The 71,396-nt window shown below is 42.7% G+C and overlaps 4 protein-coding genes across 4 annotated transcripts in view; all 4 read right to left on the bottom strand.

Moving 5' to 3' along the window:
• Nucleotides 1-34,585, bottom strand: part of SPTA1 (spectrin alpha, erythrocytic 1) — a 68,622-nt gene extending 34,037 nt beyond the window's left edge. Inside the window, exons 1-23 of the mRNA XM_034667678.1 lie at nt 34,361-34,585; nt 33,003-33,242; nt 31,656-31,781; nt 29,826-29,966; nt 28,943-29,089; nt 26,811-26,944; nt 26,120-26,264; nt 24,250-24,404; nt 23,159-23,294; nt 22,967-23,068; nt 21,373-21,510; nt 20,627-20,737; nt 17,909-17,986; nt 15,775-15,930; nt 12,963-13,167; nt 11,390-11,571; nt 9,763-10,006; nt 8,392-8,514; nt 4,453-4,670; nt 3,531-3,623; nt 2,284-2,421; nt 1,239-1,390; nt 452-638 (exon numbers count right to left, since the gene is read on the bottom strand). Of these exons, the coding sequence (XP_034523569.1) occupies nt 452-638; nt 1,239-1,390; nt 2,284-2,421; nt 3,531-3,623; nt 4,453-4,670; nt 8,392-8,514; nt 9,763-10,006; nt 11,390-11,571; nt 12,963-13,167; nt 15,775-15,930; nt 17,909-17,986; nt 20,627-20,737; nt 21,373-21,510; nt 22,967-23,068; nt 23,159-23,294; nt 24,250-24,404; nt 26,120-26,264; nt 26,811-26,944; nt 28,943-29,089; nt 29,826-29,966; nt 31,656-31,781; nt 33,003-33,239 (3,348 nt within the window). The 5' untranslated portion in view covers nt 33,240-33,242; nt 34,361-34,585. The remainder of the gene's footprint in view (nt 1-451; nt 639-1,238; nt 1,391-2,283; nt 2,422-3,530; nt 3,624-4,452; nt 4,671-8,391; nt 8,515-9,762; nt 10,007-11,389; nt 11,572-12,962; nt 13,168-15,774; nt 15,931-17,908; nt 17,987-20,626; nt 20,738-21,372; nt 21,511-22,966; nt 23,069-23,158; nt 23,295-24,249; nt 24,405-26,119; nt 26,265-26,810; nt 26,945-28,942; nt 29,090-29,825; nt 29,967-31,655; nt 31,782-33,002; nt 33,243-34,360) is intronic.
• Nucleotides 34,586-43,751: 9,166 nt separating this feature from the next.
• On the bottom strand, nt 43,752-44,717 carry LOC100473055 (olfactory receptor 6K2). Its single transcript, XM_002927263.1, has one exon. The coding sequence runs from the start codon at nt 44,715-44,717 to the stop codon at nt 43,752-43,754; it is 966 nt and encodes a 321-aa protein (XP_002927309.1).
• A 9,631-nt stretch (nt 44,718-54,348) lies between these two features.
• LOC100473309 (olfactory receptor 6K3) lies at nt 54,349-55,335 on the bottom strand. Its single transcript, XM_002927264.2, has one exon. It carries the CDS (start codon nt 55,294-55,296, stop codon nt 54,349-54,351), a length of 948 nt encoding a protein of 315 aa, XP_002927310.1. The 5' UTR covers nt 55,297-55,335.
• A 5,145-nt stretch (nt 55,336-60,480) lies between these two features.
• Nucleotides 60,481-67,918, bottom strand: LOC100473825. Its single transcript, XM_034667677.1, is given in 7 exon segments — nt 60,481-60,617; nt 60,620-61,060; nt 61,063-61,422; nt 63,710-63,775; nt 66,013-66,868; nt 66,926-66,975; nt 67,807-67,918. Coding segments are annotated over 7 exon segments (2,022 nt in total).
• Between the last annotated feature and the right edge of the window lie 3,478 nt (nt 67,919-71,396).

The raw sequence follows: 71,396 nt of genomic DNA, 5'->3' as shown, positions 1-71,396 counted from the left end.
TGTGAGAACAGAGGATGGATGGTTTTAGGTGGGTAGAAAATTAGAAACTATCTAGCTGTAACGTCAAGCTGTTCTTCCCACCTTCTCACCCCAGCTTCTGCCCCATAATTAGAGCTTCCGAAGAGTCCCACAGCCTCTCATCCCAACCTGGGATCCCAGAACGCAGCACAATGTGGGGTGAGTGCTGAAGAACTCAGGGCGACCAGCGCTTCCAGGAGGATCTGGGAGCGGCAGGGACCACAGGCTGCAGAGCCAAGGCCATTAATTCCTCTGTATTTTCCTTCCACCTCTCATACCCAGAGGGAGATCTGAAATGTGGGACTCTTAGCAGCTCTGGGAAGGATCTTCAGCAAATGAGAAGTTGAGGAATCACTTGGGAGGAGCTGTGGGATAAACGGAACCAGGGTCACCATCCAAAAGCCATCTGGAGGAGAAGTTCCCTCATTCTCACCGTTTGGAACTCATCAAACTTTTTCTGCAGCTCCCAGACATCATCTAGTTCCACCCCGGTGTTCTCCGCCTTCTTCTCTTGGATCCACTCCAGCATGTCGCCCGCCTCGTAGGCCAGCAAAAACTCTTTGCAGCGTTGCAGGAGACGACGCCTGCGCTCTTCTGCCCGATCAAGGAGGGAGCGGTACCTGTGCACAGAAGCAGGGAGGATGGGAACGCTGTCATGAAACAAGAAGGAAACACTGAAAAGTGAAAGCAGGGAGAGTGGAAGGGACAAGAAGGAGAGGGAGGGGAAAATCAGAAGAAGAACAGAGGAGAGGAGGAAATAAAGCTGAGAGGAAAACAGCATTGAGAGAGAGAGACAAACACGCAGGGTTCCATTAAAAATACTACAAATGTCCATGTTCCAGTAGTGTGACTGGCATCACCCCTCCCCTACTCTATAGACATGAGATGTTCACCCGCCTGCCAACAGCTGGGTGAGAAACAGCATGGTAGAGTAAACAAAGTTCACGTGGAAGTCCAAAGACCTTCGATAACCCTCAGCATGCTGGGCAGGGAAGCAGAAGGAATGGCTTGTTGGAGTGCCTGAGTTCAGGCAATTGACTTAATCATTCTCATACAAATATTGAAGTATTTCAAGGACCCGAAGCTTACTTTTAGCTCTTAAAATCTGTGGAGTTACAATGGCATCTCCATTCTCACAGCTGCAGAGTCATGAGAAGTGCCTTTGCCAATAAGAAACGTTTAGCCAAGTACTATCCAGTTCTCCTGCCTCTAAAACGTACTGGTTCTCAATCTGTTCCTGGCGCTGGGTGATGCTGCTTGGTTCCTCTCGCTGTCGCTGCGGGGGCGTGGGAAGCTCATCCTGAGACAGTTTCTTGACATAGACAGCAGGCACAAAGCCTTGGTGGTCGCCAGATTCCACCTTCCACCAGTCCTAAAGAGACAGAGAGAGCCCCACACCTTTCTTAGTTCTTGAAAAACCACAAATACGAGAGGATTCCACTCTCAGAACGCAGTCCGTAGGCAGAGACACAAGCTATGGCTGGCACGGGCGTCCCCTCCCCCTCCCTCTCCCAGAGCACCTAAAAATTGTGCATGGCCCTGAAACTCACTTATGTGGATTCTTTGTTTTTAAGTATCACCCTGGGCCCCACAGAGCATTTGGGGGTGTTACTGAACTAACACTCTGGACAAAGGACAAAGTGGGACTGGCACTAGCTTATTTGGTCAGGGACCATCCATCCTGCTTCTTAAAAATTCACTCTCCCTCAGGACAACAGTATCCCAAACTCTCTTCTTTTCTTCCCAATAATTTTTGGAAGCTATTAGAATGTAAAAAAGCCATTTGAGCTCTTACAAGAAGAGCCGGTATTTTGTCCCTATTCTCATGGGTTCTTTCACAGACCTGTTTCTCACACATTAAAGAAAACCGAGTTGACAAAAGACCCCTCTTTTTTCAGGTTCCTCCTCACCCTGGCCATTGTCATTCCAGCACTGGGACCACTGGCATGGAAGAGGGACAAGCAGAGATGAGAAGAAAGGGATAATCTGGTATCATGGAATCGCCATTCATAGCTTCTATCTTTGGGCAACTTACTTGGGCTCTCTGAGTCTTCATTTTGTTAACTGTTATTGTTATTATAACCCCAAAAGATAGATACAGCACCTCATACAATACCTGGAGGAAAGATACTACTTAATAAATTACAGTTATTTAAGAGAGACAGCAATAGAAAAATCCAAAATATGGATGTCTGGCAGGGCTGGGAGAGTTGACCATGGAAGAGCTGTCTTGCTGCTGGGAAGAGGGTTAGAAGGGAAAGTCACCTTGTTGATGGAGCTGAGCAGGGTTAAGATGTCATTTTTCTTCATGGTGACTTCTCGATTGCTGCGGGCCTGGAAGTCATATAAAGCCACCACCCTCTGTTCTCGAGCAGCTCCCTCCACCGGGGCAGCCTGTTGTTCCTGAACGAGAGCAGGAGGGATCATGTCAGGCACCTGCTGGGAACGCGTCTCCACATGTTCGTAAGCCATGGCGCACGCCTGCTTCAGAGCAGAGCGGAAGGTGCACACCTCCGCTTACAGCCCCCCGGGAGCAGCGTGTTTCCTCGACATGCACAGCGCACACGTCCATCGGCTCCTGCGTGGGCTGCACCCCGCGGGCCGAGGAGGGCGCGGTGCACAGGCTCTGGACACACGGTGACCTGGTGAGTCCGACCCACGACTGCTGTCTGCTGGCAGCCTGTGAACCCAGAGCCTGTCCTTAGACTGCGGCAGGTGTCTCTCTTTTTCCTTCTGCTACCGCAAGGAGGCGCCCCCGGCACCTAGGGGGGTCCCAGCCATGCCACTCTTAGGACACGCTCACCGTAGGCCCAGGCTCCCGGCCATCATCACATTCTCCAGCATTTGCATGACCCATTGCCCAAACACACGTGCTTATCCTGTGCTTTGGTGCCTTTGCTCTCCTAGCTCATCGACTAGAATAGCCCTTCTCATCTGCACTGTAAACCACCTTAAAAAAAATAGCTCAGATTCAGGGCTTCACCTCAGTTGTGAGGACCTTCCTACTTTCCAACATTCTTATTTCTGGTGTGGGGAACACTCCTTCCCGGAGACCCTTTCTCCTGTTCATATCTCTAGCATATGTACTTATTTGCTGAACTTTCTGATCTCCTGATAGACTGGCATTTCCCTGCAGTCAGGATTATTTTGTATTCAAGGCTGCTCACGGTTGACATTAGTAAGTGTATAAAACACAACCGAGAAGGAAGACAAAGAAGAACTCTAAGAAGGAGGGGTGTATATAAAGGGGGCAGGAAAGAAATAGAAATGGAAATATTAAAGGACGGAAGGTGGAAAGCGAGAGCACATCGATGAGCATGTGACCACACTCACCGAGAACCCCCGTGTGAATGAAATCTCGGCTAACACTACAGAGAGGCTACCATTCCCATAGAACTTAGTATTTCCTTTGCAATCGTGTCCTGGGTTGTTGGAAATAAAAGTCAGTAATAGAGAGAATACCATTTGGTCCGGTGGGGAGCGTGGCTCCTGGCATCTCTAGGCCTTCTCACCTGGCAAGCCGCCGCCTGGTCTCGCAGGGCCTGCATGCTGTTCCCAAAGGCACTCAAGTCTACCAGGAAGGCCTCGTGTTTCTTCAGAAGGGCCTGGATTTGTAGATGGAAGATCATTGGAAGTGAATACAGGAAGAGCACTAAGCATTCCTGGGGATTGTTTGGCTATTATTTTAGGTTATATCAATTGTCCTAATTCCTGGTAAGAGACACTTTCCGTCTATAATAAAGAGGTGTTTTTTTTTTTTAACGCTAAATTTATGAGCATCAGGAAAATAGGAATTAAATGATCAACAATTTCAATATATTCGCTACATTTGCTTTAATTAAAATGAAGTCACGGTTGCACAAGTGTTTTATCGACACACGTCACAGCTAGAAGAGGGTGAGGCTATGATGTTATTTTGTGGGGTTAAACACTAGCATAATTTAGATGTCCACTGCAACTATTTCCGATGCTGAAGGTTTGTTAAACATTATACAGGCTTACCATGAGACAAAGAACAAGACAAGAGGACAGAGAGGGTAACTATGACCTTTGAAGTTCTTGCTCCAACATGTCTGCTTGATTTTATGTCACTAAAGTAATTAAACGGTCTATATCTTAAAACCATGGTTGGTTTATGAAATCCCAAGGTCATTCTAGGAAATTTAGGATGGGACCAAGACAGGCATGAATGTCTGGTCATGCCTTTTTGGGTTTAGATAATCTTTAAGGAATCTATGAATCTCTGTGGGATTGGGAAAATTTAGTGTACATTTTAGGATTTGTGTCAACTCCGCGTTTATCCCGACCAAGGGAAGGTCAAAGGTTATCACTCTGGAAGCACCCAAATAATCTCACAGAACCTACAGCTGCCCCACAGTCTAATTTGGTACCATTTGGAGAGTACTGGACAGCGTCCACCCAAGCCCCCCTCACCCCAGCTGCTTCCTCATCAGCCCCATAATTAGCGTTGTCTACAATAGGCTCCTTCTCTTGAATCCATGCTTCTGCTTCATGCAGGTCCGCCAGGTACTGCTGGAACTGGACGTTGGCTTCAAGATCATTCTGCCGTCTGGCAGCCCGAGCCTGGAGGGACTCCATATTGTCATTCAAACTCTTGACCCTCGAGGCCACGTCTTCCGCAGCAAAGTGCCCTATGGAGGGGTCACAGAAAGGGTGAGTATTACCCTCATTAACATCACTACCCTTTCATCCTCATGATGACCTGGGAGAGGGAAAGGAAGGTACAAGGCTGCCTCTGCGTGCTGTCGGGGTAGCAGTTGACCTAAGCTCCGGGGAGTGAGAATGTCAAGAGTCTAAGCATCAGCGGGTGCTCACAGAGTGTGGGTGTGATGCGTGGTGAAGGGGGTGCTATGGTCTGTGACACGCAGACTTGAAGACAGAATACCTAGGTGCGGGTCCTGCCCAGGGTTCCAAAAACATGCATTCTCTAGAGGAAACAGAAAATCCAGCAGATTGCCAATTCTGTCCCGAAAGGATTTATCACCACAGGACCTGTTCTCCCACGCTGACAGCTAGAAAACAGGGCGGACTGCAACCTATGACGACATTCAGACCACAGGCAGAGGACTGTGACTCCTCGGAGAAGGGAAAGAAATGAGATGTGCCCCCACGTGCACGGCTGTCTCTGGGCTATAAGGTCAGGGGGTGACGGCACACAGAACCGGCCGAGCTGAGCAGGCAGACAGAGCAGGGACGGGCAGGACCGCCCGAGCTCGTGGAGCAGGGGGCACACAGATGGAGCCTCGGAGGCATGCAGGGGCTGTCCTCATGTGTTTGACCCATGACTCCTTGCAAGCCGGTGTCAGGAGACTCCTCGAGGTGAGGCCAAGGGGACTGACTGCAAAGCAGGAGGCCCAAATCCCCGAGGCTCGCACAGGGCTGCAGGGAGTTAACATCAGCTCCCACCAAAGTGGACCAGAAGAATTACCCCTCAGTAGTGGACCCATCGCTAAATCAGTTCCAGCTTCGGGTGTTCCCTGGAACTTCCAAGAGGCCCAATGATCTCCAAGCCCAACAAGGAAAGACAACCGTACCAAGTTAGATTGTAATCAAATTCCTAAAACCAGCGATAAAAAGCTTAAAAGAGTAACAGAGGAGAGAGACTCATTACAGACGGAGGAGCTGAGAGAGTAGTGAGCACAGACACCACATCAGAAAACCCACAAGTCGGTACACAACATAGCAGCCTCTGTAACATCCGGAAAGAGAGAACCTGTCAACCAAGAATGGACGTCTACTAAAAACGTGTTTCGAAATGAAGTCTTTTAGACCAACAAAGGCTTAGAGGATTTATGGTTAGCAGACCTGCACTGCAAGAGCTATTCGGGAAAGCTCTCCATTTAGAAGAATAATTATGAGGTAAAAATACCAATGTAGTCAAAGGAACAAAGAACAGAAATACGTGAACACATGTGAATAAATATAAAAGGTTTTTTTTTTTCCTTAAAGCTAATTGATTGGTAAGGCAAAATTAGTAACAATGCATGGTGGGGATTATAACATATGTAAAATCAAAATGTGTGACATTAACATATAAAGGAGAAAATAGGAGAAATGGAAACATACTGCTTAAGGATCTTATTCTATGCATGAAACGGTTTGATTTTATATAAAGTTAGAATGTGATGCATTAAAGATCAATACTTTAAATCCTAGAACAGTGGCTCTTAAATTTTTGCTCACAGAATCCTCTTATCATTTTTTAAATTCATTTCGATCCCATCACGCCAGGATCACGCCCTGAGCCGAAGGCAGATGCTTAACCGCTGTGCCACCCAGGCGCCCCAAATTCATTTCAAGTTTTAATTTAAATTCTAGTTAGTTAACATATATGGTAAAGTTGGTTTCACGTGTGGAATTTAGTGGTTCATCACTTACATATAACACCCAGTGCTCATCACACGTGCCCTCCTTAATACTCATCACCCATCTAGCCCATCCCCCCCCACCGCTCTCCATCAACCCTTAGTTTGTTCTTTATAATTAAGAATCCCCTTATAATTTTAAAAACTATTGAGGACCCCTAAGAGTTTTTGCTTATATGGTGATACCTATTAATAGCCACTGTATCAGAAGTCGAAACAGAAAATTTTAAAACAAATGAATATCCAAGTATATATTCTATTAACCATTAGACCAAAGGCATTATCAAACATCATGCAGAAAATTTCACTGTGCATTTACAAAAGAATGAATATAAAAAAGGCAAATAATGTCTTAGCATCATTATGAAACCCACAAAACCATAGTTGGAGAATCACTACTCTAGAATCACACATGCACACATCTCCCACACACAGGTATCCCACAGAACTATAGCTAACAAATATGGAGATAAAATGGAATCATAATAAATACATAATTAATCTAAAGAAAGTGGAAACTGATGGCCCAAGAAAAACAAATAGCAAGACACTAGATTTAAGCTTAACCATATTGATAATTGCTTTAAATGTAAATGATCTAAACAATCCCATTAAAAGGGGGAGATTAACGGATCGCATAACAAAAGCAAAGCCTAACTATATGCTTTCTGTAAGAAATCTTCTTTAAACATAAAGAAACAGAGTACAAGTGAAAAGATGGAGAAACATATATTGTGCAAACATGAATCAAAGACAGCTGATGTGGCTGTATTAAAAGTTGCACCAAGGGGCACCTGGGTGGCTCAGTCGTTAAGCATCTGCCTTTGGCTCAGGTCATGATCCCAGGGTCCTGCTCAGCAGGGCTTGGGCTCCCTGCTCAGCGGGGAGCCTGCTTCTCCCTCTCCCACTCCCCCTGCTTGTGTTCCCTCTCTCACTGTGTCTCTCTCTGTTAAATAAATAAAATCTTTAAAAAAAATAAAAAATAAAGTTGCACCAAGTAGCCTCCAGGGTATGACCAGGGATCAAGAAGGCTATATACCATAATGTTACAGATTGTAATTCATTCAGAAGACACAGCAAGCCTAAATACATACGCACACAATAACATAGTTTCAAAATACATGAAACAAAAACTGATAGAACTGAAATAGATGAAATCCACAATTACAATTAGAGATTTCAAGAAAAAAAAAAGATCTCACTATAGTAAAACAGCAACCACAAATAAACATTTTTAGGTTTGAATCCCTCAGTTGAGATTGAATTTTTGCTCAGCAATATGAATTTTAAACTATACTTTTGATAGCTGGATGCTGGCTGGCAACAATTTATTTATTTTTTTTTTACACAATTTATTCTTAAATCAAGGGAGGAATGATCCAGTGTAATCTATGTTGCTTATAGCACACACAGAATTTGATGTTTGGTTTTGAACACCATATTTAAAAAGTAGGGGTTTCTGAACATGAGAAGCCAGGAGGAGGAGGAGAGATACTGAGACTATATAAATAAGGAATTAAAAGAAATGGTGCTATATTAACTATCAAGACTATAATTACTTTAAATGTAAATGATCAAATAAATACATGTAAATAATCTAAGGCAAGTCTTCACAGATCTGGAAACTCCCATGTGGGAAAAGGACCTGATTGTTTTCTGGAGCTTTGTAACTTAAATTCTAAATTCTAAAACTTCTATGGAACAGCATATTGATTATTAGCATAAAAATATTTTATTTAATAATTTTCGCTTAACTGAAGAATACAAATGACTGGTTTATGAAGTAGGGAGGTTCCTGTTATTGGAATATATAAGTAATATTGTATCATCATTGTATCTGTCAGAAATGTCCAAGGGGAATTTCTGCATTGAAAGGGAACATGAATCGGATATCTTTAAATTCCCATGAAGCCCTAAAATTGAACAAACTTCTTCCCTTAAGTTTAGCATAGTGACGATTGACCAATTCAAGCTGAACCATACATACCTTCTTCTACCATTTTGTTTCCCTTCTCCGTTATCGCTTGGATGCGAGGCTCGTGACTGGCAATGTTATCCTGGATAACTTGGTGTCTGTTCAGAAGCTTCTTGGAGACAATCAGGTCCTTGCCTACAGAGAAAAATAATTTCAAGGCCTCGTATTGTTCTAGCGTATGGAATAAGAAGAGGCTACTCTACTTTTTATAACCCTTGGGCCCACAGATTTTTCCCTTTGAGGCTGTAATCCCTAAGTGGGCTTCCTGAAATTTAGACCATTTGTCTGAATTAACTCTGCTCAGTGTTGTCCTTTCCCTGGTCTTTTTGTACTGAGAAAACTCAACTCATTATTTTACAAAAGATAATAAGTCACTGTAAAGGTAGAAAGGCAAGTAACTCTTCAACCAGAACTCGCAGCATCACACACCCGACTTCGTTTCAACGTATTACGGTGTAAAAAGCAGAATCTTCCACTTACTAATTCCTATGGGTGTCAGAAAGTTATTAAATCCTCTAGCTTAGGTGTTTTTTCACCATGAAAATGGCGTGTTGTATGTTTTAAAGTTTTCTTTGTAAAGATTAGAAATAACTTACAAAAAATGCCTCCCTTGCTGCTAACATTAGCAAGTGCCGACTAAATGCTACGCATTGTTAATTTCCTCCACCTTCTAAGCCCCCCAGTTACAGGTGTCAACTCCCTATCTCCCACCCATGCGTCCCCCCTCTTCCCTTCAAAATTCCCTCCCCTATACTTCCCACTAAATGACTTTCCAGAAGCTCTCCATGCCTGTCCACCTTTCAAAGAGGTCTTTTCTAGAAGTTTTCCCAGACGGGCCCCTCCACTGTCACCATCATCAGCTCCTCATAGATGTCCTCAGTATGTGGGTATGAAGTGTGCGTTCCACTTGTATCCTAGCACTGGCAACGATGGCCACAGCTCCCAAAGGAAAGGAACGTATGTACTTTCTCTACTGTCCCACCCCTTTTCCCCTTGTAGTAGCTCAGATCTTCACAGAAGGGAGTCACTGACACTACGGACAAAATTCCTTGGGACCTCAAGCACAAACCACGACAGCTCAGCCAAGGGCCTTGGCAGTAACTTAAGTCACAGCAAGGAGCAAAAAGCTGAGCCCTCCAGCTCTTCCCAGAAGCCTTCAGTTCATGGCACTGTTCACAGTTTGCTTTAGGAGGTAAACTGTTCAGTATGAATTTTAACAAAATCTCATATGGAAGATGGGGAAATTGTTCCTGAGTATGAAGGGGAAGAGCTGAGAGCAAACTCTGCGTCCCCCATGACCGTGTCCCGGATTGTCCCAGATCTGACAGTGTGCAGACCCTGGTCTTCTCCTCTGGCTCAGCCCGCTCACGCTCAGGGACTAACCAAGGTAGGTGGAAGCCACTGAGGGCTCAGTCTCTTGGATCCAGGCTTCCTCATCCTCTGTGTCCCTGCAGATCTGCTGCAGGCGGAGAAGGTCAATGAGCTTCTTTTTCCGGGTGCTCAGTGGTTCCTTCAGACCTTCAAACCGGGACACCAGTGACTCCTGCCTTGCTTTTATGTCATCAGCATCGGGATGGTCTATTTTCTCAAAATATGCTGCCAGGTCTGTGAGGATGTCCACCTGATCCTGAGGGAGAGATAGAATAGGTGTCAGGAAATGCCATCATTTAGTAGAAAGGGGTGGGGGCTCAGCATGGGGAGGCCGGGGGGAGAATCAGCTCCCCAGGGTACTTTGTGACGACTTCCAATCACGTCCGTGAGACCGAGTGGCAGGAATGCTGAACTGAGGACCACGTCTTCACCCAAGGGCTCTTTATAGGAAAGTAATTCTTAAACCTCATTTCAGAAAGACAGACTATGTGTAGAGTGTGCAAGGAAATCAGGAAAACCACAGCTACGGAGCCTTAACTGGCAGGGAGTGTTACTAAACGTAGTTAACTGTCAGAGAGTGTTAATAAACTGTGGCCCAGAGGAAAACAGAAGGAGCCTTTCTGTCTGCTTCCCCTCCACGCTGCTCCCCTGGACTTGAGCTGCAGGTGTAACTAACATGGAAACTTCCCAGACTGAAATTTGCGGCATCCCAGGAACAATGCCCAGGAGATGAAACGGGGTGTTTCCGAAAGGAATATCACTGTTTTGTTACCTTTTTCCCACCCCCATCAAGCCATCCCTGGAGCTATGTAAGAGACTGGGTTTGTTTCCTGTAGATTATTCTGTCTTTCCCATTTAACCCAAGCAACAGACATCATACAAGTCTATCTTAACAAGACAGATCGACAGGACTTTGTAGGAAACAACAGAGTCATTTTTAAGTATAAGCGAGGACCCCTAGGATGAGAAAGTGAGTCAAGTGGAAGTGGGTTCTTCCCTGGGTTCCCCAGAAACTCACCCAGTGTCCACACTCTAACAACTAACTAGATTGATTCAAGTGACAATCTGGTGGGATGCCAGGGGCATATCCCTGGCACTAAGAGCTGACACGTCCACATCCCAGTCCTCGCCCTGTTGCCAATTTTCTCTGTGACCTCGTGGAAGTCACTTTACAGCTATGGGCTTCAATGTTCTTAACTAAAAAACAAAGCAGTAAATTAAAGATATTTTCAGGCTTTGACTCATGGGATGCCAGAACAGCAAGAGCCAATGTTGTCCAAACCTTGCAGTACAGGTGAGCATACAGACACACGACAAGGTGAAAAGCAGCACAGAAGGTCACATAAGCCGCGAGTGGAGAGTTGGAATACGAAGCCCAAGCTTCTGGAGTAAGAGTGTGATGCCATATGTAGGGGAGCCCACAACGAGCTCCCGCCCCAGCCATGGGGTTCTGACAGCAGCACCCAGGACAATGGCTGCACCAGACAAGGTCTTAGGAAGGCGCAGTTGACCAGCTACAATCTTGGAATGTTTGCCTTTGGTTTCTTGCTCTGTTTCTCTTTCAATAGTTACTAATTAAGAATGTGTTCGGGGCACGTAGGCGCTCTGGTCGACCACAGCCAGAGAGCTGGCAACCGACCTGATGAGCGCCCACCGCGGACTCCAGGAAGCCGTGTCTCCTGAGTAGGTTCTGTACATCGGCCAGGCCCCTGCCATAGTCCTCGGAGGCTGCCTGCTGCTCCGCGTCCCCCAGCCAGCGCTCCAAGTCCTCCGCAGTGTTCTTGAATTGAAGCTCCTGGTTAGCCTCAAACAGCTGGGTCCCTGCAAGAAGGCACGAGACGGGCACCGTGACTCTTCCTCACTGCACAGTAAGACACCTTCCATCGAACTTCAGGAGAAATATAATGTTGTGATGTCCTAATGAGACAAAAATATCCATCACAAGTGATCACACACACACACAAATCACCTTAAATTTGTGGAATTTGGATAGTATTTGTTTTTAAATATAGTAGCTTTCATTCTCAAAACAAAGATGAACAATCAATTCATTCCCTGCTGCGGAAGTGCAGTCCTGTCCTATTAGATCCTGACCAGCTTGGGTATTTCCATATGTCCTGTGTTACTCTCTATCAAGACCTCCTTTGCAAAGGGATTCAAACCTAAACTCTGCATTTCCCAAAAGAGGTATAAAATTAAGACTGGTTTCCGTTTGAAATTTTGAACTGTCTTTTTATAAATGTCTTTCTCAGAACATCACAGCCCTTCTTGGGACCTGTCCTTCATCACGAGCCATGCCTCACAATATTTCTTCCAGAAAATGTCCTGATTATCTACACCTGTCTCAGCTAAATTCTTTATTCTTTGACCTTACAACAATTATTTGCATAACTTCTGCATAGCAATTACTATATCTCCTGTTGGTGGGGAATAGTAGTGACATCTGTTTGTTACTATAAAGTTAGATTTTTTTCCTAAACCCAAAACTATGGTGATGTCTGAAAGGACCAGTGTGGCATATCGATCTCTTCCATAACCAGGCCGGAGTTGTGTCTGTAGATGGAGTCTATGTCTCACAGGAGAATATGGACAGGAAAACCTCATTATTTGTGTTAATTACCACAGCTGACTGATTTTCTAGAGAGGTGAGGTTAAATGTAAGTAGAGATTATTCAGGCAGACATGAGGGAATTTTTTTTAAGAGCTCACAGCAGGACCTGAACCCTTTCAGATAGGTGAAAAAGGCAAGTCATCAAGCCCCATTTATAAGAATACAATATTATAGGAACATCACATATGGTGCTGACAATCTTTTAATGTCTACTTTAATAACCTGGGTTGTAATATCTTGTCTCATCTATAGAACCCAAGTATGTAAAACCTAATTTAAGGATGGTACTTTCAGGTGTGTAGCCAATACTGGATTTATGGCTCTGGAATATTTATTCAGGAGAAAGAAAAAAAAAAGTGGTAGCAAAGTGAAGAAAACAGAAGTAATTTCACTTAAACCTACATGCATGAAGAAAGCGTAAAGTTGTACGTATGTAAAGTGGTAAACTTTAGTTGGGGTATAAAAGCTGTATTCAATACAGGAAGAAATGAGTGGCATCCCTTCTCATGGCGGTCACCAGGCAAATTCGAGGTGGTATAGATTAAAATGGTAGGTTCCAGAACTTAGGAGGTAGCCTTTCACCAGAAACTCTGCTTCTCACCTTTCCGCTCTGTAGCTGCCAACAGCTCCTTCCAGAGGCTGACAGCCTCACTCACACGAGCAGCTACCTGGTCCGAGGCATAGTGATCAGCCTCGATCATCTCCTGGCCGGTTTTCTCTAGTGTATCGAGCAGACGTTGATAATCTTCCAATTCAGTTTTAAACTCTTCCTGCTTCTGAACCCGGCTCTTCAAGTTCTGTATATCCTAAATCCAAAAAACAAAGGAAACTATGACCTGAAGAATGGGGAGCAGAAATTTTGAGGATAGGGGTTACTTCTCACTATAAATACAACTGCATTAAGGAGAGGGAATAAGAGAACTGTCCTAGTCCAAGTACTGAGCCAGAGAATGTTGGCAAACTCATGTGGCAAATCCCTCCTGCGAGCCACACAGCACACATGGTTAATCGATTCATGCATGTAAGAGCCTAGATATCTCCTGAAGATCATTTTGAATACAGCACCCCAGCAAGAACTAACAATCTATCAGACATTATCAACAATAGCAGAACTATGGAGAGAGCCCAAATGTCCACTGACTGATGAGTGGATAAAGATGTGGTGTACATATATAAAGGAATATTACTTGGCCATTAGAAAGAGTGAAATCTTGCCATTTGCAATGACATGAATGGAGCTACGGAATATAATGCTAAGAGAAATAAGTCAGTCAGAGAAAGACAAATACCATATGATGTCACTCATATGTGGAATTGAAGAGACAAAAACAGATGAACATGGAGGAAAAGGGGGAAAGAGGGAGGCAAACCATAAGAGACACTTAATGATAGAGAACAAACTGAGGGATGATGGAGGGAGGTGGGCGGGGGATGGGCTGGATGGGGGATGGGCATTAAGGAGGGCACTTGTGATGAGCACTGGGTGTTGTGTGTAAGTGGGGAATCACTGCATTTTACTCCTGAAACCAATTTTACCATATATGTTAACTAACTAGAATTTAAATAAAAACTTGAAATTAAAAAAAGAAGGAAAAATAATCAGAGAGCTGTCATGAAAGATGACAAATTTTTTCCCATTTCTGTCCTGACACATGAACCATCCCCCGATCTGCCTCATCTGGAGAAGATCTGTTTGCCCTTTGTATCCTGGAACCACATTCCTCCCAAGAACACAAACACATATTTCCAAGTTTCACAAAATGAAAGATACAGAAAAGGTGCCCATAGTTCTGTAAAGATATAGGAACTAAAGGGTCAAGGTATACATTTAAGACTAAATGATGTTTAGAAAAGTAAGTATTATGAATAGGTATTGGCCTAGAAATTAAGAGACTAATTCTAGCCTCAACTGTAAATGTGAAAGTGTATGAGTATATATATATGTATGTGTAATGGTTTGCACTACATAACACTTGTGAGTGAAAAATACCTGTTTTACACAACCCCAAGGTAGAGAAATCTATGGCTCAGAGAGAAGTCAAGAATTTCCCAAAGTCACATAAACTAAGACAGAACAGGGAGAGAATTCAATCCAGGTTCACCACGTCCAGAATCCATGCTTCTAATACTTACGTTAAACTACCTTCTTAAATAAATGGATGACTTTGGATAAGTCACTTTCCGATTCAAATCCTTGGTTTCCTCATCAATAAAAATAAGGGGTTGTTCCCTTCTAGCTACAAAACCGTGTAACTCTGCATTATACCAAATCTGGAGGTTACCTTTGGGTTCCTAGTAGCTTTTAGTAAATTTGAACGTACACCGGGATCAGACACAATGTTTTCCTATTATAAGCGTGCAGAGGGGAGCAGCAGAGACAGTAGAGGGACAAGAAGCAGCTAAACATGGAGCAGTCCCTCCCTTCCCCCATTCAGTTATGGAACATTAGAAGTTGTGCCAGAGAGGGGCGCCTGGGTGGCTCAGCTGGTTAGGCATCTGCCTTTGGTTCAGGTCATGATCCCAGGGTCCTGGGATTGAGCCCCATGCTGGGCTCCCTGCTCAGTGGCGAGTCTTTTTCCTCTTCCTCTGTTCCCCGCCCCGCCAACTCATTTTCTCTCTCCCTTTCTTGCTTTCTCTTTCAAATAAATAAATAAAATCTGAAAGAAAGAAAGAAAGAAAGAAAGAAAGAAAGAAAGAAAGGAAAGAAAAGAAAAGAAAGAAAGAGAAAGAAAGCAAGAAAGAAAAGAAAAGAAAAGAAGAAAAGAAAAAAGAAAAAAGAAAAGAAGAAAAGAAAAGAAAAGAAAAGAAAAGAAAAGAAAAGAAAAGAAAAAAGAAAAGATGTTCTACCTGAGAAAGAAGTGAGAGGCAGCAGGGCACAGGAAATCCAGAAACCAGGTTCTTGGCTTTTAACAAAGTCTCTTGCCTTGAGGGACACAAGGCCCTTCTCTGTAAGGAGGGTCACCAGCTGAACGCTAGCAGCCTTTCCACTCTAGACTCCAGCCCCACGAAACTAAANTCGAGCCCCAGATTGGGTTCCTTGCTTGGCAGGGAGCCTGCTTCTCCTTCACCCTCTGTCACTCCCCCTGCTTGTGAACTCTCTGTCTCTCTCAAATAAATAAATAAAATCTTAAAAAAAAAAAAGAAATTTTTACTCATATTCATTCATGAACTCCTCAAATNCGATCCCATAACGCCAGGATCACACCCTGAGCCGAAGGCAGACGCCTAACCGCTGTGCCACCCAGGCGCCCCCAGGTTCTTGGCTTTTAACAAAGTCTCTTGCCTTGAGGGACTCAAGGCCCTTCTCTGTAAGGAGGGTCACCAGCTGAACGCTAGCAACCTTTCCACTCTAGACTCCAGCCCCACGAAACTAAATCCTGATGAGTAGCCCAAGGTCTGAAAACCCCGCTCACCTTGTAGTCTTCATCATCTGCCAACTTTTTCTTCTTGTTGATCCAGTTCTTTAGGTCATCTGAGTCCTCATACAGTTTCTGCAGAAGCCATGAATCCTCCAGGAGCTTGCGCCGAGTGGCAGCGCTCTTACGCAGGGCATCCCGCCGGGCCAAGAGCTGCAAAAATCAAGAAGAAACTCATGGTCAGCAAAGTGGACAAATATGGACATATGCGATTCACTGCTCAGCTTGGTTCCCGAGCCCCTACCCCTCTCTGGGCCCCAGAGCACACGCAGGCAGACACACGTGCGGGGCTTCCGACATACGCTATCCCGGAGAGCTGCGATGTTCTTGGAGTCATAGTGGTCACTGTCAATCAGCTTCGTTGCATTATTGTCCAAGGTCTGGAAACACATACAATAAAACCAGACTGGTTTTCCCTCAGTGGCCCTGAGTAAGGGGCTACCGTTTGGCCAGCTATTTAAAGAGGAAGCATAGCAATGTAGGAAGAGAGCAACTTGCAGGATCAGAGATCTGGGACCTAGTTCTGATTTCTATTACAAATTTTGTTTCAAAATGTATATTTGACAAGTTAATTACCCTCTTTTATACCACAATAGTTTTATATCTACGTTACAGTAAATGAATTTTGATGTCACTTGAAGATGAATATTTGATCTGTTCTTAAATTTTTTTAAGATTGTATGTATTTATTTATGAGAGAGAGAGAGAGAGTGAGAGCAAGCATGTGCTCAAGCGGGAGGAGAGGTGGGGAGGAGAGGGAGAGAATCCCAAGTCGACTCCGTGCCGAGTGAGGAGCCCAGTTAGGGGCTCAATCTCACAACCAGGAGATCATGACCTGAGCTGAAATCAAGAGTCAAAGGCTTAACCAACTGAGCCACCCAGGCACTCCTATTCTTAAATCTTTAAGAGGAAGCATTGTGGATATAGACATGTCCAGTGGCCAGCCTCTCTCTCTCTCTCTCTCTCTCTCTCTCTCTCTCCCTCCCCCCCTTCTCCTGCCCTATCTATTATATATATTTATATCTATATCTATATCCCTAGGCTCATAGGAAGAAGGGTCAGAAATTTTTACTCCAGGGACGCCTGGGTGGCTCAATCGGTCAAGCATCTGCCTTCAGCTCAGGTCACGACCCCAGGGTCCTGGGATCGAGCCCCAGATTGGGTTCCTTGCTTGGCAGGGAGCCTGCTTCTCCTTCACCCTCTGTCACTCCCCCTGCTTGTGAACTCTCTGTCTCTCTCAAATAAATAAATAAAATCTTAAAAAAAAAAAAGAAATTTTTACTCATATTCATTCATGAACTCCTCAAATTGTTAGAACTCAGGATGGATTAAGTGATCAAGAATGGGAAAATAATCTAAAATATATGAAAACATTTTATAAGCAATAACTTATTTTACACTGTTACCTTTTACCAATGAAAATCAACAGAGCAAGGATATGGATGGATAAGGGACCATATTAATCTCCATATTGACTGAAGAGTAACAGATAGGGCTTGGAATTCTATTGCTATGGATGTTGCTGCTGCCAGTGGTAGTGCATGTGGGTTAAAAGCCAGCACCAGCCTAGAGGACAGCCAAAGACATACAGTACATTGCACCAATAAAACCTTCCCACACTTGTCTGAGCCCTGCTTATACATTGACCAGTTTCTGGGACATCGTAACGTAGGGCTCACAGGAAAACCCTGGTCGCATTAGATGAGAAACAGAAAGCTGAAGATACACAGGAAAAGAACAGATGTTGCTTAGACATCTAGATTTTACTTGAGAAAACTAAATGGAGACATTACAGGAGAAGAAAATACTAAAAAAGTACATAATACATTTCNCCGAGTGGCAGCGCTCTTACGCAGGGCATCCCGCCGGGCCAAGAGCTGCAAAAATCAAGAAGAAACTCATGGTCAGCAAAGTGGACAAATATGGACATATGCGATTCACTGCNCAAACTTCCAAGTAATGATTCTGTATCAGATATGGAGCTAATAATATCTACTTATACTGCAGAAAAAATAAGACAATCATTCACTTCATTAGAAAATGTAAANCTCAGCTTGGTTCCCGAGCCCCTACCCCTCTCTGGGCCCCAGAGCACACGCAGGCAGACACACGTGCGGGGCTTCCGACATACGCTATCCCGGAGAGCTGCGATGTTCTCGGAGTCATAGTGGTCACTGTCAATCAGCTTCGTTGCATTATTGTCCAAGGTCTGGAAACACATACAATAAAACCAGACTGGTTTTCCCTCAGTGGCCCTGAGTAAGGGGCTACCGTTTGGCCAGCTATTTAAAGAGGAAGCATAGCAATGTAGGAAGAGAGCAACTTGCAGGATCAGAGATCTGGGACCTAGTTCTGATTTCTATTACAAATTTTGTTTCAAAATGTATATTTGACAAGTTAATTACCCTCTTTTATACCACAATAGTTTTATATCTACGTTACAGTAAATGAATTTTGATGTCACTTGAAGATGAATATTTGATCTGTTCTTAAATTTTTTTAAGATTGTATGTATTTATTTATGAGAGAGAGAGAGAGAGTGAGAGCAAGCATGTGCTCAAGCGGGAGGAGAGGTGGGGAGGAGAGGGAGAGAATCCCAAGTCGACTCCGTGCCGAGTGAGGAGCCCAGTTAGGGGCTCAATCTCACAACCAGGAGATCATGACCTGAGCTGAAATCAAGAGTCAAAGGCTTAACCAACTGAGCCACCCAGGCACTCCTATTCTTAAATCTTTAAGAGGAAGCATTGTGGATATAGACATGTCCAGTGGCCAGCCTCTCTCTCTCTCTCTCTCTCTCTCTCTCTCTCTCCCTCCCCCCCTTCTCCTGCCCTATCTATTATATATATTTATATCTACATCTATATCCCTAGGCTCATAGGAAGAAGGGTCAGAAATTTTTACTCCAGGGACGCCTGGGTGGCTCAATCGGTCAAGCATCTGCCTTCAGCTCAGGTCATGACCCCAGGGTCCTGGGATCGAGCCCCAGATTGGGTTCCTTGCTTGGCAGGGAGCCTNCTGCGATGTTCTCGGAGTCATAGTGGTCACTGTCAATCAGCTTCGTTGCATTATTGTCCAAGGTCTGGAAACACATACAATAAAACCAGACTGGTTTTCCCTCAGTGGCCCTGAGTAAGGGGCTACCGTTTGGCCAGCTATTTAAAGAGGAAGCATAGCAATGTAGGAAGAGAGCAACTTGCAGGATCAGAGATCTGGGACCTAGTTCTGATTTCTATTACAAATTTTGTTTCAAAATGTATATTTGACAAGTTAATTACCCTCTTTTATACCACAATAGTTTTATATCTACGTTACAGTAAATGAATTTTGATGTCACTTGAAGATGAATATTTGATCTGTTCTTAAATTTTTTTAAGATTGTATGTATTTATTTATGAGAGAGAGAGAGAGAGTGAGAGCAAGCATGTGCTCAAGCGGGAGGAGAGGTGGGGAGGAGAGGGAGAGAATCCCAAGTCGACTCCGTGCCGAGTGAGGAGCCCAGTTAGGGGCTCAATCTCACAACCAGGAGATCATGACCTGAGCTGAAATCAAGAGTCAAAGGCTTAACCAACTGAGCCACCCAGGCACTCCTATTCTTAAATCTTTAAGAGGAAGCATTGTGGATATAGACATGTCCAGTGGCCAGCCTCTCTCTCTCTCTCTCTCTCTCTCTCTCTCTCCCTCCCTCCCCCCCTTCTCCTGCCCTATCTATTATATATATTTATATCTATATCTATATCCCTAGGCTCATAGGAAGAAGGGTCAGAAATTTTTACTCCAGGGACGCCTGGGTGGCTCAATCGGTCAAGCATCTGCCTTCAGCTCAGGTCACGACCCCAGGGTCCTGGGATCGAGCCCCAGATTGGGTTCCTTGCTTGGCAGGGAGCCTGCTTCTCCTTCACCCTCTGTCACTCCCCCTGCTTGTGAACTCTCTGTCTCTCTCAAATAAATAAATAAAATCTTAAAAAAAAAAAAGAAATTTTTACTCATATTCATTCATGAACTCCTCAAATTGTTAGAACTCAGGATGGATTAAGTGATCAAGAATGGGAAAATAATCTAAAATATATGAAAACATTTTATAAGCAATAACTTATTTTACACTGTTACCTTTTACCAATGAAAATCAACAGAGCAAGGATATGGATGGATAAGGGACCATATTAATCTCCATATTGACTGAAGAGTAACAGATAGGGCTTGGAATTCTATTGCTATGGATGTTGCTGCTGCCAGTGGTAGTGCATGTGGGTTAAAAGCCAGCACCAGCCTAGAGGACAGCCAAAGACATACAGTACATTGCACCAATAAAACCTTCCCACACTTGTCTGAGCCCTGCTTATACATTGACCAGTTTCTGGGACATCGTAACGTAGGGCTCACAGGAAAACCCTGGTCGCATTAGATGAGAAACAGAAAGCTGAAGATACACAGGAAAAGAACAGATGTTGCTTAGACATCTAGATTTTACTTGAGAAAACTAAATGGAGACATTACAGGAGAGAAAAATACTAAAAAAGTACATAATACATTTCAAACTTCCAAGTAATGATTCTGTATCAGATATGGAGCTAATAATATCTACTTATACTGCAGAAAAAATAAGACAATCATTCACTTCATTAGAAAATGTAAATGTCTAAAAATCTTTAAAAACTTTCTAAATACGCTTTGTGGAATAAGAAATGTGATAATAAAAATGGGTATGATTACTTTTCTGGATATTTTCTCTTTTGCAAAGAACCCTCATGTTATGTCTGAGAGTGACAGGTGGATCTCTCTAAGGACAGTGTTGTACGAGGTGACACAAACAAACATGGCCCCAGCGCCCACACCAGAGCCCCCTACTCACTGTGATCTTCTCCTCCTGGGCGGTGAAAGCCTCCTCAAAGTCATCATGCTTCTGAAGAAGGGCTTCCACGCTGCCCAGGGAGTTCCCCAAGTCCTCGTTCTCCAAGAAGGCCTGTAGAAGACAGAGACACATCTCAGCTCTTCCTCGTTGGTGAGAAACATTGCTTTTGGAACGTCTCTGAGGCAAAGACTAAGGATGGCAAGGAGATGGTGGGAGAGCGAGGTGGGATTGGCCTATGGCGGGATGGTGGGGAGGGACCAACCTCGAACAGCAAGAACTTCAGACGCCTCCCCAATCCTCTCACACAACTTTATCACCTTTGTCTCTGGTTCTGTCCACATAGAATCGTCCTGGCCAATCCGGGCACCATTCTGAGCCCCCAGCCCTGTCTCAAGGGGACGGCTCACCCCTCCAGGAAATCTCTGGTTAAGCTTGCCTGACTCAACACAACTTTCTACTCCTGACCCCTTAGCAATGTGATGGATACTCATCTGGCCTACATTCAGGGGAGGTTAGTGCTTCCCCGCTGCGCACCCAGGTATCCTTCCAGGCATCTGCTCGCGAGCGAGGGAAGTGTAGAAGCCTCATAGGAAGGGCCGGTCGCATCTTCTCCTTGTAGATCACCCTCCACTCCCTGGGACAATCTCCAGCCCACGGGAGTGGTGGCGAGGTGCCGATGGTAGTCATGTGCTAAATGAGGGGTGGGAGAAATGACTTCCGGGCACTCACTGAGCCCCTGCTGTTACCTCTTGTCTGCTCATCCAGCTGTCCACTTGCTCACTGTCACGATAGAAGAGGTGCAGATACATGCACTGCAGATACTGAAGCTGCCGCTGGTCCCACAGCCCCAGCAGGGCCGCCCAGTCGTTGGCCAGTATTGTCATCTGCGGAGAGGAAGAGACAGTGTGAGCATCTAATAAATGCAAGGCCTTTGGAGGGATGCATAAAGGAACACGAAGCAGGCTTTTCTCTGATGACATGGAGGTCTGAGTGAGTATCATATTATTAGGAGATCAAGGGGGGCTAAACAGGTACCCAAATTTCACACATTGCAGCAGAAAATGGGATCAATGCATTGCAGGGCTACAATAACACACTTAGTATGTATAAATGAAGAGATGATGAATTCTGATTGGAAGACGCAGGGAGTAGGAGTGTAGGAAGTATCGTATCAAACAGAGATTTAAAGGGTGGGTAGAGGGATCAGGATCGCAGGAGGACATACCAGGAGTGCACAATGACTCCAATAACACAATCGTTAGATTATACAAAGTGCTCCAGAGAAAAGCGCAGCGTCTAAAAAAGGTGGAGGCTTGATGAAGTTTATAGGGCCCTTAAATGATCAGACTGAGAAGTTCGCATTCTCTTCCCAAAGCAAATAAGAACCACTAAGGAGAGGGGAAGGTGACATTCTCAAACCCATAAGAGCCTTTGTTCCTGCCCACACATCTGCCCAAGAAATTCCAGCTTATTAGCACCACTGCTGTGTTAAGCCCATCAAAAAGGCAGCACGGGTCCTCGGAATCCCAGGATAACAGGTATGTGGGCAAGGATTTAAGTTTCCTTTGGCAGGAAATTGTTAAAAATAAAAATCCATATTTGATTTTTCCCATGGAGTTCTGGATGAATTCAAAATACAGCCAGCTCAATCCCACCCAGCCGCCGGCACTAGCAGCTGTGCTTGAAACCTAATGACAAATCTTATTTTAATCATCATCCCAAGGAGTTCCTGTGACCCTGTGACTGAAGGAAAATCTCTCAGGACTCAAGGGGTTGAGGTGAGTCCTTTAGATCCAGGAGATTAGGAGGACGGCAAACCTGATTGTTGAGTTAGTGGGATTCTGACGGTTTAAAGCTTTCCTGTTATCGAATGTAGATCGGAGAAACACCGATATAGGAAAATCAGTGTGATTTGAGGTTGTATAGAGGAGAGAACAAAGCCAGCCATGTGCCAGTCCTCTTAGGGACTGCAAAGAGGAATAGGTGCAGTCCTCCAAGAATCCACAATCTAGAGGTGAGCACGGAAGGCAAGGACAGAGCATGTGTGACAAGGCGCAACGGTATGGAGGTTTCAAATTAGGTAGAAGGCAGGTTGATGAAATCAGGTGGGTTCAGGACACAGAGGCTCAGGGGTGAGGAAGCACACATCACGTCCTGAGAATTGCAGATAACTCGACGTAGCTGAAGCAATATGTGAAGGAAAGTTGGGATACGTGAAATTTGGGTCACTATTAAGATGTCGATAGGACTTCTCATCCTATTCAGAGATTATCATGTTATTATGAAATTAAGTGGGGCTAAATAGGTATCAAAATTTCACACACTGTTGAACAGGATTACCTTTTCCCGAATTTCATCAGAAGCTTCGTGACCAGCGTCCAGCAGAGCCTGACCAGTCTCATCAGCAGATTGGAATCGCTCATCGTAAGAGTCGATCTCGTGCTATGGCCACAAGGCAAACTGTCTTACAGGGCAGCACTCTGGGCCCTTCCCTCTTCCGCCCACGGCATAGGGGGGGCTCTTCCTGTCTACCTTGTGCTGCCGATGCCTGTCCAGCAAGGCCTCCCCACTAGCCACATCTGCGGGCAGTTCATCAGCACTGATCAGAGCGGTCTTCTCCTTCATCCAGCCTGAGAGCTCCTCATAGTCGGATAGGAACCTCTGGTACCTGCAGGAGAGGTAAGGTAAAGGACGGGAAGGAGAAACCAGGTGTAAGTGGACTTTGACCAAGAGTTAGGGTTGTTAGTTTGAGCTGAGACATGCAGGGTGCCCTGCGCCCTAACCCTAACCCTTCCATCCCCCTGATGGCTTCCAGTTCCTTTCGTGGGGCAAGTGGGCAGGTTGTCCTTCACTCCAGGCTGCTGACTCCTGGGATGAGAGTGTCATTGTGGGATGAGGCACATGGGCATTGTTTCTCCAACATCACAAGGTTACACCACTCCAGAGACACTTGGAGTGGAGTAAAGTACTCCCAAAGAGACCAATAAATAAGCCATGGCTTATAAATAACAGGGAGCATCTGGCAGGAAAGGGGACCAGAGTAAACGTTGGGAGCTCTCGTGGGCCTTAGTTCACCCTTACCTCAATTACTAAAAACAAAACCACTAAAACGGTTACCTGTTCAAATAATTAAATGCTCACCTGTTAATTTAGAGTTGTAAAAGTAAGATAAACACTGTTTTCTGGTCTTTTAATGACTAACTATCCACACTGACTAGTGAAATGATACCCAGCTTTTTGGCAAGCTAGCCCACACTCAGGAAATAATTCTAGATTTACTTTTACACCCTTCAGCTTGGAAATTTATTTCAGTTCCTAGGCTAGGGCTGGGGATTTGGAGGTTTCTTCAGCTGCTTTTCCAGGTCCTTGGGCCCCCTGATAGCGTTCTACAACTTTCTAAGTAGAGGAACACCGATGGGGTGCAGTGCGGGGAGGTGTTATGCTGGGTGTTACGTCAGCCCGCCCAGGACTTCTCTTAACAAATAAAGCTTCTTTTGCCTCTACCATTGAGTAGGGAGGAGGGCTGGGTCCCTCATATTTGATTCTTTTCACTCTTTATTTCTGCTTTTGATGTTATATCCAACTCTGTAGAGATAGAGCAACAGAAAGGAGGGATTTCCCACCCATAGGAAGCCTGCAGCTTCGCGTATCTGTTGGTAGCCAAGGCTCGAAGGCGTTCCCAGTTGGAGACCAGATCCTTTTTCATCTGTTGGATCTGAGATGCCTCTGGAGGATGGTAAAGCATCAGCTTGTCCGCTTTGGCACATAACTCCTTCACCTTTAGGATGAAAAAGAAACCTAGTGGGAAATCCAAGCACTCGGATTCATCCTGACAAAGTTTTATGGGAGAGATCTGACAAAACAACCATGTGAATACTGATAACTTTATATACTTACATTGATAATTTTATATGAATCTGTTAACATACTGTATCAGCAATAATAATTTACTGACCACATTTATCTTATTGGGTGCTTACAGCTCGGCACTCCACATGCATTTACCCATTTTATCGTCTTTTTAAAATAACACTCAGAGGTAGAAACTAGGCTCTTTCCCACTTTATATGAAAACTGAGAGGTCAAGTATTTTATTTGCTCAAGGTCATTTAGCTACTAAGTGTCAGAAGCAAGGTTTAGGGGCACCTGGGTGCCTTCAGCTCAGGGCGTGATCCCAGGGTTCTGGGATCGAGCCCTGCATCCGGCTCTCTGCTCCGCTGGGAGCCTGCTTCTTCCTCTCCCACTCCCCCTGCTTGTGTTCCCTCTCTCGCTGGCTGTTTCTCTCTCTCTCAAAAAAATAAATAAAAAGTCTTAAGAAAAAAAAAAAGAAGCAAGGTTTAGACCTCAGACTATCCTTCACCACCCTCTATACTGTTTCCATAAATACTGTTGTAGGAATCAGAGAGACGCTTTTGCCCAGGAGAATGTCTGCTAAGAATTCCAGCAATACCAAACCATTCTGAGAACAATTCCTAAGGAGCAAGGCCACGGGGCAAAAATGTGGATATGGGTGACTTTCCACATGTTACCATTAGTGCTTTCATTATATTTAACTATAATCAGGTGTTGTCTAGGATTTAAAATTTCATTATCATCATGCATCAAATTATGGGATTTTATTATTCATTATTAGGGGAAAAAGACAAAATACAAAAAATGGAGCAAGAAAGAAAGAAGAAGAATAATGGGATGGTTTTCAGAAACTGGCTCTTGGGACAAAGCTATGGTCAGGGGCAGCATGTGGGGACCCTCAAGGGACCAACTGCATCGTCCATCCTCCAGAGGAGCTAGCTGAGGTTACGGGTGATGTTGTAGGGGGAGGAAGCAAGAATGAGAGCCGGTCAGAAGAAGAGGAGGGGAAGGAGGAGGACAAGAAAGAGAAGAAGAAGGAGAAATTTCTTCCCTTATCTACTGAGGGAAGGACAAAAGAAATAGGAATCAGCTGGAGCTGACAGAAGTGTGGTTTGACAAGGGGAAAGATTCTCTGACTGCAGGGACTGAGTGAGATTAGGAAAACATTCTTGGAGGTATATTTTTTTTTAAAGATTTTATTTATTTATTTGACAGAGATAGAGACAGCCAGTGAGAGAGGGAACTCCAGCACGGGGAGTGGGAGAGGAAGAAGCAGGCTCATAGCGGAGGAGCCTGATGTGGGGCTCGATCCCATAACGCTGGGATCACGCCCTGAGCCGAAGGCAGACGCTTAACGACTCTGCCATCCAGGCGCCCCTGGAGGTATATTTTTTGTTTTTAAATCATGAAGTACATCACAAAAAAACACAGAGTATATAAAACATGTATGCATATTTAAATAAAAATAAAGGATGTCCAAAGTCCATGTACAAGTTATGTACTAGAACAAGGAAGTATATTTAGGAATAGGAATTTCTCTTTTTTCAAAATAGTGAATATACTGCATCCTCTGGAGGCAAGGGACCCATCAAATGCCTCTTCCAGCCCAAGAGTCCAGCCAGGCTTCCACCAGTGGCTTACCTTGTCCTCCATGACTGCGAGGTTCCTCTCAAGGCCCTTGTGACTATGAAACAGGGCCTCAGAGCTAACGAGGTCTTTGCCATAGTCCTCAGAGGTGACTTGAGGCTCCTTCTCCTTGATCCACTGGATGGCTTCAGTCACGTCCCTGCCAGACAGCCACATGAGTCCCGACAAAGAAAACGGCAGGCATTCCAGGGCAAACAACACACGCAGCAAAGACCACCCTGGCTCACTCAGCTAGCAGTTACCTTGATTTCCTACTCCCTAGCAAAAAGTAATGTAGTTTTTGCTTTTAGTGGTTTCCATTGAGATGTAGCGGCTCGGGCATTATCTGGTCACCGGGCCTGTAGATATTCTTCCCATGCATGACTCAGCTCTTACTGTCTTTCTTCTTCCCTCTCAACCTTCCACCCCTTTCCAGTTCCTGGTACGCGGCCCTCGTCTGCAGCGCTTCCATCACTCATCCATCTGTGCTGGTTTTACTGCTTTGCGCTCCAGTCACCACACACTTGGCTATGGGTCGGTCACGGTTGCCTTAACTCCACTCCCCCTTGCTGCCTTAAGGGCAAGCACATGATTTACTTTGGTTTGAGATGTTGGCCACTAACCGCTAACAGTAGCCAGAGGCTAGCCCAAGTACAAGCATGCCGATCTTACAGCGTTTCCCGTAACGTGTTGGCCAAAAGCATACCTTCTGAATCGCTGGAGTTCTGCAGCGCCGGACAGCGTTTCCTGTCTCTGCAGAGCCAGATCCAGGAGACGCTCCCAGGCGGCGTTCACCTCCTGCTGCTTCAGCTTGATCAAGGGCAGCTCGGGATGGTTCTCCTGTAGGAGGCAACCAGGGCTGGGGTCAGGCAAAGGTGAGCCTATTCCAAAAACCACTGAACACTTTTCATTTCGCACTGGTTCCTACCTTGCCAGGCATGGAGAATGACCGTTTAGCCAAATACCAATCTTCACCACAGCCCTGTACCCTGGCTTTACCAAAAATCTAGAGGCCAACTCGCCAGATACCGTAAATATCTTTTGCTCACAGCACTGGGGCAGACTATCAGCACAGATTCCTCAGCCATGATGTTATTTTCAGAAGTCCACCTTGTCGATGCCTGCCAAGTCCCCTGAAAACCCAGGAAGAAAAAATTCCCTCCGTGAAATAGGACTTTATTTTCCAAAACTGTACTTCTGTGGTTCTTAACTCCTTTGGGGTCCTGACACCTTTGAGAATCTAATGAGAGATGTTTCCTTCTCTTTAAATTTTCTGCAAAATTAAATATGTGTGCATGTGTGTATAATTCCTCACATACGCACACACATTTAATTTTACAGAAAATTGCATACATCCTTGCAAACGATTTGAAGCACCGAGATTTATGAATACTAGATTCAGTTAAAGGCATCAACCTATTTTGACACTTGGCAATTTCGAGCAGTTCCTATTTGTCCAAGTCGTTCTACTCCTTCTGTCCCTGTCTCCTGGAATTTCCATTCCCATTCTGAAGCTTCTCCAGACAGAATTTTCTGCATTCTCCTTCCCGAATGTATGGCCCTTTATATTTGTAGCTGTGTGGGTTCCACTCCACAGAAGCAGAGGACACGCTCTGTATTGGATTAATCCTTCCTATGGGAGATCAGATAAAATGCCGTGTTATTTTGCCACGAAGCCCTCCTTGCAAGAAGGGAAGTCCATTTCCTCAGGCTTTGGATCTGGGTTGGCCTATGTCTGGCTTACCACAGAACGTGGCAGAATTGAATGGGAGCTCCTGCCCCTTGGCCTCAAAAGGCCCTTCAGCTTCTGTTCTTACTTTTGGAACACTGACTCACACACACACACACACACACACACACACACACAAAAGCTCTGAAAGTGAGAGTCAAGGCCCGCAGCCATGGGAGCAAGGCCATTTTCGACCCTCCACTCCAGCTAAGCCACCAAATAACAGCAGCCACTTAAGAAAACCAGGTGGGATCAGGAGAATCGCCTCGCTGAGGAACTGAATCCGGAAAAAAGAAAGTGTTTGTTGTTTGAAGTTGTGTGACAATGTGTTCGATAGTGCTGAATAACCGAGAAACTTTCACAATGAGACAAAGCTGGTGGAGAGAGAAAGTTTAGAGATTGTTGGAAACGTGACCTGAAAAAAAAAACTGCGATACAGGTGACTTCCCCTGCTCCAGTACCCGTTCGTCCTGAGCCTCGGTTCCCTTAACACAGGAGCCTTCCTGTCCTAGAGCTGAAGTGTTGATGAAACCAACTGGCAAAGCACAACGGCCGACGGTCAGAGTTTCTAATTCCCTCATAGCACGCAAAATCAGACTGGCTCCCCATTTTCCTGCATATCCTAGGGTTACTTATTCCCACACCGAATTTTTGCTCAGCTATTGAAAATCTATTTAAACATTTTCTTAAGTGAATGAAAGCAAAACTGCCCCCCTTCTCCTTTCTCCACTCACAAAAAAGGCATGCATAATGGCATCACATACCTTATGATAGCCCACCATTATTTTATATTCTTTGCTACTTTATTCTGGTTCTTCTTCAGGGGGACAGGGTACAGTGTCAACACGGGTGATGGGTGCCCGGGAGTTACCGGGTGCTGGGTCTAGTTCCCCTGCACACGTGCCCGTGCACACCCACGTGCACTGTCTCTCCCGTTCGCACCTCTATTTCCATGGACTGGCAAGCGATGGACCCACACAGGAGAGGAAACTGCCCTGGGCGTGTTACCATGGGGATATGTATCCCTGTTTTCTCACAATGTCCCATGTCCTTCGTGTTTTGCATATCAGAACCTTTGCCCTGCCCTGACCCTTTGCTCCCCACCTCACCTCGGCGCACTTGTTGGCATACTGGTTTATTCCATCCACTTTCTCCTGCCGAGCATCCAGTTCCGCCTGGAACTCCTCGAACTTCTTGTGCAGAACTTCTGTGCGCTCCCAGTCCTCGCCCAGCTCCACTGACGTCACAATAGCCTCCTGTGGGTAAGGAAAGTCGGCTGAGTCACCAGCAAACAGTTTCTGCAGTTCGAATGCCCAAAACCATTGCCTGCACTCCCAGGAAAGCTCAGAAGGAGAGGCTGGTGGAGCCTGGGAGAGACCCTTCAGGAAAAAGCTGGAAGCAGGAGCGCATTTCCTGAGAGGGTACCCTGGTCCAGGGGACATGACTCTTCTGGGTAATCCTTCAGAAAGACCAGGGACATGGCTGGTCAAAGCTCCTGGAAGCACCCTTTTGTGTTCGGGAACGTGAAAAATAAATTCATCCTGATCCCACTCAATTGAACACACTGCGAATCTGCAAAACCGCGTGCTAAGCACTTACGTGGGTGTATCTTCACTCCTAACTACAGGATTACTCCTCAAGTGTTTCCAAAAATAGAAACCTCCATAGTTCCAGGTACTGAGCGGCCTCCCGTAGGAAGAGAGCAGGCGGCACTCTCCGCCTGGACCAGCGCAAGAGCAAATGCTTAGGAGGCGGAGCTAAGGGTCATGGCAGGTAGACGGGGACAAGCCTAGGGCACCCCCACACACACACAACGTCAGTTATCTCCAGGATACCCCTAAATCTTTGCCAGAATTGCTTCTTTCAAGGAACAAAGTCCAGGAACAGACACCCTGACCGCTTTCCCAGCATCCTGCGTTAGACGGCTGGGGGTGCCAGGGACGGGGGGGGGTGGGGGTGGGAAGTGCTGCTTGAGGCCTGTGGGTCCCCTACCTTGTCTCCGATCCACTCCAAGATGTCAGCGCACTCCTGCAGGTACTGCTGAAGCTTCAGGGCCCGCAGCAGCAGGGCACCCCTCTCCTGCGTCAGCTCCAGCAGCAGGTCCCACAGTTTGTGCAGCTCTTCCAGATGGGCCTTCGGGGGGAGAGGCAAAACGGCTCAGGCAACCTCCCTGCTGGAGCGGGTACGAACGCCCAGACGCGTGCAGAGACAGGCCTGGAGAAAAACTGCGTTCTCTCCTGCGCTAACTCCTCGACAGATATTTAAAGGAGGAAATCGACATGCATGGGAGTAGCTGTTAAACCAAACCACATGCATTCTGCCATAAGAGGGAAAAAAAGGTAAAACTGCTTTGAGGCTTTAGAGGATGAAATGATTACAAACAATAAGACAGGATGGAATAAGGATTCATGTAACAGTGCTCAGTTTGTTGAATTGAAGCTTGAGCAACCGATAGGCTTTTGACAGGGAGATGACAGGTAGAGAGTGGGTGTTCTAAGTACTGGCAAGTCATAGAAGAAATGGAGCATGAACTGTTTGCCAGAAGGAGTAAGAGCTGTGATGTTGCTAATTTATGTTGGAAATTAGAGGCACCCGAGCTATATGAGAATTTTGAGACTATGCAGTTGGAGGCTTTGATGCCAGGTTAGTTTAGGAGATCATGGATTACATAACTTGTCAAACTGAAGGTACTCTCTGTGTCGTGTCCTCAAGAATCTTGTCTTTTTCCACTACTCCATTGTCTACGGTAGCCCGCAGACCACAGTTCTCTCTGAATGCTCTGGTGCTGTGGTCTATTGGAGCGCGGGGAGTCTGAGAGTTGTGAAGATGTCGCAAACATTTCTCAACTCTTTTAATTAATGTAGGGGATTGGTGGCCCACAAAGCCGCAAAAAATATCAAATTAATTTCTGTTTTATATCAATACATGAGTTTTGAGATTTTTCTTCTTACAGACTCTTCATTAAGGTTCTCTTTTGGTTAAAGTCTGTATTCTCTGACCATATTTTTGTGACAGTAAAATGGACTAGAATTTGTACTCTTAATGCGAAAAGACCAGACCCGATTTTTAAATATGTCACATAAATTTGGTTTAAGGATTTCAAAAATACTTCAACGGTAAAAACAAACAAACAAACAAACAAACCCAGTCGTGCAGAAAAGATCCTGAGTCGACTCTATCAACACAAACATTGGAAGAGTGTGTGAATTACGTCAGGAAAGAGCTGATACATTAGTAATGGATTTCAAAGTGGTGCTGGTCTTCAGTCCTCAGTGTTCAGGGAAGATCTGCTGAAGACCAGGGATTTTAGGAGTTTTCAAAATGAGCAGAAGAGTGGGGTTTGAGAATTGTAATATTAGTCACAGCGGTTGGGCTGTGAAGAAAAAGGTATCACAGACAAGGGAGAGATATTTCAGAGAAGATTCACACAGCAGAACATCTCTTGTTTGGAGAATCTGAAGGACAAGGACTCTGAGGTCAGAAGAAATCATTAGAAATGACATTTCGGAAAGCCAGTTCATCTGGGACACATACAACTGGGTTGAAGAAGGCTTGATCTTGAGCCAAGTTATCCTGCGGTGGCCAAGGAGGACCGTGATGCTATCCCAGGATAGCTTTTGTATCATAGCTCTCTTCTCCCTGCCCTAGGGGACAGGAGGACGTCTACCATCTTTCCTGGCCCATCCCCCCGGAAGATAAGAGTCAGGAACCCCAGCTCCAAGCCAGCTACATCAAGATTTATACCTGGCATAATCAATTAAAACTCTGCTAACGTAGTCAACAATTGGAAACATCTCTTACAGAGCCCTCCCATACATTTACCTTGGTGTCCTCGTGGGCAAAATGCCCCTCAGCAAATCGGACTTCCCTGATTTCTTCCAGTTCAGGAATGACCCTTGATTTTGCTCGTACTTCTGCTTCGAAGGATTCATGTTTCAGGTACTTGCCCTGAAGTTCAGAAACCAGAAGTTATGGCTAATGAAACCTAGCGTCCCTGGGCCATAAAGGGGTCCTTCAGTCCCTTTTCTTACTTTTGGGCAGAACTACTTGTTTCACAACCTAGATAAAGTGATAACCCATGACCAGAGCTGGAGAGGTCACATCCTAAAAGAAATGGCCATTTCAGGCCAACCCAGGATCAAAGTCAAGGGCCACAGAGAAATGTTTGGTCCTGTGTCCATTGACTTTGGGGAGTTTCCAGGAAATACCCTGTTATTTTTAAGTCTCAATTGCCCTTGGTGAGAATGAAAAGATGTCCCACATTTGTTCCTCTTCAGAAAACAGGACGGAAGTGCTATGGAAAGTTGAATGCAGCGAGAAAGATGATTATTACAATAATGGCTTTTTTAAATTGAGAGATTTCTGCTTATCAGATAATACTGTTGTTGTCATATAATAGATATCACTTTGTTCTTGATCGAGGTGCTTCCTCTCCAACATCAATTACCCCTATTAAGCAGGTAACCCTTTCTTCTGGTCATGGCTCTGTCACATGCTGTACTAGATGGAGGAGAGGCACCTCCACCCATGCTCTCCTCCTGACACCTGTCATGTGGACAGAGCAAGGGCACGCATAGCCCCTTGGGAGAAACCTGGGAAAAATTCCACTGAATTCCTATCCTGAGCAGAGTGGAAGCACTGACGTTTCTTCACAAAATATTAAAATTGCCTGGTGTGTCATAACTTCTTCGAACTCTCAGTCACTGTTATGCCCATAGCTTAACTTCAGACTAAGAATACATTCATGGAGTGAGTTTCCTCTGTACATAAGACACGGGCTTAAGAAGTCAAAGACACGAGCCTTTTAGAGGCAGAATTATGGTCCCTAACAGGTAATCTGAACTTCCTATGACATTATGCCCTGACAGTTAACTAAATACGCACTTTCAGGGGCGCGTGGGTGGCACAGCGGTTAAGCGTCTGCCTTCGGCTCAGGGTGTGATCCCGGCATTATGGGATCGAGCCCCACATCAGGCTCCTCCGCTGTGAGCCTGCTTCTTCCTCTCCCACCCCCTGCTTGTGTTCCCTCTCTCGCTGGCTGTCTCTATCTCTGTCGAATGAATAAATAAATAAAATCTTTAAAAAAAAATATGCACTTTCATTACAAGAACGTTTCCCTCCCTGGAGAGCTCAGAGTCTGCTCTGGGGGAAGTCACAGGAGCAGAGTACCTGTATGTTAGTTGGGTCTTCATAGCTCCTATCATCTACAATCTTGAGTTTCTCCAAGATCCACTTTTCTAGGTCATCTGCATCCCGCCTGAAAACCTGGTAGTGATAGGAATCTTCAAGCTTCTGACCCCTCTCGGCCACCAGCTCCTTGAACCTCTTGTAGCGAGTCAACACCTCCTGACGCCTTTCCTGGATCTCCTCTGCTGTTTCCAGCACCTTCGGTCCACTGCTCTCCATAGCCTGAAAGTCAAAAATTTTCTATCTCTTGCTGGTTCTCAAATCTCTGTGATGTCCCTTTTCTATGTCTCAAGACGTTTACTCATGTTGAACTTACATTCGGATGTCTTGCCTATAAAACCTGTTGTCACAAGGGGTCTAGGATGTTTACATAATTTCAACCATAGGTAGTTAACCTTTAGGCTAATAATTCTTTATCATTCAGAACATTTTTCCAACTTTTCACATAAATGTGTGACAACATTTATTAAGTTCCATAAATAGAATTTATTTGGATGAATGATAGGAGACAAGTTTAAATTAGCAAAATCACACATTTCAGAAGGATAAAAAAGAGATGTGATTTTCTTTTCTTTTCAAAGGCTGAAAAAGTGTTGACATGTACAGATCATTCTGAATTTAATCTAATGAATAATTAAACATGGTTTGCAATAAACTTGATGATTGACATACACAAACATTTGGAAATTTTTTTTTACACAAAATATAGTTCATATATCATTTACCCCACAAACACTACAGATAAAAATTTCAGCACATCCTTTATCCAATTATCATAAATCTCAAATTATTAGCATCTCAGTAATTGGCTTTTGCAATGTAAAACATTGTACCGTTAAACAACGTAAGTGGGATCTGACCTGTTTGGGGCAGTAGCCTCCCAGCTCTCCCTAGGGCTCACCTTCCTTCATCCAGATGTGGGCACAGTCTCTCTCAGCTTACCTCAGCCAGAACACTGAACACCAGGTTCAAATTTTAATCTTCTTCCTCCCAAAATATAATTGCTACTCTGTGGACGGCCTTTGCTAGTCTGACTATGGAATCAGATTATTCTATGGAGACCCAAATCCTTCTTGAGTATTATTTTTCTCCAAGTTACCCACGTGTTCGCTATACGAACCCACGTAAACAGGTCATTGCTAGATTCTGATGCTGTGTATCCACAGGCCATTCTTTAAAGTGAGCTATTACGAAAAGAGTTAAAATTAAGCTTCTCTACTTCTTAAAAGCCAAGAAACAATTCTTAGAGATTCTATCCAATACAGGGCACAAAGTTCAAAAGAGACAGCTTTCCTAAAGATTTCAGGGACAAATTGTGCTACAAAGAATTCCGTACTCACGGTTTCCTTTGGAAAGTGTTTCACTTTTCGGAAAGGTCAAGAACCTGGCAAGATAAAATGTATCCAAAAGAGGGAGGAAAAAGACAGAGAGAAAGAGAGACAATTCTCAGGAATTTGTCTAGCCTTCTTCAGGTAAAGATGAAAGAAACGTTACATATGTGAAAGAGTCAAAAAAAAAAGAAAAAAAAAAAAAAACTTGGGCCCTGAATCCCGCCAGCCACAGTCCACGTTATCTTCAGAAGACAGGCTCAGCTGAGGGGGCTGCTAACTTGCACGGATGCTGGGTGACTCAGCGGTTCAGAGGGACTGGCTCTGAAAGTTTCTAAAGGGGACCTCATAAAACATGAAAGTCAGGTTTTTAAATGAAAAATTGGAAAGAAAAAACACAGTTATAGACGTAAGATAAAGAGGTGTGTTAAAAATCTGTCGTGTGTCTCTGATCAGTCTTAGATGTCGGGTCTGAGAATAGCAAATCAGGATGGGATTCTGGATCACCCAGTCTTTGCACTCTGCAGAATGACAGGAGCTCAGGGCACACATAGCTTCTTGTTCCAACCTATCTCTAGGAAATACAGCTCGACAACTTCATGAAAATCCAGCTGCTGATTTTTAACAACCTTTAAATTAGCAAGATATCCTAATTCTCTCTGTAGAGCCTTTGCCAAAACAGGAGGACAATTTTATTCCTGGCTTCATAGATCGGATTTTAGAAAATTTGATTTAGGTGTACCCTTAGGAAGTAAGATATATGTGTGTTTATTTGTATTTCATGAAGCAAAAATTAGGATACCCATTTGACAAACTAATGAAATTGCAAAATTTTTGAAAATGGACAGCGTTCTAAAATGTGGGATAAACGTCATCCTGTTTTATGAATTACTTTTAATGGAGAGAAAAGGAAGCAGAAATTCTTCTCTGAAGGCATGGTTCTTTTTGACAACTTTACAAAAATGAATCAAACAAACAAAAAGAAATAGTAGGATGGCTTCAGACCGTCCTATAAAGTGGAGGACTACCCAAGCTCGATGTGCTACCCACACTTCCTCCTAGTGTGGTTCCAACCTGAATACCCTAGCTTCCTGTTCCTAGAATAGAGCTAGGTTCTGACTTCTGGCTCCCCCCTTCTCTCTCCTTCAACTGAGAGAGCTTTAAATTCTTTTCTTGAAAGTCTAACATTGCTTTACTTTTCTGTATCATTTAATTACATTCAAATACACTAGAGTATTAAAGGTAGGGACACAACTCTTAGAGAATGAATTAAATCACATGCACCAAGGAACCTCTGATGGAGTTGGGGTGGGGAGAAGACATTCTAAAATTTTTCTCTAAGAGAGGGGCGCCTGGGGGGCTCAGTCGGTTAAGCGTCTGCCTTGGGCTCAGGTTATGATCCCAGGGTCCTGGGGTCAAGCTCCCTGCTCAGTGGGGAGCCTGCTGCTCCCTCTCTCTTTGCCCCTGCTCCGCGGCCCTGGCCCCCACTCGTGCTCTCTCTCAATTAAATAAATAAAATCTTTTAAAAAAATCGTTATCTAGGGGCGCCTGGGTGGCACAGCGGTTGGGCATCTGCCTTCGGCTCAGGGCGTGATCCCGGCATTACGGGATCGAGCCCCACATCAGGCTCCTCCGCTATGAGCCTGCTTCTTCCTCTCCCACTCCCCCTGCTTGTGTTCCCTCTCTCACTGGCTGTCTCTATCTCTGTCGAATAAATAAATAAAATCTTTAAAAAAAAAATCGTTATCTAAGAGATAAGAACCACCATCAATTATCTTAATGTACATATAATTTATATGTTGACATGATTAATTCACATTCATTTCTAGTCTTTAGACGATTCTGTGAAGCAGGTATTACCATCCCGATTTGTACAGAGAACAGAGGCAGGGCCCAAGAGGCATCCCATCCCACGGCTTTCGGTTTGTATGGATGCAAACAGAGTCAAGTCCCTGTGAGTATCACCATCATGCCACCCCGCTCTCCATCTGTTCTAGCTAAGCTTCTCTTAATCCATCAACACCTCTGGTTGCCCCGTTCCAGAATCTTCTCACCAACGGTGCCAACCCTGTGATAACCTTAGGACCAAAGAAATAACAGGGCCCAATCAGCAGGTGGGTCACCATGAAATAATAAAATAAAAGTGGGTAAGAACAACAGTCTTTAGAGTAGGTAGCGATACCCAAGTGCGCAAGAGTCAGGGAAGGGGGGTAGCATCGTAGCCCAGCGTTCTTTGAGTTTTCAGTCCTGGCAGCCAGGAGGGACTCCCGGTAAAAGCTTCTCTGACTGCACTCAGGCTGGGGCTCTGGCAGCGGCCCTCGAGGCTCAGCCCCACCCATCTTCTCCGTCCTTCTAGGTGGACCCAGTGGCCGCCGTCCCCTGAGCACTACATGGTTGGGGCGAGGGTCAGAGTGCCCTGGGATTGACGGAGGGACATGATGAGAAAATCTTCAATCCTGGTGGTTTAACACTTGGACCCCCAACCTTCTTCTCACTTTCATAGTTTTCCAAGAACGCTCATTGGCTCTGACGACGTAGAGACTGCGATTCAAGCATAGTGGAGGTTGAGAGCCCCGTGCTAACTGTGGAACTGCATGTTGCTCTGTAGGTGAGAGACTGCTAACGCTGCGGAGGAAGCTTGGAGTGCACCCCACTCCCCCCATGGCTGCATCAGAGAGGAGTCTCACTGCCGGTGTTGCAAGGGCGGGAATAATTTGCAGGGTTCTCATATGGGTCTCAGTTATCGGCCCTAGACAGATCTGTACTTCACATGCCCATGTAATCAGCTCTGTCCAGCTTGCCTGGGACCTCCCCTCAGTTATCAGATCTTTCCCCGGGCCCAGAAACTCCAAGAGATGCTCTAGACCCCAAATTCGGGAGTAACCCCAACTGACAGCATTAACATTCATATCACGTTTACCGCGGGTTTTCTGGAGTCCCACTTTCACAGCTCATTTACCAACAAGGAAAATGATGTTAGTTTTAACATAAAACAATTTCTTTCCCACGGGATAAAGGTCGTTATTATCTTATTATTTTAAAATTTTTAATGTTTGTTTCTCCAGACGTAGTTCTCATTTTAAAATGCCTCTAATGTTTGCCTCTTACACGGGTTAGAATATCAGGTAATGTAATTCAAAAACATAAAGTGATCTGTTTGCAGTTCACTGTACCCACGTTAATTCTTCTCACTTCCGATCCTCTCAAGTTACCTCTGCCTAAACTCTATTCAGAATATATATCATTCAAGTTTGCAATCCTATCATTAAAAAATAGAACTCTTTTGCTCCCTACTATAATCTTCTCTCTGTCTCTATTATTTATTTAATTACTTTTTTAATTTAGTGTCACTACTTTGAATAAAAAAACCCAAAACCCATAACATTTGTTTTATACAATGAACCGTGTGATTGCGGTGGGAGGAGAGCTGGGAATAATGGTAAATACACTGGATTTGAAACTGAACCATCTAATTTGAAGGCTTGATTCCTCCATTTAATAACCAGATGACCATGAGAAGTTTGCTTTAATTTTGTTAAGTATATAATGGGGGTAGTAATGACCAATCTACCTATTTCAGAGAATTGTTATATGGCTTACTTTATCTTTCAGTTACAAGTCATACCTTTTATTCTGAATCATTAATTTTGAAAACCAGAATGTAAAGGGCAGGGACCTGCTATGGGATAATTCATCACAAATCTAAGATTATATCTTTTAAAGAATGATTTGCAATGCATCATTTAAAAATCTCACATAAAATTGCTTGATGTTCCCATCCACTGATAATTTTCTTTGAGTACAGCAATGTTGAAGGAAACTATATAAGCCTAAGTCCTTTTAAACCTCATAAAAATAGCAGGTTTGGTGCTAGGGCCCCACTCAGGGAAGAAAGAGCTCAACTAAAAATATTTTTTCTCATTAAAATAAAGGAAAGGAGAGCCAAGTGCTAGGACTGAACATATTATCTCCTTCATACTCGTAATTAAACTATGAAGTTTAGTTCTTATATTTAAGGGACTGGAGTCCCACGATATCAATGAAAGTTCTATTTAACATCTAAATATATGCCAGTCATAGAAATTTAAGTGGATTATCTGTGACATGGCTTCATTCCACTACTAAAAATTGCTGTGTGTAGGGGCGCCTGGGTGGCAGAGCGGTTAGGCGTCTGCCTTCTGCTCAGGGCGTGATCCTGGCGTTGTGGGATCGAGCCCCACATCAGGCTCCTCCGCTGTGAGCCTGCTTCTTCCTCTCCCACTCCCCCTGCTTGTGTTCCCTCTCTCACTGGCTGTCTCTTTTTGTCGAATAAATAAATAAAGTCTTAAAAAAAAAATTGCTGTGTGTGCAACTGCAAGTTGACCAGATATCCTGCCTTTGCCCGTTATCTCCCCTCCCCTGTCCTCTGGTGAAAGTGGGAATAGTCTGAGTTTTTTCTAGAACTTAATTTTCTTTATCACTTGTAATTTGTCAAGAAACACAGGCTACCTCTATTCTAAAACTTTACTCTTTCAGGAAACCATTATTGAGCATTTCTATGGACAAAGAATTCTAACAGGCATTGGGAACATAAAAGCGAACAAAGCAAGATGCCTATTCTCAAAGAGTTTACAAAACAGAGGGCCCACTTTTCACATTACATATACAGTAAGAATATGCTAATGGTCCCTGTGCTCACAGTTGGCTGCATGCAAAGTGTATGTATGTATATATATATACATATATATACACACACACACAGCAAACTGATGTCAGTAACATTTGATTTGCTCATGAAAACAATGGTTTCTACAAAAAGGTGGAAGAATAGCTTGTTACTGCAAATTTAAGTCACTTGAACGAGGACATTTGTAAATCAGTCACTGAAAGATAAGACGTTTTCAAGTCTGCATCGAAGGTTCCACTATATCATCTTAACCGTTTATCAGAAACAAATTAAAAGTAACACCACACTTTGATCAATTAGTGTTGCAGCATTCAGAGGAATTCCACTGAAGAGAATTCTAGAACTATTTTTGAGGTGACTTTGGAGAAAATTGGTACTGCTTTATGGTCTTACAAAAACTGGTCCAGAGATGAGCCTTCTGATTGGGAATGTCAGGTGCGTGGAGGCAAGAGGAAGCGGCCCAGGGCATTGGTAGAAAAGTGAGGACAGCCAGAGTCTTCAAAACAAAGGAAAAGATTTTCTGATTTCTTGAACTGTCATCTCTTACTATCAAGAGGACAACACCCTCTACCTTCAAGGTGTAAGAACCAATCCGTATTTAATAGACAATTGGGTTCCTGGGTGGCTCAGTCTGTTAAGCATCTGACTTTGGCTCAGGTCATGATCTTAGGGTCCTGAGATCAACCCCGCATAGTGTCAAGCTCTGTGCTCAGCGGGAAGTCTGTTTCTTCCTCTCCCTCTGCCCCTCCCCCTGCTCATGCTTGCTCTCTCTCTCAAACAAATAAATAAATAAATCTTTAAAAAATAGATAATAGACACTTGAAAAATCTTTTCTAAAGTAAAGAATGAATGAATGAATGAATGAATGAATGAACAAAAGTAACTTTACTATAAATGTCAAAAGTTTAATTGCAAACAATTTTTAAAACTCATTTACCCCAAATTACTTTCTGGATGTCAGCTCCTGGCTTTACTTGGAATAAATACTTCCACCACATAGGAAGAAGCTTCTATTCCTCCCAGCAGAAATTCTATCTCGCCATTACTGGGGATGAAAGAGAGTAAGGTATTCCTTAAAAGCAGTCCACTGTCTGTCCTTGGTTTGTGTCAAGCACTCTTCCTAAATTAAATGGGGGTGGAGATCTAAGGGTGAATAGCCAAAACAAAGAAACAGTAAAGGTTCTTCATGCCTCAGAAGAAATATAATTCTCTTTGAAGTTTTTCTTGATTCACCAAGAATAGCTACCATGTCTGCTATGATTTTATGAATTTTGTTATTACTTTTTGTGCTGTACTTTTATAGGCTTCTTTCCAGTTCTCCAGTGGAAACTCTTTTCCAGAACCTATCACTGCCTGGTACATAAAAATTATCGGGCCACAATGTGGCAGGTGGGTTCATAATTGTGGATGATAAATCCACAGATCCCCAGAAGTAGCAGCCACAGATTGGAACTGCGGAGTTGTGAACATTGCCCAGGATGGGGAAGATGGCCTTAGTGCCCAGTGTGGCCTATTCTGAGATTCCAAATATTGGGGGGAAAGTACATTTCCAGGATAAAATCTGCAGCATCCACGTGTTGGTTTAGAGTCTCTTCTGGAGCTTCCCAGGTGTAATCTGAAACCAGTCCCCATATTTGGAGGGCAAATGAGAGACCCGAAAAGAGGCAGGCCACTTCAGATTGGTAGATGACAGGTTTAATAAGCAAAGGGAACTTGCATACAAGGTTTGCCTTGGCGACCACAGGATGGATGGGTCCTCACACCCAATCACCAAAATCTTAAAAGTTTATATAGAGGTATTAACAGGGTTCAGTCGTGTATACTGCCCGGGTGCTGTGAGCACCACATCACTGTGTCAAGACTGTGTCCTTGGAGCAGCCCCCAGAGGGGGACAGGCAAGCAGAACCCACGTTCCAAGGACAGGGGTGGGAGTGTGGACCTCCCATCACCCGGATCCAGCCTCTGGTCCCAGACTGTGAACTTCTGCACATCAGAGAATGGGTCTCATACCAGTATCGTAACACTTACCACATGCCTCTGCATATAGGGATGCATTTAAAAGTTTCTTGAAGAAATAGAGGAACTATTTCAATAACACTAACAAGAACCTCAGGGATGGTCTATGCTGTAGGTGCTGAGAAGCAAGCCCTCCTCACCTCTCTGTTTTCTCAAGAACATCAGCATGATATTAGGAATATAGCATGGTGGTTGAGAGCAAGGCTTTTGAAGTAAAATAGAATGGGGTTCAAATCACAGCCCAGCCTCTTCCTAAATGTATGTCCTTAGACAAATCACTTAACCCTTTTAAGTCACAGTTTTCTCACTGATATAATAAGAATGATAATAATACCTATTGCTTAGGATTGTTATCAAGTAACATATACAGGAGACATTTATTATAATGTCTTATATACAGTCCATCACCAATAAGGAGAAAATTGTACTATTATCAATAAATAAAATTGCAATTGTGAAAATAAAAATGTTATTTTATTATTAGAAGCAAAACTATGATGAATAAATACAGCACAGACATTGATAAAAGAAATATATCTAAAACCAAGAAGAGTGAGTTAGCTGCTCCTGGGTTCACACGTTTCCTTAATCCTGTGCACATACTCAGGGCATAGCTAGAAAGTCATTCATGAATGTCAACACACCATGAACTTTCTTTTTCTGTTCCTTTGCTTTTGTTTTTCCCTCAGCTTGGAATTGTCTTTGTTCAACACACACACACACACACACACACACACACACATACACAGAGGTTACCTAATAAGATTCCATTCACAGTCTGGAGTAGAGTGGGTTTAATCATAGGGTTTTAAGCAAAATAACAAAGTGATCAGATCAAAGTTTTAAGAACTAATTCAGCCTCAGTTGGGAGAGCCACTTGAAGGTGGGAAAGTATGGATGTAAGAGAGAGAGTTTTAGCCGTATGAAGTTTTAGGGACATCGAGAATATCTAGGAAAGGATTATATAATACAAAAAGTGGAGAGAACAGGTAAGAAAAGCGTGTAACCCTTTCCCCTGCTGGAGATTCATGTGTATCAGTTCTCGAATAATATTGCACTTGGGAAAGTACAGTTTAAATAACTAGTCAGTCAATCAGTGAAGTCATTCCGTTCCTCATTTCTCTAGAAGAGCATGAGAAATAGAGGCACTACTTACACCCAGCAACACTACTGGTCTCCCTTTTCCTCTATTCCCTCATTTTCTTCTACCAAGTATTCCCTGAAGACTTTCTTCTTCAGGACGTCTCCACCCACAACCTATGGGTTTTCTCTCATTTACCTTCCCTTCTCTATCTAAGATCTTTATTAGATAGTATTAGCCTCTTCTTATCAGCCCTTTTCCCTTACCCCTGTCTTTCCATCTGGTATCATAACATTTAGGGATGAAGATGAGGGCATGGCTGTGACACAGTCATGGGGAAATGAGGCTGACAACCATAGGACTTGTGGGGGTGGGCTAGGGAAGAGGGAAAAATGTCCTAACATTTACATTGTAGTAAGCTTTATCACATCCTAACTGGGGTTGGAGCCCTGGAGAAAATCACCCTTTATGAAGCATGTGCAAAAAGAGTCAGCAAGAGAAAAAGCCCTCCAACAAAATAGGACAAGAAGAGTCCAGCATCCTCAAAGCCAAGGGAGAAGAGAAGAGTCGTTCAATACTGTTGACCAGCCAGCTGGAACGTTCAGAATGCAGTGTGGCCATATTGGTTTACTCATCCAGGAGGGATTTATTGATGTTGTTGCTTAATTCACACAATACCCTTAATTACATTGAAAACAAAGATTAAGTTTTTCAAATTATCATGAAAAAAATACTGATTCATTGATGGTTATATTGCTTTATTTTTTTAAGGCCAAGTTTTAAATTTTGTTTTTGCATTTACAGTATTATTCAGTGATCTTCTTGGCCTTAGATTCCACGCCATAGTCTTCAACTACCACACAATTGCAGCCGATGACTTTGTCAGGGTTTCTCCTGTCAATGCTACAGAGGCCTACCCATGGTCCTAGTTTCTGATGGTCACCAATATTAACAAAGTTGATTTGGTCTTGAGCAAAATGGCCTCCAGTCCTTTCACACATTATAGTTGTGGTGGCCTTGGCTTATTACTGACCCAGACATGGAATTCATGTTGCATAGTACTGCTAAGGTGCAAACGGAACAGGTGAGTCATAAGAGAACCTGCCAAAATATATCCATAAAGCTGTTTATCAATAATGAATTCTGGGTGTTATTGCAACTGATTAATTATTGAACACTACCTCTGAAATTAAGTATGTACTATATGTTGGCTAATTGAATTTAAATTAAAAAAAATATTGGATACACAGTTTGGGAATTAGGTTTATTTTTCAACTATATCCATTGGCGGTATCATAGAGAGAACTTAGTCTTATGAAGATGATTTTTCAATCACGATATCTTATGAACAAATACTTTGACTATGTTAATATTAAATGTTGACCCAGATCATTTCCACAATATGAATTTATCTTGACTAAATTGAGTGGCAGAAAGTTTATTTAACAAAGTCAGATCCAACTATATGTTAGGTTGGATAAAAAGTGAAAGAAACTATTGAATTCAGTTATTAGTGAATTTTGTTTCTTGGTGATCTCTGGAAGACCATTTTTAGTAAAAGGCTGATGGGAAAGGACAGATCACAGAGAACTGAGGATGGAAAGATATCGACAACTATATAAACTTCCAATAATTAGATCTTATTTGAGGTCCTTGGTCTTATGAAAAAAGATTTTAGCTTGACCCCAGTGTTTTTTTATAGCTTCCTTTATTTCTTTATTCCTCAGACTATAGATTATGGGGTTGAAGAAGGGGGACAAAACTGCAAAGGCCAGAGCAATGACTGTATCCCAGAATAAGGAGTAGGTGGCAGAGAAGCGAAGGTACATGAGGGCCACACTCCCGAAGAACAGCAGAAAAACAGTGAGATGGGAAACGCACGTGGAAAATGCCTTGTGTCGGCCTTCAGCTGACCGAATACGTAGAATTACAGCCACAATACCAATGTAGGACATGAAAATGAGCATCACAGCTGTAATAATCTCCACTGCATGGACAATATCCACTACCTGAATCATGACGATGGCTTGTGGGTCTGTGCAGGCCAATCGTAGCACAGGGAGGAAGTCACAGAAGATATGCTCAAGGTGATTCGAGCCACAAAATGGCAGTGTGGAGATCCAGGCAATCTCAGGGAGGGGTGTGATAAAGCCACAAACACAGCAACTGAAAGTCAGTTGAGCACACAGCCTGGGGGTCATGATAGTGGGATAATGAAGAGGGCTGCAGATGGCCAGGTAGCGGTCAAAGGCCATAGCTGTCAAGAGACAAACCTCGCTGATGCCAGTGGAATGGAAGAAATACATCTGTAGGAGACAACCATTTAAGGAAATGCTCTTCTTCTCACTCAGCAGGCTGGCGAGCATCTTTGGTATGGTCGATGTGGTGTACCAGATCTCCAGGAAAGAAAGGGCACTGATGAAGAAGTACATGGGAGTGTGGAGGTGAGCATTCAGCTGGACCACTGTGATGATGACCAGGTTTCCAAAGACAATGAAAGTGTAAATGAAGAGCAGTGGAACAAAACAGGTGACAGAGCCTTCCCAGGAGTAAGGGAAGGCGGAGAAGATGAACTCCTGAGTGGTGCTTTGATTGGGGCTCTCCATTTTCTAGTTGAAAACAAGGACTTCCAACTCCCAGTGCGCTCAACCTTGTAGAAGATGCCTATTATTGGTCAGAGAGTAAATGTTTTTACCAAATGCCAGCTCTGTGTAGAACCTTGTACTGGGGATGGGGAGGAAAACAAAGGAAGAAGGAAGTAGTCCATACTCCATAGATGATTACAACTCAAGTTACAGTATGGGAAAATCTCTGATCAGAAAGCACAGTCAATAATTTAGGCCAGTGGTTCTCTAATTTTCACATGCTTCAGAACCATATGGAGGGCTTATTAAAATTCAGATTGCTGGTAATATCCTGAGAGTTTCTAATTCAGTAGACCTGGGATAAGGCCAAACAACTGGTATCCCTAACACATTTCTAGATGATTCTAATCCTACTTGTTAGGGAGACCCCATTTTAAAACCATTGTGTTTAGACAAAGAAAGAACTAGACAAGGCAATGAAGGAACAGTAAAGTGATTTTTTTCCCCCAAATTCAAGTCTTTCTGTTTCCATAATAACCTCCCCACAACGGTTTCAGAATTCTTTCCTCAGCTCCCATTTCCTCATTTGATTCTTGGCTTATGATTTAATTGAATATTTTAATGGCAAAGGCAAACCATCAGTGGTGAATTTCACCCTCTTCCTTCCCTTTCCGTCTCTAACATAGGCTCTTTCTCTATCTCCGTATATATGTATAATACACATAGTGTGTATATGTAATAATTATTCAGAGAACATTCAGAGGAGACAAATGATAGCAATGTTTACATGTTATTTTTCTTTTCTTTCTTTCTTTTTTTTTTTTAAAGAAAAAGATGGGCCATTCTATCTTCTCCAGTTCCTTCCCTTTTCCCTCTTCTAGGAAAATGGATCTCCAATGTGTTCTGGGCCAGAAGGCTTTGGTCACATGCCATAATTAATGGGAAGTGACTATGTGAAGCCGTAAATACAGAGCTGCTCCTGTGGGATTGCATGGGGCACTGGGGTGGAGAGAGAGGCTGCAGGCTCTGTGGAACGCAACACAAAAACACATCGCAGGGTATGGTCCTGTTAATTTATTCCCTTTTCAGAATCATTTGTTTTATTTTCTTCATTGATTCTCTCTTTTCTGCTATCAAATGTGCATAAATCTTATCTTGAGAGAAAAGTACTATCTCTACACAGACGATTTGTACCAATATCATTTTCCCCAATATGTGAATATGTATTTATTGTCTTCATTCCCTCCTGAATCCCTTTGAATCGATGATCTGCTCTCTATGTGCCAGTATCTCTTTTCTTAAAGTGTATCAGTGGCTTTCTGATTAAAAGTTCAATGGCCTCCTTCTGTCCTCATTGCCACTAATCCCCAAAGGTCAATCACCTGATCCTTGAGAATCTTTTCTTTTTTGCCTTTTTGACAGCACACCATCCTGGTTTCTCCCAAATTTCTATCTTTGTTCGTTGTTTCCAACTCCATATTTTTTATGCAGACATCTTATTTATTCAAGACTCCTATTGGCCTCCTACTCTCATTAACTAATGTGACTCTAGAATTCCTTATTTTGGATCTCTCTCCTGAGCCCCACATTTTCTCCAGAACCCTCCTACTTAGTGGTCTCAACTTGACCCAAATGTGCCACCCCCACATGTTACAGGCTGAGCTCTGTCCTCCCAAAGTTCACATGTTGCAGTTCCTATGCCTGGCACCCCAGAATGTGACTCTATTTGGAGAAAGGGTCCTTAAGGAGATAACTAAATCAAAATGAGGACACTAGGGTAGACCTAGTCTGATATGACCAGTGAACTTTTAAGGAGAGGAAATGTGGACACAGACATTTTCACAGGGAGGACCATAGGAAGACTCAGGGAGAAGGCGGTCACATACAAACCACAGAGAAAGGCCTCAGAAGAAAGCAGCTCTGCACAAATGTGGATCTCAGACTTCTAGCTTCCAGAATTGTAAGAAAACAGATGCCTGTTGCTTACGCCACTCAGCCTGTGACACTTTGTTACTGCAGTCCCAACAGGCTGACATACCACCCTCACCTGCAGCACGCCACCAGCGTCCCTTGCTGAATTTCTTATTTTTGTTCGTCTAGATACTAACATTACTCATCTTATATCCATCCTGCCCTCATTTCTCAAACCCAATCAACCATGAAGTCTGCTTAACTTATTTTTTTCTTGCTCTATCATCAGTATCTTTTATTCCCATTGCCTTGGCCCAAATTTGATGCTTACTCATAACACATGCAGTATTGTAACAGGCTTCCAGAGGTCTTACTTCTCCACACAAGCTTCCATTTCCTCAAAGTTCGTCTTGCTAGAGCATCAGTTTATGCACGTGACCTCCTTCCATCTTCTACTTGAGTTTCACGTTCTCACCATTCTCTTCTTCCAAGGTGTCTCTGCTTTAAAAAGGTAACAATTCAAGCCCTCTAGGATGACACTTTCTTAATCACGGGAATAAGTAGTCATAAACTCCCTTTGTTTGTCATTCATTAGGGTCTTGCCTTGTATTTGTATTAGAAAAGGGCACTCTATTATCGTTTCTTACTTATATTAGCAATGGATGTATTTGTTCACTGATTATGTAATTAAGACCCAACAAATTCCTCCACCATCTACCACATCATCTTCAAGACTGTACAGAAATTTTTTCTTTGTTAGTTATACCAAAAAGCCCACCTCATCTCTTGTTGCTATGGCAAATTAATAATCGCCAACACGGTGTAGTAAACCTGTAGTTATTCCAAACATGTCAGTTTCATTCTCTGGTCTCCAAACATTCTTAAAGGAGATCTCTCCTACCTGAAATATCCTCGTCTTCCTTCAAACCTCTGCTTTTTTTTTTTTTTAACCTCACCAAATTCTACATATGTCTTTTCTAGTTTCAACAAGCTAATGCCACATGTCTCAAATCACTCTTTTTCTATTCCCTGTGATCTATCTTTATTATCTATGTCTATCTATCATCTATATCCATCTATCTACCTGTCATCTATCATCTATCAATCATCTATATCAATATCTAACTATCTACCTATTACCTCTCTCTCTCTCTCTCTCTCTCTGTATATATATATATCATCTATCATCTATATCATCTATCATCTATATCTATCAGTCATCATCATTATCTATCTATCTATCTAGCATCATCTATCTATTCTTTTTAAAATATTTTTCCTCTTACATATCTAATCTTTCCCATAAGTCTTGATGTCCCCAGTGGTAGTCACCACATCTTCTGATTAAGGCCCTCAGGACAGAGTTCTACAAATTGAACCAAGCTACTAGTTCAAAAAGGTCCCTATGAACAGACCTAGACCTAATTCCCTAATCTCCTGAAGAGATGTGGTCAAGCCAAAAAAAAAGGATAAGGAAGATCTAAACCTGAAAGAAAAACCATTAGACTTTCCCCACTAAACCCTCCTCTATCTTCATCCAAAACTTAGTCATCTCAAATCTAGTGCAAATGTTAATGATGTTTAGGCCAAACAGCTAACTGGAACTCTCACTTGATTCCTGAAACATTGATTCCTGAAACGTTTCAGAAATCAATCACAATACTTATTTGTGGTTTTAAAGTAATCACTTAAGCCTTGGCCCCATGTCCTGGGAAATTTTAATATTTTAAACTTTTATGCTTTGTACTAACTTGCCCTATACCATTTTTTCCCTAATTCCTCCTTGCTCAAAATCTTCTCAACAGTTATTCACAGAACCTGCACACACACTAGGGTTATCTATTCTCTTGCAGCTGGATTGTTCTTTCTCTAGATATCTCCAATTCCCCCAAATTAGTTCACTGACCTGGCTGCTGTTGGCTTCCAAAGTTGCACAAACCTAGTTGAAGACTCTATCTTTCCCTACCCTGATGTGGCCAACCATCAACTTCCTTCGCTCTTCCGCTTTGTTCCTACCCCAAGTCCTTCATCTAAACCATTTGCTTCACCAGGCAGTGACTTATAGATCTGACACTCCCTGTAGAGCTCTCTCCCTACCCTCCCAGATGTGTATGTTTTTCTGAGCACGACTAGAACAGGAAGATAGACTCTCTTGGGAATTTTACATAAACTAATTAAGATAAGAAAACAATCATTCCCATAATGGCTCCAATTAGGAAAAATGGTTCAGCCTGGCAATTAGGAGAATCCCAGTTCCAGGGAACTTCAATTCAGGACAAATGAGATAGTCTGGGAGCCTGAGGCATTGGAATAAATGTATTTTTAAAAACTTCTTTTTTCTGTGGTACCTCTGGTTGGATTAGCTTTTAATTGAATCAAAATGCTGAAAATCCAAGACTCAAATTTGAAGGAAGCTGATACAGCAGAGGGGAGGAGATTGTTGGAACAATGAAAAGTGAGATCCGAACTTATATCCTGATTACTTATTTTCAGGCCAGTAAGCCAAATTTAGGAAAACACAACCTTGTTTTTAATCCGTAAGATATTCCATTCTCTCTTTGACTTACTCCTTCCCCATGTTATGGAATAAGCTCTTCTTTAAAAAGTTCTAGTTTTGTTATTGAAAACAACTATTAGAAACTCAAATCTGAATTTTAGGAAATTACCTATTTTTTCTTTTAGTGTATTTTACATGGGAATTGGCAGCTAAAAACGTATTTTCCTAAAAATTGCATGTTCACATTGACAAGTTCAACATTGTACTTCCAAAGATGACTCCTTTTTGATTTTTACTTTATAATTAATCAATAATTTATACTTATTATCAGTTAGGACTGTTCTTTGCTTATTTGATCCCAAATTGACAAGTCATTCTCCTGGACTTTTCCTTAGGGTTGCAAAGTAGATCTCTAAGTACCAGGCATCATTTGCATACTCAAGGCAGAAAATTGTGGGACTGAGAGCCCATCAGCAAAAGCTCTCCCAGAAATCCTAGCAAACTGTTGCCAATATCTCAATGGTGAGACTGCCTTAACAGAGGTGGGCAAAGAATAATAGGTTTAGCAATGGGTCTTGGTTAGACAACTGAACCAACAGTATCTGCTATTTTCCTCCTCACTTTAAAATATTACTCTGAAAATTAATTTGGAATTTAAAATCCTATCGAATTTTAAGCATTGTAATTATTTTATGAGACTCCATGAAAGACATTGATTACTATATAGAAACACATCTACTTGGAAACCCACAATGACACTTAGTTCTGTATCATCAATTCCAAACTCAGATAACGGTTGCCTTCAAGTGGTATATGAAGTCAGTCTAAGAAACTTACACAGTTTCAGCCATGTTTGATTTATTGAAAAAATGCACTATTTTTGTAAATTATGTGAGATTGTAATATGAAAGCATATGAAATTTTATAAAACAAAGGGATCAATAGAAAAATTGTCAACACATAATAATTAAGAGTTAAAAGAGCAACAGAAAAGAGCTGCCCTGGTTATTAAATATTAATAAATTATTAAATAAATTATTCCAGTGATTCTCAAATAAATGTATGACTGCATTTATTTTGTTTTGTTTTGTCTGCTTAGACTGGCAAAGAATACAACGAGTGATATACATTGCATTGGATAATGTATTGAAATATAAGCCCTCAGTGTTGCTGGCTGTATAAATCTTTACAATATTTAGAATGGTGATTGGGCATTATCTATTTGATGTTTAAATCCTGAATGGTATCGAATATTGCAGCTGTATATCCAGGAATTAATCCTACAACAATATTGCAAGGTGCAAACTTATATGTGGTTTTGCACTGTGGCCTTGTTTATGATTTAAAATGATTGAAATCAACTCAAATTTGCAGCAGTAGGGATTAAATGAGTAACAGAAGAGACGATCATAATACAAAATATTATGCCGCAGCTATTTTATGTGGAAATCATAGATCTCTGTGCTGTGACTTGGAGAGACACAAACAAAGGTACTGTTAACTCAGAAAATGTAACACAAGTGGCTATCTGCTTTGCCAAAAAAAAAAAAAAGATTACACCTAAATGTATATTGAAATTTATTTTTATTTATTTTCCTTTATTTTCATTCTTCTCCTGTTTTCTCCTTATACAGCTATTTTGATTTACTTAACTTTAATTTTAAGGTATCTTCTGTGTGTATGTTTTCTTGCAAAACACGCATTTGTATTTTATCCACATATACTTTCTGTTTACATCAATTGTATTGAATTGATTTCATTGCATTGCTGTTTTTTTTTCCAGTCAGCATTATTTTTTAGTTACTTATGTTCCTTTGTGCTCATTAAGTTTATAGTATATGACCCTCCGAAGTATTCGTTCATCATATTTTAAGTATCTCTTTTCCTCATAATAGACCACAGATTGCTTCCAACTTCCCAACACGCAAACAACATCTTCATGCATATAGATTTCTTAACACGTTGGAATGCCCTTGGGACATATTCCTGGGACCAGGATGACTAGGACAGGATACACTTCAGTTTAATTTAAGCTCTACCAGATTTTTCTGCGGAACGGCTACACCAGTTTACATTCACAGCTGGGTATGTGTGTTTCTCTGTCTCTACACCCCTCCAACACGGAGCCTTAATAAAAAGTTTAGGCATCTCTTTATGTAACTATGGAGCCTTACAATTTGAGCCTTCTTTTCAATTACTTCTCTAGATCAGTTGCTGATTTTCTTCTAAGCTTTTTTTTTTTTGATTCTCTCTTTTTTTTAGTCTTTTTCTTTAAGTATGATGATTTTTCTCACCCAAAATAAACTAAATAAATGTTCAATAAGGAATGATATTATGGCTTCAGACAAAGATACACCAATTTACCTAATGCAGTGGTTTCTAGCTAGAGAATGTCATAGAGAATTCACGTGAATTTTGTGCTGTGTTTGGACTAGCACAAAACATTTTGCTTATGTACATAGAGCACGCAATAAGAATAAAAGAGAATCTCCACAATGCTTCAACATGTTGTGCGTTATTTCTTATTTTCACGTGGTTTGAGGAGCTTTTGTGTTGAACTCTTCTTCTACCTTGAAAGATTTTCAACGCTATGACTCTATTTTCTTTTTTTTTTTTTTAAGATTTTATTTATTTATTCGACAGAGATAGAGACAGCCAGCGAGAGAGGGAACACAAGCAGGGGGAGTGGGAGAGGAAGAAGCAGGCTCCCAGCGGAGGAGCCTGATGTGGGGCTCGATCCCAGAACGCCGGGATCACGCCCTGAGCCGAAGGCAGACGCTCAACCGCTGTGCCACCCAGGCGCCCCATGACTCTATTTTCAAGCACTGATCAAGTATGCGATAACTATAAGCCACAAAAATGATGAAGACAATGGTACAGAAAAGAGAATGTAACTTCCAAAGCATGACTCTCCTAAATTTCTGTACCCCACTCCTGCCTTCACAGAGTCAGGTCTTTAGCACGTGCTCTGTTTCTAAATGATCAAAAATCCCTTTAATGTGTAAAATCTCTTTCACACACACACACATCCACACACACACACACACACACACACACAAAACCAGGCAGCATGGTTAAGTAACTACACATTTGATGCAAGTAATCTTTCTGAAAATGATAGAATTATTAAAAAAATAATAAACAGTACAATTCTAAAATACTTACAACCTAAAAGAAGATCCTAAGATTCAGATAACAAGCACTAGTTATTCGATTTCTGCCACCTCACGCTGGCACGATGTCAGACAAAGCCCCCGCACAGCAGATATTAAAACAATAATCATTTAGCTTCATACTTGTGAGTCTGTTCACCAGCTGCAACAAGATGAGTTAGGCTGGACTCCTGGCTCTGGGCTCTGGTTCTGGACTCCAGGCGCCAGGCTTCAGGTAGGTTGGGTTCAGGTCAGCTCCCCATGTCTCTCATTCTCTGTACCAGGGACTCTCAGGCCACATGGCCTCATGGGTCCAGTGCTGCAAGAGAAGCAGCTGCTGGGAGCAAACCCAACTACAGGGGCACAGATTTGATCTCAGGAATGTCCGTGGACATCCCCATCATCAAATAATGAAAATGGCCGATCCAACGTTGTGGGGCAAGGAAGTATACACCACCCACCATGAATCCACTCATTGCAAATTTGTGGAGTTATAATTCTGTTACAGGGATGTGAAGAGCCAAGATAAGAACTCAATTTACCACTGAAATTTATCACTCTGTTATAGTCCTACTGCAAGTTCAACTTGTCAGTGATAGAATTGACAGCTTCACAGAATAACCAGACTTCTTATTTAATCGCATCAGTTGCTATGAAAGTTATATTGAAAGTGTCACAGTAACGCATTACCAGTGCAAACTTTGCAAAAACAATACCTTTACCAACAGCTATAAACATATTTGCACATTTTTCTTTAATAAGTCAGTTTCTTGAGATTCATCTTGAAACAGAAGTTTTTGGAAATGGAAAGAACTTTATGCAAAAAAATGATAATTGCCATATTTATAAGAATGGTGATAGGAAACAATATAGAGGTTCAAAATAGAGAAATAATTTGTATATCCAATCAGTGAAATATTTTGCCATATTTAAACTGAATTGGTATAAGTATTTTGTAGAAACATGAACAAATTTTAGCATACAATTTTGAGTTCTAAAAAATTTATTACCAAGTCACATAGTATTATATTAAAACTCCTACACAAACTATATATCTTAGCACAGATATGGTAGGGGAAATAGACAATTTCTTAAAGAGGCAATTAAATCATCAATAAATTTCATTGACTACAAATGTAAATATATGCATTTATTATGTCTTAACACTCTCACACCGATCCTACGTAAGATGGTAAGTTCCTATGGGTACGGATCTGCTCTACTCAACTTCTCTTTATAGTAGTTAACATAGAACCAAATACAGTCCATGATGCCTCTGTTCATGACAGCATCCCATGCACAGCACACTAGCACATAGATCTCAAAATACCAGCAAGGCTGACTGGAAAGGAAACAAAGATAAGGGAGCAAGTCTATGGTCTGGGTGCCAGGAACTCTTGCTTCTGCTTAATGTCCAGTAACTCCCTGAAAGAACTTGGAAAAGTCACCTTAGTATCATGGGGAGTGAGTTACGTGGGTTCCATCAGGTCACTGTGAGCTTTGTAAAGAGATGGTATCAAAAAAGGCAATACCTGTATTATTAATATTTATACAATCATTTTAAAATTAAATAGTAAATTAAAATCAAACAAATGTGGGGTGCCTTGAGTGGCTCAGTCGGTTAAGCGTCTGTCTCTTGGTTTCAGCTGGGGTCATGATCTTGAGTTGGTGAGATCAAGCCCAGCTTGGAGCTCTGCACTCAGCAGGGAGCTTCTCTCCCTCTCTCCCTCCTCTGCTCCACCCCGCCCCACTCTCTCTCTCTTTCTATAAATGAATAAATGAATGAATGAATGAATAAATAAATAAATAAATAAATAAATAAATAAATAAATAAAATCTTTAAAATCAAACAAAATGGGAGATACAGGAAAGAAAACAGTCCACTGATCCTAAAAACCTAGGAGTCCACTGATCCTAAAAACCAACTTAGTACGTTGGTCGTGTCTGTAAGTCCTCAGAGAACCTCGTCAGTCTACTTACCAGCTAGTGGAGAAGAAATTTGGACTAATTGCATAATTATTTTAAGTTCTAGTGTCTGTGGGGCCAATATTTTGTGAAGAAGCCCCATTTACATAGAGGACTCCTGCCTAAATCACCTACCACGTACATTAAACACCTTTTGAGGGCAAAGGAGCTTCTTAATAGCATCTTTCGTATCCTTATTTCTCAGGCTGTATATTATGGGATTGAAAAAGGGAGCAAGGACAGAGAAGGTTAGAGCGATGGCAGCATCCCAGAATGGCGTATACGTGGCAGAGAATCTAAGATACATGAGGGCCACACTGCCAAAAAATAGCAGGAAGACAGCAATGTGGGCAGCACAGGTGGAGAAGGCCTTTTTTCGGCCCTCCGCTGAAGGGATGCCCAGGATCACAATGACAATTCTGATGTAAGAAACAGAAATAATCAGACCTGTTATCAGAATGGCCAGAGCATGAACCACATCTTGTACTAAGATCATAGAGGCGTCTGTACAGGCTAAATGTAATAACGGTGTGAAATCGCAGAAGATCTGGTGGATTTGGTTGGGGCCGCAGAATGGCAGAGTAGAAATCCACACAATCTTAGGTAGAAGGATGAGGAAACCAAAGACACAAGAGCCTGCAGAGAGCTGAGTGCATAGTCGGGGGGTCATGATGGTCGGGTAGCGGAGTGGGTTGCAGATGGCGAGGTACCTGTCAATGGCCATGACAGTCAGCAAGGCTCCTTCAGTGTTTCCAAGTGAATGGAAGAAGTACATCTGCAAGAGGCAGCCAATAAAAGAGATGGTCTTTTGACTGCTGATCAGATTGGAGAGCATCTTAGGGATGGTGGCTGTGGTATACCAGATCTCCAGAAATGAGAAGATGCTGATGAAATTGTACATGGGATTGTGGAGATGGGTGTCCATCCTCACAGCAAAGAAGATCAATAGGTTTCCAATCACAATAAAGGTGTAGATGGAAAGTAAAGGAAAAAAGTAAAGGAGGCCACCATCCTGGAGCTTGGGGAACCCGGTGAAGAGAAATTCAGTTACTTCTGATAGATTTGCACCCTCCATATCCCCAGAAGAGCTACCTGTGAATGAGGGAGAGGTTATACCCAACTAACAGAGAAGGAAATCAATGCAGTGCAAAAATAAATATTATTTTGGTTACCTGGTGTTTGTGCTTTGACATTTCCCAGGTTAAAAATAACCAGTGACTTGCCTGTATCTGTAATCATTTTATTTGGGAGACAGTGTTAATGATTAATAGCATGGGCTCCAATCAAACATACTGAGCCTGAATTCTTATCCTGCCTCCTGTTGTTTGAATAATAATGGGTCCGGTACATAATCTCTCTGAGACTCAACATCTCCTTCTGTAGTTGAAAACATACTAGTGTGATCAGAATTGGGAGTATTAAATGAATTAATGTCTCAAAGTCCCTGGCATTAATGCTCAATATCTATTATCATTTCCTTCCTAGATCAGCTTTCTGAAAGAGTAATATTAACAATATCTTGTTCAGATTTGTTCACTCCTCAACAATTTGCTGTGTGAATTCTTTCTTTACTGCCGCTTACAGAAGCCATTCTGTCCTACATGTCAGTGACACAATAATTGCAAAGCAATGGAAAGTTTCAGTTATTTTATTATGATCATACTTTCGCACCAGAAACTCTTGATCACTACGACTTAAAGATTTTCTCCCTTGGCTCTCATGAAACCCCACTCCAGGTTTGCCCTGTTCCTATAGGGAAGCTTCCTCCCAGATGTGTGTTATATCGTTTCCTCGTTTTATGTGTTATGGACCCATCTTCTCTACCCATTTGGTACACGACCCCTAAAATCATGTCCTTCTGCACTGTTGATGAGCCATGCATAGTCGTCCAACCTCTGTCTCTAGCACAAGTGTGTTTCTTGGACTTTAGACCCCACAGATCCAGTATACCCACCTGCCACTTTCTCCTGCCGCTCTATGACAGTTTTCAGGGCTCACTGCCATTTCCCTGGGATGGCTTTGTGAATATCAACCCTTGTCTTGGAAGGCCCTTGGACTCACTCTTCTTCACTGGGATACTCCTGGGCTTCCTTCAGGTTTCAGCTCAGCCACTGTGTCCTGTCAGAAGCCTCACGACTGTTGCTGGGCTCTCGTCTCCTTCCCAACATACACACACACGTGCACATGCACACACACGGTACACATGCACGCACATGCATGCGCACACACACACACACACACATACATCTGGGTTATCCTCATCTGTGTGTCCTCCACAGATCCTCTACCATACACCTTACCACGTTTCACTGGAATTCTTTCCGTTTCATTTCACTACACAGGGAACTCCGATCAGGGTGGGATCAGCTTTTTGTCTTTCATACCCCCTAGCGTGTCTTAAGCGCTTGAAAGTAGCTTCTTTTATCATAAATAGGTTTGAAGCAGACTTGCAAATATCACTAAAGCCAGAAAAATCCAGAAGCAAGGCAGGTGGGAAGGAAAGTATGAGCATTCATATCTCAGACCATCACACGGTCTAAATAATTGGGTATAATTTCTGATTGAAAATATGCAGAGCCCAGAGCTCCAAAGATGGGACTTTCTCAGAAGCCCTGGGGCAGTGCCCAAATTCTAGGCTCCCCAGATCTTTGCTGAGTCTTTGGGTTGTATTTCATCCCAAATGTAGGAAACGGATGCTTTCTTCCCAGATCTCAGTGACCGTAAACTCACCTCTGCCAGATGCAGGTGGGCTCTTCCTTTTCCCTGGGTCTCTGTATTTCCAGATGTCCTTTCACCCTCCCTGGAAGAGTTGTTATAGTCATCCTACAGAACACGCCAGAGGGGAAATGAGCTCCGCTGAGGCTTTATCCCCTGCCTGTAAGGAGAAAGCATTCTTTGCTCTCATGGGGTCAATTATCAGAGCACCTCTGCTCTTTCTTCTCGTTAGATCTCCAGGTAAAAGGGGAATCAGTGCTCCAAGGAAGACTCACAGATCCTGATAATGATTCTTACCACTTTTTCTTATTATCATTATGATTTAACCAGTCTCCTTCTTGGTGTGGAATTGGGAGGGTTCCATACAAAGAACAGCTTTGGTAGGACCCCATCCTTACAAAAACACACAAGAAATAGGATAGTGTTGAAGGTGCTTTATTGGCATGTTAAGTATTGTGAATAAATTAGTGAAGAAAAAATAGAACAATTTCTGTGAAAACATGTCATTTGGAAAAATGAGGCAGTACGAAAGAAGACGTTGGAAGAACGTCCACTTTTTCCTCCCAACAACACGCATGGGGCTCTCCTTCAAATTATTCCCATTGATTTTGAGGAACTCTTCAAATTTCCTACTTTTCTCCACAAAATATATGAAAGATTGGTGTATAGTTCTTGTATACCATTTTATTTACAGTGTGTCACAAACATTGTAAAATACAACATATATATTAATTTTTTTCCTCTTTATCATTCTTATAGAAAATATCTTAGAAGTTCTTGATACGGTAACATAACAATGAGGTTGCACCCTTCACGTGAATGTGATTAGTGAGTGTGGCTCAAGGGTGCGCAGTGTTAAGAAGAAGGAAGTTGGGGACCTAGAATACTTTATAAAAACAAATTCATATTAACTATCATTGCATAAGTTACATTTATTTTTAACCACTGAAAATAATCAGGGAAGATCTTTTTCCTTCCTGTTTCTCTCTCAAGTGCAGCACTACTACAGAAATTAATTGTTAAGAAATATTTTATATGCTCTTTTGAATATGCAATTTCATCTAGATTATCTATCCCCCTCCATGGAAACTAATCTGTTTTTAGTATCAGCAACATTTGGCAAGTTTACTTTTCAGATGTAATCTGTGGTTCATCTGTTCACTGTTTCTAGAAATGAAATTATTTCTATGAGAAAATGTGTAAATTAACAAGAGAGGAGAGTGACTTCACTTGTTTTAAGAAAAAGAAATGCTTCCTTAGTCTGTATTTGTCCTCAACCAGGTGTTAGGAAGTCTAGAGTTGGAAAGGGTTGAATGACAATCATGCCCCCTCTGCCCTAGCAGACCGACTTCACTGTGGGTCTGACTCCTAGAGTTGCCCCAACGTGACTCAAGCGAGCATCTCATCGGGAGATGGGCACCCATGGCAGCAACGTAGAAGGACCTCCTTGCACGGGCTCCTTATTGTCTAATTCCAATAAGCTTGTTGCTTTCAGAAGCAAGAAAAAATTTCTTCTCCCCTCTCTTGTTTTAAAAGCACCACAAAGAAAGTATAAACAGTTGAGCTGTATCAAACCATGTGTGACACTTGGAGAAATCATTACACTTTGAGATTAACGGCATCATTTCTCAATATTTGGTTTGTTCTCCTTTGGTATGGGCAGTGATAGAATAGTTAAGTGACAGTAGCGAGTTTTGTATGTGGGAGCGCAGCTTGAAGCATTACACGCACTCCACCGTCTCTCTTTGGATTCTCCTGCTCCCGTGTTGCATTTGTCTTTCCAACACCCGCTGTTACAGACTTAGGACATAACTCCATGAATTCTGGTTTTTAAGGGTACCATGAAGCCGTGAGGTGCACGCCTGAGTCAAGTAGAGATTTTGTTGTATAATGTTTTGTTTCCTTATCTACTATTGTTTGTTTTCTTTATTTTCGATGACTATGACTTATGTTCAAAATCACTGGGTATAGCTTGGGATGCCGTGTAGGACAGAAGTTTGTTCATTGTGTCCAAAGTCTCCTCTCCACTCCCAGGGGCCTGTATCAGTGTCCCTTTAATTTTAATGGTTTACTTGGTAGGACTCAGAACTCTAATTCTTATGGCAGATATAGGTGTAGACCAAGTCTATTAGAGGTAGTCACTAACGTGCACTTTTTCTACGTTGGCTGTGACATCCTAAACTCAGACTTTTGAGCCAAAGATGTCCAAATTTACTTAGTATGCCATGCACCAAAGAACAAGCGTGAGGTGCCAAACCCACCATTCAATGAACAGAAACATTCTAGATATCCATTAATGAACCTGTATCTACAGGCCCCAACCTGTATCTATCAAAATCCAAGTTCTGTTTGGAATTTGCAGCACTTTATCAAAAAGACTACTGCAAAATATTTCTCAACTAGGCCCTTCTCTTGCCTGTATTGAATTCCCATAAATGTTGTTTCATATATAGTATCACCTTAAGAGATTATTTGCGTTCTGTCTACTGAGGTCACCTTCCCTGTTTCTTAGGACTTGCACAGGTTTTTGTTGTTCTTGTTTTGTTTCGTTTCGTTTGGTTTTTTTGAGGGATGAGTGTGATGTGTGCTGGGAAGTACTGTTTTGTGTCCTGTGTGCCTTTTGGGTGTGGAGTATCTAAAGAAATTAATATGAACTTAGTTTTGGTTGTTCTCCTGGACAATTGAGTAAGAAAATTTAAACATGTAGGATAAAATTACTGTTTTCATACCAAAATTTGTGCTTGCGTTTTATAAAGATAATTATAATGGTTGTACATAAATGATGATAGACACTTAAGGCAATAGTATTGGATATAGCAAGGAGAGGAAAGTTTTTAGAGCTTTCGGCTAAGAAGTCAAATGAATCATATGTTATTTAAAACTGCCCGTTGATGGATGCACAGAAGACTTTTCTGCTAAAGAAAATGAAAGTGCTTGGCCCTGGGAGGCAAGCAATGACTAAGACCCCTACCTGTGTGTGTCCGTGAGCACGAAGTGTTTTGGTGTAAATAGCGTCCCGCGCTGGACTTCCCTTCTGAACAAGTCTGGCGATAGTAATAATTTAGTCAACTAAATGTATACGTTTATTGTTCTAATCAAGAGTGAATTACATAACTAAAAATAAAAGTATAATTTACTTCCTTAAGTATTGTTTTTGCTTTTGTAAAGAAATCTGCTTCCCAACAAACCTGATTGGGTAATCCATGATCCATAATGAAATAGAAAACTTTCCCAAGTTTATTACCCGAAGCACATGGCAGCTTCTAAAGTGGTGAGTGAGTTTGCCTTTAATTACAACTCTTCAGAAGAAAGCAAGCAAACCCTTCAACCCCTAATAAATTCTTGACCACATACACATCAGGTGTTACAGCTATGACAGAGAGTCCAATGTGTTTTCTTAGATATAAGGAAAAGTAATCAGAACAGACAGAAAGCTCAATGTGACAGAGAAATAAGTATAGAGTAGTTTCATTTTTTAATCTGTTAGAGAAACATTAAAATGGTGGAAGGAGACCTGCAGCTCAGAATTAACCTTTAGACATGTTCAATGCTTTCCAAAGATGGAAGAGTTTCGAACTGCATTCTTCATGTCCTTGTTTCTCAGACTGTAAGTGATGGGATTGAAGAATGGGTCAAGGACAGTAAACACCAGTGCAATGGCTGTGGCAAAGCTGGGGGGCAGGTGGCACTGAAACACAAGTACATGAGGGACACACCGGCAAAGAAAATCAGGAAGACAGCGAGATGGCCCACACAGGTAGAAAAGGCCTTTTGCCAACCCTCAGCAGAGGGGCTCCTCAAGATCACGGTGATGATTCTGATATAGGACAGGGCAATGATTAGGACGGTGATGATGATGGCCACAGCATGGATCACATCTTCAACCAGAATCATGGATGTGTCCATACAGGCCAGCTTCAGCACGGGGACCAGGTCACAGAAGATCTGATGGATTTGGTTGGGCCCACAGAAGGGCAGTGTGGAAATCACTACAATCTCAGGAAGCAGGATGAGGAAGCCGAAGATGCAGGAGCCTGCAGGGAGCTGATCACACAGCCAGGGGGTCATGATCACCTGGTAGCAGAAAGGGTTGCAGATGGCAACATACGTGTTAATGGCCGTGGGATCAACAAGATGCCCTCCGAGTTTCCAAGTGAACGGAGGAAGTGCATCTGCAAGAGGCAGCCAGTAATGGAGATGGTCCTCTTCCCACTGATGAGGTTGGAGAGCATCTTGGGAATGGTGGCTGTGGTATACCAGATCTCCAGGAAGAAGATGCTGATGAAATTGTACATAGGATTGTGGAGATGGGTCTCCAGCCTCACAGCAAAGAAGATCAATAGGTTCCCAGTGACAATAAAGGTGTAGACGAAGAGTAAGGGAAAGAAGAACAGGAGGCCACCAGCCTGGAGCTGGGGGAAGCCAGTGAAGATAAACCCTGTCACTGCTGACAGGTTTGCACTCTCCGCACACCCAGCAGAGCTCCCTGTGAATGAAGGAGAGGCACAGACCGGCTCACGAGGAGGTGGAGACGAAAGGATGGTGTACAGTTAAATACCGCGAATGAATAACAAGGAATAACTTGAAGGTTTTATTTTTTCCTAATGTCACACTCTTGTGAATATTGACTAGTATTTGACTTGTTTTCTCACTCCTTGAGAGGCACAATCACAGAAACAAATGTCTCCAAATGTTTTTAATGGTGCAATTATGTTCGGCCTAACCACTAATACAACTATTTGCATTTACAAATTACTCACACTTACTATCTTATGATCTAATAATTCAAAATATATGTGTATATAATAATAATAAATTCTAGATGTAAGGGGCATGAATAAAAATAAACATACTAGAAGTTGTATTATTTTTTCTTTCACCCCATTGGACCATCTTGCACATTCCTCTATGGAGATTTCTGTTCTAGGGGATTAGAATGTGGGCCTGGAGTCTACATTGAAACCTCAACTGAGCCTCTTACTATCCCTGTGTCTTTTGGCAAATTTCTTAATCTTTCGGGCTCCAGTACTCAGTACTTATCTAACAGGGAATCCGAGGATTAAGTAAATATCTGCACGGAACTTAACCATTGCCCTACAGGCAACTTCTTGAAAGGGTGGTAGAACCCAGCTCCCCGTGTCTCTCGTGTTCCAACACGGCTGTGCCCTCGCTCCCACTTCTGTACAAAACTCTTCCAGCCAAGCTTAGCAACACCCTGCCTGCCTGTGCTAATGGAGACTGCAGTCCTCTGGCCCTGGTACCTGCGGCTTTCCTCCTCCACCGTTGTGATTCCATCCCTAAGAGCAAGGGGCATGAATAAAAATAAACGTAATGGGAGTTACAGCACATATTCCTAGTGGCTCTCAGAGGTGGTTCTGGCTTGGGTGTTCTCTTTTGTTCCACTTAGTTGGGTTCATTCAATTATCCTTTCTCTTACTTCTCCTTGTCTCTCTCCCCTTCATATGGCTGCTTTTCTTAAACTCTTCTCCAAGTGCTCATTTCCCTCAGGCTCTCTGCTTTCAATAATTCTATTTGCTCCTGTGGTGATCTCATCCGCTTACAAGATCTCAACTATTACTACTTACAGATGTTTCTCCCCACTGGGTTCATGAGCTCCAAACCCACGTGGCTGACTCAGAACTCACTCCGGCTTCTCCTCCTAGCATCCCCAATGCTGTTCCCCTTGAGTCCCCTCATGCACACTGCTTTGTGGGATCACCATAGGCTCCTGCATGTATCATGTCCTCTGACTGCGTAGCCACCACTCCTCACTCCGCCCCCTCTCCTGCGCAAGAGCAATACATAATATTGGTCAAAACTCTGCATGTCAGAAGCAGGTGCTTGCCACTGCTTATAAACCCCCGGACTCACCTCAAGTTGTTTAGCCTTTCTAGGCCTTTAATTCCTCTTTTGTAAGATGGTGAAAATATTAATACTGGCTCATAAGGTTTCAAGAATAGGTAGACACTTTACAATAACAATAACAACATTGTATAGTGTGGCGGGGTATGAAGTCACTTACTGCGGCAAGCACTGCCCCAAGAACAAGCTATATTTCTTACCTAATGCTCTAACAAGGTAAGATGATCCCCATTTTACAGATGAGAAGACTTGGGCACAGACGGATAAAACAGTGCCCAGGGATTCTCAGCTGAAGTCAGAATGCAAATCCCTACACTGTATCTCTAGGGACACGTTCCAACTCAGACACTTGACTGCCCCGCCAATATGTGTAAACGTACTTCCAGTGATTTAAAGCAGTGTCAGGAATACAATGAACACTCCAGAATATGGGGCACTGTTACGCTGGGTTTTCTGTAGTAGATGTGTCATGTTTCATAACAGTCAGCGACTACTGGTTTTTCCTTCTTTAGACCAGGCTCCTCCTTCAGGGCAGGAAACTAGAACAGGGTCGGCGTGCAAAAAATCGTTGGTGTCAAGTAAATCACTTGGAGCCCCGCGACTGGCTGAAATTATAATGTAGCCCCCAAGACTGCCGTAGACACTTGAACAAAGAAAATTAGGGACTGTTCGGAAAGGGAAGTATGACAAGTTACTTTGAGTGACAGTCCTAATCAGGTCTGGAAAAAAATGACCTCTCAAAAGATGGCATCATAATGCAGTATCGTGTTTCATGTAGACCTGTGCCCAGCACGGTCCCCCCTTCCCTTGCTGTTGCACTCCACCGACAAGCTTCTGATACTCCGGTCATGACATTCTTACTCTTACGCATGGTGAGTGAATTCTTTCTCAAGACAGCCTTCTGCACTCACCGTGACCAAAGACCACAGGTGCTCCTCTGTCTGTCTGGGTCTCTGCATCCTTGATATTCCTCCAGCCTGCAAAAGGGAACGGAAAGCTATTTTCACAAGCATCCCAAGGACTAGCAGGAAGGAGAAGTAGGTGTCACAGGGGTTCCTGCCCTGCACCACAGTGGAGAGCATCACTTCCCTCGGGGGGTTAAGTAGCAAAGATTCCCACTGTACTCTTCTCTCACTAGATTTTAGGATCAAAGTTGTCATCAAGTATTTTTTTCCTGATTGTACTTCTCACTCTGAACGTGGAAAACTACTTTCTCCACCACGGTCGTTCTTGGCCCAGGTACGAGGGTCTATCAGGGAGTCATGCAAAGAGCACTTTTGTGTTGAACATGAGCACACACACCAACACACACACGTGTGGAAAGTCTTGAAAGAAATATACTGACACCAGGAAAAAAGCTTGAAAGAATATTTAATAGAAAATAAGATCATTTCATAACAGACGGATCATTGGGGTTTTGTGCCAATATTGAAGTGAGGGGACAATGTCATTTTTTTCTCATGCTGCAAATGCATGTGGATCTCTTACCCTGAATAATTTACATTGGTCCTGATCACCTCTCTATTGACAATGTCTCACCCTCTTTCACAAGATTATTCTGGACTCCATGTGCTCAGTCCACTGCTCTGTGCTCTGTTGAAAACCCAAAGCTCTTCTTCTCCTCCTCTTCCTTCTCCCATTCTTCTCCTCCTCCACTGTCGTCGTCTTCTCCTCCCCCCTCCCCCCTCCCCCCTCCTCCCCCTCCTCCTCCTCTTTCTTCTTCTTCTTCTTCTTTTTCCTCCTCATAATCTAGTTGCTTTTACTATGTTATCTTCTTGGAAATGTGTATGGGATTTCGGGTGGGAAGACATACTTTCTTTCTCTCTTGAGTTTTGTCTAACATTTCTTCCAGTGACTTGGGGGCCTATTTTCCTTGTCTAACTTCTTATAATATTTTTCCTTGAAACTCAAAAATAATAATAAGCCATGGGAATAAAAGGTACAGCATAGGGAACATAGTGATGTTGTAATAGTGTTGTGTGGCGACAGACGGTGACTACGTTTGAGGGAAGCACAGCATGACATATAGAGAAGTTGAATCACTATATTGTGCGCCTGAAATTAATGTAACATTCTGTGTCCACTATACTCAAGTTAAAGAAAAAAATCACATGAGGGGTCTTAGAAAATTTTAATTGGCAAAATTGTATTTCTAATGATTGAGCACAGTGTGAACTGGTCTATTTCATTTTTAACAACTTTATTGAGATATAATTTGTATACAAAGAACATATGTCATGTATGCAATGTGATGAGTGTGAACATAGACAAACACCGCAGTGAAGTAATAGATGTGGCCAACACCCGCCAGAGTGGCTTCGTGTTTAAGGTCACGACACTTGTATGTAGTACAGGAAAATAGCCCCTGCACCTCTTTTACAGATCTTACACTCTTAGCCACTCTCTTTTATAATCTGTAGTTGTTACTAATGCCTTTGCAATAATAGTAATAATAATAATAGTAATACTTATATAGTAACAATAAAATTAATGTTTACAAGATCTATTTTAATGGCTTAAACATCGTATTTCCTTTCTATTATCTATGCATCTACGATGGTCTAAACAGGTAGTCCATGATACATTAAATGTGTATAAATAGAATAAACACGTGAACTGGAATAAATAGATAGAAACTATCAGTGTGACAATAAATGAGTTATATGTTAATTTTATGGTTTGGTATGTCGGGGTAACATCCAAAGTGAGAGGTGCTAAGAGCTAGCATCAACTTGCAGATGCATTAAACACTGTCTGAAGGCAGAGAAGAAGGAGTTTGTTTGTTTTTTTTTTTTAAAGATTTTATCTATTTATTTGAGAGAAAGAAAGAGATAGCAAGAGAGAGCACAAGTGGGGGGGGCAGAGGGAGAGGGAGAAGCAGACTCCCCACTGAGCAGGGAGCCTGACATGGGGCACAATCCCAGGACCCTGGGATCATGACCTGAGCCAAAGACAGATGCTTAACTGACTGAGCCACCCAGGCGACCCAGGACAGAGAAGCTTCTTTTTTTTTTTTTTTTTAAGATTTCATTTATTTATTCGACAGAGATAGAGACAGCCAGCGAGAGAGGGAACACAAGCAGGGGGAGTGGGAGAGGAAGAAGCAGGCTCATAGCGGAGGAGCCTGATGTGGGGCTGGATCCCATAACGCCGGGATCACGCCCTGAGCCGAAGGCAGACGCTTAACCGCTGTGCCACCCAGGCGCCCCAGGACAGAGAAGCTTCTTAATTGCAATCTTCATATCCTTGTTTCTCAAGCTATAGATGATAGGGTTGAAAAAGGGAGCAAGAACGGCAAACATCAGTGCAATAACTGTGTCCAAAACTGGTGGGAAAGTGGCAGCAAATCTCAGGTACATGAGGGACACGCTGCCATAGAACATCAGAAAGACACCAAGATGAGATGCACAGGTAGAAAAGGCCTTCTGGCGGCCTTCAACAGAAGGGATCTTCAGGATCACAGTGATGATTCTGATATAAGAGAGAGCAATAATCAGGACAGAGAAGATGATGGCCACAGCATGGATCACATCCTCAATCAGAATCACGGAAGTGTCTGTACAGGCCAAGTGCAGCACAGGCTCAAAGTCACAGAATATCTGATGGATTTGGTTGGGCCCACAGAAGGGCAGTGTGGAAATCCACGCAATCTCCGGGAGCAACACAAGAAAGCCAAAGATGCAAGAGCCTGCAGAGAGCTGGGCGCACAGCCGGGGGGTCATAATGGTAGGGTAGCGGAGAGGGTTGCAGATGGCAACGTACCTGTCAATGGCCATGGTGGTCAACAAGATCCCCTCTGAATTTCCAAGTGAATGGAAGAAGTACATTTGCAGGAGGCAGCCAGTAATGGAGATGGTCCTCTTCTCACTGATGAGGTTGGAGAGCATCTTGGGAATGGTGGCTGTGGTATACCAGATCTCCAGGAAGGAGAAGATGCTGATGAAATGGTACATAGGATTGTGGAGACGCATGTCCATCCTGACTGCAAAAAATACAGTGAGATTCCCGATAACAATGAATGTGTAGATGATGAATAGAGGAATGAAGAGGAGGAGGCTACCATCTTCAAACTGGAGGAATCCAGAGAAGAGAAACTCTGTCACCATAGAAGTTTGGTTAGTTCTTACCATGGTCTCAACAGCCTTAATTGTTATGGGTAGAAAGACACAGCTCACTCCTTAGATGAAATATGAAGAGTTAGATCTCTTGGCTCATATAAGAGTCAAAGTAAGAAATGCTTTACGTAGATGATCTATTTCCATCATTCTTGAATTAATTAAGCAGAGATCCATTTAGTCTCTATTATGTGCCAAGTACATCTGTAGGCTTGTTGAATTCAGTAGTGAAGAAAGCACTCTGCTTTCATGGAGCTTATATTCCAATGAAGGAGGCAAATAATAACAAATAAGGTATTAGTAATGTCATGTTTATAAGCTCCACTAGCTAAAATAAAGTAGACTATTAGGGGTACTAATATAATCACCTTTTATAAGAATTTCCCCAAATCATTGTGAATTACATACTAGATAAATTTCTAATGTTTCCTGACTATGGATTAGATAATCAAAATTTCTAATTATGTTCCTCTCTACATAGTTATTGTAAAGTTGTATCTGCACTTTCTGAAAAAAACCCAGTCTTCAGTATTCTGCTCCTTTTTCAGACCACAGAGCTCTTAGTGTGGTTAGAGAAGAGGGTAAGGTTTTAGGCAAATATACCAAGGTGAAGCTATGGTAGGAAACTATTCCCAGAAGCAGAAAAGATAAAGTTAGTGGAAACTGGCCAGCACAGAGGGAAGGGAGCTGGGAGAAACTGCGTTTTAGAGGGTTCTGGAAGATCAAAGAAGGCTGAGTGTGTGAACTGGGAGTTCTATCTTCAGAACCTAGTTCTTGAAATCTTTCAATCGGACTTCTAAATGTCAGTCCATCAGAGATATTGGAAAGGGGCAGAGAGTTTTACGGAGATAGCGAAGTCTCCCTGCACAGATCATTTATACCTTAACAAAGACCATCAAGGAATGAGAAAATGGGGGCCACAATGTGAGAGTCCAGCACAGTGTAGATCTCCTGAAACTCTCGTGAAGCACCAAGAGGTCTATAAAGGTAGTACAGGGAGCTCATCAGGTGCACCTGGGACTGTTCCCCTGGCAATTCAGAAACCTAGTCTAACGGAGATAGAGAATCAAAGAGCAATGTGGAGAACACCAAAGAATTTGAAAGGGAAGTTCTCTTTTGAGATAATGTAGAGCCATTTAAAAATGAGTTCCTCATATGATTAAATTAGAACGCTTAATTATGCTGTATGCCAATATTCCCCTGGGAAGACAACCAAATATTTCCCCTGAGCTGATACTGTCTGAAAAATTACTTATAAGCAGAATCAATATAAAGCTTACAACTTTATTGAAGAATGGCGTTTGAAATTCTAAATTAACATTAGGCATTTGAAACATAAAAATATTTGGCTCATTCTGAGATCTTTTGAGAGATCTCATTACAAAACTGAATATATATTTTGAAAAAGATCTTTTAAGAGCTGCTTTATATAGACTAAATTTGACAAATATCAGTTCAGCAGCTTCTAGAAAACCAAGTGCCCAAAGAGAATTAGGAAGTGTTGATTATTACATGTATACATGTAAATCCCTCAGGTTGTCATAAAATTAGATTATTGTAAGTGTTCTACAGTTACCAATTGTCATTCATTTTTCTGCTGGTTACAGAGCATCTGGTACATGAATATGCATATACAAGAATGCGTACGTTATATAGAATGTACGATTCATTCATAGCAATCTCAATTAAAACTCAGGTAAAGTGTTTTTAATAGATATTAAGAAGCTAATTCTAAAATATATATGAAAAGACAAGGAAATAGGCAAAACACCTTGAAAAAAGAGAACAAATTTGGAGGACAGAACTGCTGATGTACATTTCCAGACTCACTATAATGTTAAAAAATCAAGATAGTGTAATATTGTCAAAAGAATAGACACGTAGATCAATGGAACCAAGTGGAGTACAAAAATAGACACTCATGTAAATGGCCAAGCCATTCAACAGAGAGAAAAAAAGTATTTCTGGCAAATGGCACTGGGAAAACTGGAAACAAATGTGCTAAAAAAAAAATCTTGCATCATACACAAGAATTAACACAAAACGGATCATAGACCTAAACGTAAAACCAAAAACCATAAAAAAATCTCCCAGAAACTAGAAGAGAACAGCTTTATGACCTTTGGTTCAACAAAATGTGTATGCTATAACATCAAAAACACAGTATGTGAAAGAAAAAACTGATAAACTGAACTTCACCAAAATTCATTGCTCTGCAAACTATACTATTAAGGGAATGAAAAGAGAAGCCATTCTGGGAGAACACATTTGTGAGAAATGTAAACAACAAAAGATATATCCAGAGTAGGTGAAAACTCAAAACTCTTGAAACCACAAAGAGCTACATTACCATAGCACATCTCTAAGAACAATCATGGTCTTTTTTTTGTTTTTTAACAAAACAGCTGGTGATGCCAAATGCTAGGGAAAGTACAGAGCAATTAGGTCTCTCCTACAGCGCTGGTGGGAATCCAACATGGCGCAGCCCCCAGGGAAGAGCGTCTTATAGCAAGCGTCTTCTAAAGTTAAGCATAACATGTCATCTGGCAACTCCCCTCCTAAGTATGTAAGTTATGCAAAAGTTTTTGAATAAAGGACTTACGAGTCTAAGGCATAGGAATAAAATAATAAGGGAAGAGGAGATCTCTCTTTCTCTACCCTCCCCCTCAAAAATATATATGCACTGAGGAGTCTGGCAGAAACCCTGTGTGATTTTCAGACCTGACTGCGGGCAATGACAAAGGCTTTCCCAGGCAGGCCTCCCAGGGAAAGCCTTCCCCCCCTGGCACCTGCTCACAGCCCATGCACCGCAGCTTCTAAGAGAGTTGCCACGAGGACTAGGGCTCCTTGGGCCACTCATACCCTTTTCATGTTTCCCTTTGCCCCAGCAAATTCACTCCTACATCTCCATGTGCAGCCTTGGGCCTAGGTCCTCTTTGGACACCTCTTCTGAGGCTTCTTTAGGGGACAAGGGAGAGAAACCTTGGGGTCACTTCTCCCCGCTCTGACCTAGTCCACCCTGTACCCTCCTCTCCTTCTCAGAGTCCATGAAACTGCTGGAGTGTTTCGTTCAGGGCTCCTTCAACAGAGAAGTGACCCTCACGTCTGCGCTGGGGCACCTGACCCTTGATCAGTGCTTGTTTTCTCAGGGGATATGGTAGGGGACGGGGGGAGGCACTGTCTCTGTTTTCAGCCTTTTGCTCGTACCATCATAGCAAATGACTATCACAGTAAGTGACCAAAAGCTTCATGCTACATTCATGTGGGCTCAATGTTGTTTTAATCCGCTCTCTGATACTCGCTGTTCAATGCTCTCTTAGCTCAGCGGAACCCCTGACACACACACAGAGAATCAGGGAGGCCACAGACCAGGTTCGTACTGTCTCCACTTACAAATCAGCTCAAAGATGTCTACAACTACTGCCTTAGAACTGAAGTATTTCGGACCCCCAAGGCACTCAGAGTTATTGTCTTACTGTGTTTCTGGCGTCTCTATTCATTTCCCCTAAGTGAGTGATGTTAATCTTTTTGATAGAATCTGGGGTGTTTATGTTTTAGCAAAATCAGTGTTCTACTCTACAGAAATGAATGTGCCAATTCAAAGTTTACCCATTGGAGACTGGAAGGAGAGAAATGAGCTGACCAGTCCCACCAGGAGAAAGGAAGGTAAATATAAAAATTAGTCTGGGGAGCTACAAACCGTGTTCAATTTGACTCAATTCCTCAGAATAAGGTTTTCAGGAATAGGCTCCTCAGATGTCTCTCACCTCTTTATTCATGTTATTTGGTTTATATTCACATGACTAGGAACAGACACCAGTATGTAAAATGGTGTCGTCCGGGATCAGAATTAATTTAGAGAAACTCTGAGCCTGTGAAAGCAGAGGAACAATGCTGTTATTAGGGGGAAAATCTTACTATTCCATCATCACACCGCAGACAAAACATAACGTCATGACTAATTTTTAATCCTACAAGTGTCTCTCTTCTTCCTGAGCCTAATTCCACTCAGCCATTCATGCAATCTCGACCATGTCCACAAATACTGTTATTTAAGGGAATAGAAGGAGCACAAGCTAAGTATCCTTTTCTTCTACCCAGGAGGCAATTCACTTTCCCCTCGACGCAGGACAAGCCTGCATCTTGCACCCACGTGGGTGCCTTCTCCTCTTACCTCCGGCAGCAACGAAGGGGATCCTTCCTGGGTTTATGCGGCAGAAGCCCCTCACTTCATCAGGTGGACCATTTTACCTGTTTCTAAAGCCTTCTTGGGAAGGTTTCTCTACTGGAGATTTCCCTGATGACCAGAGAAAAACATCAGTTCCATTTCCCCACAGATTAATTAATGGAACCAATCCTCTGATCTTTCCTGGTTAGTAGTTCTCCTTAGTGAGAGGAGCTCCAAGAGACCTTTTAGAGTATGACCCTCCTTTGGTAGATTTGCTTAGAATAAATAGGTTATAAAAATATATATAATATTTTT

Source organism: Ailuropoda melanoleuca, chromosome 8 (assembly GCF_002007445.2).
Source record: "Ailuropoda melanoleuca isolate Jingjing chromosome 8, ASM200744v2, whole genome shotgun sequence".
NCBI classification, from domain to species: domain Eukaryota; kingdom Metazoa; phylum Chordata; class Mammalia; order Carnivora; family Ursidae; genus Ailuropoda; species Ailuropoda melanoleuca.
This window is presented reverse-complemented; position numbering and strand designations above follow the sequence as displayed.

What these genes read in the sequence shown, in the direction of transcription:
- LOC100473309 (XM_002927264.2), bottom strand. Translation starts at nt 55,296, where the DNA reads ATGGAGGGTGCAAATCTATCAGAAGTAACTGAATTTCTCTTCACCGGG.
- LOC100473055 (XM_002927263.1), bottom strand. Translation starts at nt 44,717, where the DNA reads ATGGAGAGCCCCAATCAAAGCACCACTCAGGAGTTCATCTTCTCCGCC.